This window comes from Mesoplodon bidens (genome assembly GCF_964165515.1).
Source record: "Mesoplodon bidens genome assembly, contig: HAP1_SCAFFOLD_817, whole genome shotgun sequence".
NCBI classification, from domain to species: Eukaryota; Metazoa; Chordata; class Mammalia; order Artiodactyla; family Ziphiidae; genus Mesoplodon; species Mesoplodon bidens.
This window is the reverse complement of record NW_027671215.1, coordinates 82338-144000: the sequence shown is the minus strand read 5'-3', so window position 1 is coordinate 144000 and position 61663 is coordinate 82338. Positions and strand designations below refer to the sequence as shown.

General features: G+C 37.8%; 1 long non-coding RNA gene across 1 annotated transcript; it reads left to right on the top strand.

Annotated features, from left to right (window-relative positions):
* The first annotated feature begins 1050 nt into the window (after positions 1 to 1050).
* LOC308611695 lies at positions 1051 to 44790 on the top strand. The gene is made up of 3 exons (XR_014015010.1): positions 1051 to 1223; positions 38433 to 38654; positions 43858 to 44790. It is a non-coding gene; the product is annotated as an uncharacterized lncRNA (long non-coding RNA).
* Positions 44791 to 61663: the final 16873 nt, after the last annotated feature.

Sequence of the window (61663 nt, the reverse complement as noted above, 5' to 3'; positions counted from 1 at the left end):
TGAGAGTCTGCCTGCCGATGAAGGGGACATGGGTTCGTGCCCCGGTCTGGGAGGATTCCTCATGCCGCGGAGCGGCTGGGCCCGTGAGCCATGGCCGCTGAGCTTGCGCGTCCGGAGCCTGTGCTCCGCGGTGGGAGAGGCCACTACAGTGGGAGGCCCGCGTACCGCAAAAAAAAAAAAAAAAAAAAAAAAAAAAAAGCCTGATCCAACTGTGTCTGAAGCTGATATCAGGCTACACATGTACCTTAGAACATACACAATTTCTGTCCTTCACTAAAAAGGACTACTGATTAAAATACTCACATGTGCAAAGATTCTGAAAAATACAAATTTCTGGTTTCCAAGGGTTTACAATAGATCAGAAAGAATAAAATAGAATCATATCAAGTTAGCATTACTCTTCAAAAGTATGCTATTTTTTCTCTCTATCCCTGAAATTATTCAGGATTGTTTGCATATATTCCTTTCTTCAAAGATAGATTGCAGAGAAGAGAGCCTGGTCTTCTATTCACCTCCTTGTTCTTAATATCTAGCAAAGTGCTTGTACATGGAAAATAGTCGATAAATTTTTATTGAATTTATCTGAAAAGACAACTAATGGTACTCAGGGATTTATGGTAAATGCCAAATGAGTAGTTTAGATCATGACATCCTATTTTATGTTAAATCACATTTTTTGTCCTCTGGGCCAGGTCTTCATTCAGATTGCTACCACTAGATAATTTGTGTTTTGTTTTGCTTTCTTGAGCAAAGCCATGGCTCAATACTAGACAGAGGCAGCTTTGTGGGGATAGAAGAAGGGGAATTGAGAAAGCCTCCAGGGATTTATGTTTTACAAGGAATATGCTCCATTATCAAAATAATGTTAAATTATCTTGTTCACTTAACTTTAAATTGATAAACCATAAAATTTTAATGAGGAAAAGAGAGAGGAAGATTCACTCCCAATAATCAAAAGTATATGCAATAATAACATCTTGATCATAATCATTGTTTTTGACCTTTCCTAGCTCAAATAACTCAGCCACTTTTACATAGTTGCAGTGTAGAACCATTTTGTCACTAGTTAATTAGAACCAAATGCCCTGACAAGGTCTGATTCTTTCTTTATTCTCAGAGCTGTGAATCTTTTTTCTTCCTGGACCAAACTAAAGTGAACTTCGTTCCTGTCTGATATTTATCCAGCTTCAAAAGTGGAAGCACCTGAAGCTACTTTGTTCAAGGTAAGTGAACTAGATATCTGCAGTTAATATTTGTTTCTTTTAAATTTTAATCGATACAGGCATGTGTGGTCTTATATGAGGATGCATCTAAAACAATGCTCAAAACAATGCTTTTATTACAGTAGCTAAGATTCACAGAAGGAACTGAAAATGCATGAGTGATATTCAACACCTCTATCTTTTTCTCTTGGGTTATGTCATTCTATAGGATGAAATAATGATGGTTAAAGTTTAATTCGTTTCTATGTTTTTTTTAACAACTTTATTGGAGTATAATTGCTTCACAGTGGTGTGCTAGTTTCTGCTCTATAACAAAGTGAATCAGCTATACATACACATATATCCCCATATCTCCTCCCTCTTGCGTCTCCCTCCCACCCTCCCTTCCCCACCCCTCTAGGTGGTCACAAAGCACTGAGCTGATCTCCCTGTGCTATGCGGCTGCTTCCCACTAGCTCTCTATTTGACATTTGATAGTGTATATATGTCCATGCCACACTCTCACTTCACCCAGCTTACCCTTCTCCCTCCCTGTGTCCTCAAGTCCATTCTCTACATCTGTGTCTTTATTCCTGTCCTTCTCCTAGGTTCTTCAGAACCTTTTTTTTTTTTTTTTTAGATTCCATATATATGTGTTAGCATACGGTATTTGTTTTTCTCTTTCTGACTTACTTCACTCTGTATGACAGACTCTAGGTCCATCCACCTCACTACAAATAACTCAATTTCGTTTCTTTTTATGGCTGAGTAATATTCCATTGTATATATGTGCCACATCTTCTTTATCCACTCATCTGTCGATGGACACTTAGGTCACTTCCATGTCCTGGCTATTGTAAATAGAGCTGCAATGAACATTGTGGTACATGACTCTTTGAATTATGGTTTTCTCAGGGTATATGCCCAGTAGTGGGATTGCTGGGCCATATGGTAGTTCTATTTTTCGTTTTTTAAGGAATCTCCATACTGTTCTCCATAGTGGCTGTATCAATTTACATTCCCACCAACAGTGCAAGAAGATTCCCTCTTCTCCACACCCTCTCCAGCATTTCTTGTTTCTAGATTGTTTGATGATGGCCCCTCTGACTGGTGTGAGGTGATACGTCATTGTAGTTTTGATTTGCATTTCTCTAATGATTAGTGATGTTGAGCATCCTTTCATGTGTTTGTTGGCAATCTGTATATCTTCTTTGGAGAAATGTCTATTTAGGTCTTCTCATTTTTGGATGGGGTTGTTTTTTTGATATTGAGCTGCATGAGCTGCTTGTAAACTTTGGAGATTAATCCTTTGTCAGTTGCTTCAAATATTTGAAAATATTTTCTCCCATTCTGAGGGTTGTCTTTTCATCTTGTTTATGGTTTCCTTTGCTGTGCAAAAGCTTTTAAGTTTCATTAGGTCTCATTTGTTTATTTTTGTTTTTATTTCCATTTGTCTAGGAGGTGGGTCAGAAAGGTTCTTGCTGTGATTTATGTCATAGAGTGTTCTGCCTCGGTTTTCCTCCCTTTCTATGGTTTTATTAGATAACTAACATCATAGGTTTTTCATGAGACGGACCCCTGAAATAAGTTTGAATTTCAGCACCGCCATTTGTCAGAGCTGTTAATTGTAGACAAGTCACTGACCTTTGCCAGCCTGCTTTCTCATCTGTTCCTCATGGAGTTGCTGTGAGGACCAAGTATTCTAATGTATGTGAGGTCAAAGGACAATGGTAGTAGTAGCAAGAGCTACAGATTAGCGGGAGTTGTAATTCTGTACAAGCTTTCCCTATATCCTCCCTAGGAAACTTGATGTAAAGGCAATTCCATTTTTCCCCAATGTTGAATGGGCCATATGTCTGGCTAGGCCCCCTCTTTCTTCACATTCCGCCTGTGTCCCTCAGGGATGTGTATGCGGTTGAACTGGTATCCTTCCAGGATGGAGGGAAACTGTTCTTCAGTTCAGGGTACACCTCTAGGAAACATGAGAATGACAAATAATAAAAAAGAACCAGCCCCAAATGCTGTCAAATTGTTAGTACAAAAGTAATGTTGGTTTTCATGTCGCTGAATTTTTTGTTAAAGGAATTAAATTCTAACAAAACTAGCTTTGGTCAAAGAAGTTGACCCAATTTCATACAAGAAATAAGGATGTTACTGGGAATTGAACAGTTTATTGCTAGAATAATAAAGACGACAAGAGGAAGAATTATGGTCTCTTTTGTTCTCTCTTGAATCCCAGCTAGTAAAGTTGTGCCTGGACTATAAGAGGTGCTCAGTATATAATTATTGAATAAATGAGTGAATGCTGCTAAAAAAAAATAACAGGTGGACTTGGGCTGATTTTTAAGCATGATAAGTGTGCCATGTAAAATAAACTAGATAGAAGCAACATAGTTAAGCCAGGAAGCTGAAATTCCTCTTCTCTGAAGATCTCTAAGAGTAGGTTCAACTCCCATTTCTCCAAGATCCTGTCAGTTTACCTTTTGAAAAGAGGATAGGCCAGATATATTCTGAGGTTGAAAGGCTCTAGAACTCTCATGGGAAGTTCCATATATGTGTGAAAGGTCTTTCGTCATCTTGGAACTTGGAGAGCTTTGCCAGGCACCACAAATATTTATCCACAGTTAGTCTTTTACCCCCAATCATGCCTTAAGACAGATTTTCCTGCTACAGATCCATTTTGCTTCTGACACTCTTTTGTTGCAAGCCACCAGTTACCTGTGTGTGCAGGTGATAATGACCCCAGTGATATTTATTCATAGTTCACTTTTCCTTCACAGAAAGCAGGAAACAGTTCCTCATTAGTATCTGGGCCATATGTAAATAGCTGAATGACATTGTTGCTTTCTGTTCGCAAAGGAGAGAAATTTTGCTCAGGGGTTCACAGATAATACTGATTTTTTTGTGTCCCAGATCATGTTCAGGATATCATCATACATTGTGGTTCTACTTTCCTTTTGAAAATAATGTAGTAGATCAAAGTACTTATTTCTTTTATGTGAATAATGCTTTATTCATTTAAACTCCTAATATGAAACAAGAATATTTATTAAAAGATTTCATGGAAATTTGGGGTAGAAAACAGTGCTCGTTTTATAAGCAATTGGAAATCAAATGGTAATTATTTTGAGAAAGAACTTTCTTATTACCATGGTGGGCTACTGACAATTGTTTAGGATAAGGTAACTAATTTAATAATTAAGTGACTATATTTGTTGCCCAAATCTCTGAAAATGGACAGGTTTCATGTTAAATGGTCTAATGTATATGAAGCCAAAGCACAATTTTTGTTGTTTTTCTGGTTTGATTACTTAATAGATACAGTACCAGAAACAAACCACAGCCTAGAAGCCCCCATCATAGCTAGAATACATCTCAGGAAGACATAATTGGAAGATAAGTTTGAACCAATGAAACCCACAGAGCAGAAAGATACCATTACAGATTTAAAGATCATATATCTTATACACTTTAAGATAAAGTTGATGAATCTGAAGGACCCAGATCAGTAAAACCAATTTAGTCACATTGCATATGTAAAGAAAAGACAATGGGTCTAGTGAAACTAAGATGACTAACATAGCAAAAGACTTCAGTGCTCTCTAGTTTGCTTTGAAGGTATAATTTATGAAGATGCTTTAAGGTCATATGTAATACAAATGACAGTATTTCTAGAGATATATTTGTGCTCTGTAGGATTCATGAGTAATAATGCCTGGAGCACTCCAACAAAGGTAGTTGCATGAATTAATGGAGCAATCTGGGCATCAGTCCAATAAAAATGTTGGCTGAATGCTTCCTTGGGGGGAAAAGATGCTGAGAACAGGAGAGTTATAAGCAATTGATGCTAGTTAAATAGAACATCTTCCTTACTCTTTTCAGCTTGCTTCTGAACTAAGTCAGCTGTGTGTCTTTGAGAGAGGAAGAAGAAGACTTTAAGGGGCAAGTTTACTTTAATGCAAAGAGTCAATTTTCAAGTAACGTACTTCTTTTTGGGTAGACTGACCTGAGTATGAAAACCCAGGCTTACTAGCAAGCCCTTAGTTATAAAGTCTCTGCATTTAATGCTGATATCTCAGATTTATGCTGCACACTTCCTATAAGATCAAAGTACAATATGTAATTCTCAATTTCAATGCAACTACATATTTGAATAAATTTATTTTGTGTTGGGAACAGTGGGAAGAAATGGAATCAGTTAACCAGGTCTAATAGGAAGAGTTCCCTTCTCTCTTGGCTTGAGGTCTTCCATGGGGACATAAAGAAATAAAAACTCTAGGCTCATAAGAACTTCTGTGTCCCACTTGCCAATCAAAAATAGAAGGCAACTGGTTGTCTTTAAGTGATTGGTAGTGGGCATGGAAGAAAAGAGCATGCTGTGGAATAGCTGGGCTGGGTGGAGTGTCACATGCTTTTTAGAATTGGTCTGAAGGTCACTCTCTCCATTTATAGCCATGGAATGGATGGAGACCAAATTCAGTGTCAGAATGTTTGAAATCCATCCTTATTCTATAACTTTCTAGCCATGTTACTCAGGGCAGGTGGCTTAACTTCTCTGAGGAGAAGTTTAACTTTTTAAATTTACACAATTGGAAAAATAAAACTCTCCTCTGTGTCTTACAATCATTTCCTGAGACGCTATTGAAATAATGTATGCAGATGTGTTTTGCTGGTTGAGGAGAACTATGCCATTGTGAAGTGTGGACATTATTATTCTCTCTAATGGAAAGCTCCCTGAGGGTTTATACCGTTCATAAACCTCTTCCAGCTGCCTACTTTATTTCCCAAGCCCTCCTCCTTTGGCTCTTCTTGTTGTTCTAATTACATCCAGGAGGACAACTCCATTAGGAATTAATGAGCTTGAGTACCTTCATTTGCCATCTGCTCCCCTCCCCCTTTTAACAAATGAAGGTGTGTCTCAGCCTCAAGACCTTATGTTGACTGTAGCCAGGCAGATGTAGCCAGCGTGATTCAGATGAGAAAGATTCTTTATTCCATGGTACCAAGGTCACATTTGGATTTGGTGCTGCTTTTGGAAGCCAGATGGCGACTGGAAGGTGAGAAGAGCCTCTGTTTAGAGCCCTGCTATGGAACACACTGGCCCCACTGGCATTCATTTATTCAAGCAGGCGTTTATTCATTCAATTAACATTTACTGTGTCTGTTATATGCCAGACACTGTGCTAGATGGCAAGGATATAAAGTTGAATGAGACGGACTCTTTTCCTTGAATTGCTCACAGCCTACTGGAGGAGATAAATACATGTATCCAGGTAACTATAGTGCAATATTTGATGTGCTCTAATAGTCCTATAGCACTGAGTCTAGGTTCAGATATAGGGAAAGTTAGAAGAGCTGAATTGCTCTCACAATTGGGGCTTTTCAGAGAAAGGACTGTATTCTCAGTTGCCTCCATGTCTATTAGCAAAAGGAACTGGTTTGTGGACCAGTAAGTATCTAGCTGATAACCCCCAATTGCACATGTCTCTTTTCCTTTATTCCTATGTCTGCTGTGTCCAGTTTGGGAATCACCTAGGACATAACTGCAATACTGGAAAGATTTGCAAATGTAGAGAATAATAATCTCCCCATCTCTATTTATAATAACTGTGTACCATCTATTGTTTAATGAAGAGGGCGGTAATTAGGGTCCTAATAGATAACAGATGGCACACAAAACTGTTACAAGGGTGTGAGTACAGCCCCATAGGAGGGATTGTGCAGGAATCTGGGGCTAGGAGCAGCTGAGCTGAGACAATCTCTATGTCCAAAGGGAAGAAGAGAGGGATCAGTTTCAGGACCCCAGCAGAAAAAGGACCCCTGGAGAATTGGTCTTCTTGAGAGGTACAGTAACCTTCAGTAAAAGGTCATAGTTAGCCCACTTGGAGGCTATCTAGCAGGGAGAAAGCCAGGGAAACAAATCCCCTGCCTTCACTTTCCTCCTCCCTCCCTCACATCTCTCTGATGCTCTCCATGGCCCAGACCCAGCTAGAAGTCTCAGGGGCTGGGATCCTGTCAACCTCACCCTTCCAGTTCACCAGAGAAGGGTGGAGAGGGGACCTGGGAGGGCAAACAGAAGATAACCACCCAGGAGAGATCAGGATCCTCACCTGTAACATGACTGTGTAAGAATGTAGACTTGCCTGCCCCCAAAAGTTATGTTAATTATGTATATATGCGTATATATATGTGTGTGTGTGTGTATATATATATAACATAACTTTTTATGCACATTTTATTATGCCTATATATACACATATATATGCACATATATACATGTGTGTTTTCTTAAAATAATAGCACACAAGTTCTGTACAGTAAGTCCCCTACATACAGACCTTCAAGTTGTGAACTTTCAAAGATGCAAACATGCATTCGCATGTCCAATCACGTAAGTTCAAGTGTCTGGGGTAAATTGTCACGTGCATGCATCTTCTACGAGTGGTTGTGCTTTTGTGTAGTTTACAGAACTGTATAGAGGACAGTAGTACAGTATCTTTATTTCAAGCCCAGGATGTCCAGAAGCAAGCGTAAAAGCATAGGTAAGGTAGCTGGTACTACTGTACTTTTCAGAGTGCTGTACTGTAAGATTAAAAATGTTTTCTTTATTTTTTCTGTTTGTTTTGTATGTATTATTTGTGTGAAAAGTATTATAAACCTATTTCAGTCCCGTACTATATAGCCGAGTTGTTAGTTGGGTACCTAGGCTAACTTTGTTGGATTTGCAAACAATTTGGACTTAAGGAACGCGTTCTCGGAATGGAACTCATTTGTATGTAGGGGACTTATTGTTTAACTTTCTTACTTGAGATGCTTTACCAAACACTCTTTTTCTTTCCTTTTTAAAAATACTTTCTTAGTTATGGAAAATGTCAAACACACACATACATAATAAATCCCTAGATGCCCATTATTTTGCTTTAGTACTTATCAATTCATGACCAATCTTGTTTCATCATGCTCGCGTCCAATCTTCATAATCCTATGATTTTGAAATACATCCCATGTTTGGCTTTTGTTAGGCCAAAGGCATGTTAAAGCTATTTTTTAAAATGAATCCCCTTTCTCAATCACAAATTAAGCATATATTTTTAAGAGCTGAATCATAGGCAGTAATTAATATATTTTAAAAGGTCAGTCAGCCTCTCTTAACCCTAGATTGTTTTAAAATGATAAATGATTGCAAAACACAATGAATAACATGATTTATATAACTGTTTACTGTGTTATAGTTTAAAAATACTGGCTTATACCTTTTTTTTTACCTCTTTTTCTTTTCATTGTTTGGTAGTTAACTAAATTCCTAAATGACGATTTCTTCCGTTTTATTTATCCCCCACCCCTATATTGGGAACCTATCATGGGGTACCATTCAGTATATAGAACATTGTTCCCCTCTGATTTGTAATGTCCCATCTTCCATATATCAGATTTCAATACATGCATGGGCCTGTGTTGGGCACCTCTTTTTATTCTGTTGGTTTATTATTTTTTAAATCATTGTGCCAACATCATACTTTATAATATACTATAAAGTATCACTTTATAATAATTCTTCATATCTGGCGTTTGGAGTCTTTGGACGTATCCTAGCCTTTCTTGGCCCGCTCTTCCATATAAATAGGTTCAGCTTGTCAAACTCCATGGGGAAAAAATCCTATTGGTCTATGGCAGTTGATTTCTAAAATGATCTGAACTACAAAACATATTTGTTGAGAACTTTGAAAGTTTTCTAGAAGTTTATGAACTGAAGGCTTCATGAGGCTTAAGACAAGCAGGAATAAAATATGATTTTCTCTTTGTGCATGTGAAGGCTTGATTAAAAGAAAAAGAATATATTTTTGTAATATTTGTGTGTCAAGCATAGGATCCATATCTTTTTGTTTAATGTAGTTTTCTACTCACTTTAAGATCTTTCTTTGCAATATGGGCTCTCAGTGACTAAAAAGGCAAGGTTGAGAAGAAATGAGAAATGATTGACAGAAGATCTCAAGAGCTCAATGGTCTCAAAAAATATGCACCATGGACCCAAGGGGCAATGCATAGAAGGAATATATTAATTGGCTGGTGATTTGAAGATATTAATGATGAAGACCATGGCTGCAATACCGCTGAGTCACCAGTCATTTAAAAATGTAGGATCTGAATGCTTAGGAATTGTATTAGTTATCTGTTTGCTGAGTAACAAATGAGTGGCTTAAAACAACCCAGGTTTTATGGGTCCGGAGTCCAGGCACTGGGTCCTCTGCTTGGGGTCTCACCAGGCTCTGATAAACGTGTTGGGTGGACCACATTTTCATGTGGACATCAGCCTGGGGGGGAATGCACTTGCATGCTCATTCAGGTCGTTGGCAGAATTCATATCCTGGTTGCTCCAAGACTGGGGTCCCCAGCTTTTTGCTGATTGTCACTGGAGGCCACCCCAGATCCTAGAGGCAATGCAGTTCCTCCCTGTGGGCTTCTTCGGTGTGGCTGCTTGCTTCAGCCAGCAAGGAGGGTCTCTGGCCTGTAGAAGGCCCGGTGCCTCTTTTATGAGCTTTCACCTGATTAAGGCCACACAGGATAATCTCCTTTTTGATTTACCCTTTTGACTTGGGACCTTTATAACATCTGCCAAACCCCTTCACCTTTGCCATACTCAATTGTTTAGAAAAAAGTCACAGGTCCTGTCTATGCTCAGAGGGAGGTGGTGATCATACCAGGTGTCAACACCAGGCGAACAGAGTCATAGGGCCACGCTAGAGGCTCTTTGCATAGGGCTAAAATAAAATGGCAGAAAAATTGTCATCTGTGGTCACAGTTCTGGCCACCTGGTTCTTTAAAAGGAAAGGGCGTTTCTGGGATGAGACCTGCAGAGGCAGAGGTGTTAGGGTGATGTGGGTGCAGCCCGTTTTGCCTTGTGTTTGTGAGAAGCAGAAGGAACACACATTGGCCTCCCCGAGCTTTCAGGGTATCTGTGCTGTAGGGCTTGGGAGCTTGCTGTGGGCTGTCTCCCCTTCAGAGCAGTAGATGTGGGGACGCAGACACGTGGCTCTGACGGGCAGGCAACACGGATCTCCTTGCAGTCAGCAGCCCAGGAAAGAGTTAAGCCTTGGCTTTTGTTCCTGAGCTAGGAGATTTTGATTAGGTGCTTAATTGCTATTGGAACCTCGTGTGTAGGGTACACGCTTAGCGACCTGAGACAGTCAGAGACCGAATTTAGTACCTACTCTTAGTCCTGCTCCCAAGGACGAGAAGAAAAGGAGTTGTGAGGTGTACATTGTTGGCACAAACGTTGGGTGAACAATCACCTTCCTGGCCCAGCAGCAGTTTCCTGGTGCAGGTGATTCTGTGGCATTTGTGCTGTACAGCTCCCTTCACCTTTCTGGCCCCAGCCTGCAAAAAAATTCTGGCACAGCAGGGAATTAGTGCCTAATGGCAAGAGAAAAGGAAATTAGCATTTCCTAACAGCTAACCAAACACAAAAGTGTCCCCCAGCCTTGCACGGAACACCTCTGACCATCCATCCCTCTATGGCCAAGCCCTGCACCTTACAATTTGTGCTTAATTATACAGGAAAAGAGAAATCTGTTTCTCTGGGAGAGCCTCTGAGAACCTGTTGGGGAAAGCTTTCAATTTTAATTACAGAAGAAATACTGGCTGAGGCAATGGTGAGAAGGAATTACCTTTCCTTTTCTTCTGATTTTGCAAAACAGCTGGCAGCAGACACTGGCACATAGAAGGTGTGTAGGAAATGTGGGTCCAATAAATGAATAAATATGTGAATGAAAAAACAAGTGTGAAACACTTACACAAGAATATTCTTCTTTCAAAAGAATAATGAAAAATAATTTCATTCAATAAGAGTCATTCTTAGTTACTGATACATGACTCAGTAGTTCCCATTCAATTTAAAATGTTCCATTTTTTTCTGATACTTAACAAGTCATTAATTGAATGTTGCTCACTTTTAAGGCCAATCTGTGAGACATTATTTATCCTGTCTACTCTAAAGTTCCAGCATCAACGCAGGCGGGGCTTCACCATGTACTGATCATGGGACCTTGGCCTCTCATTGCCTCAGTTTTCTCATTTGTAACATGGGTATAATAATAGGCTTATTTCATAGGCCTATGAGGAGGAAAACCTCATATATATTTGTGTGTGTCTATATATATGTATTTAAACAGTGTCTTAGAATAGTGTCTGGCACATGATAAGCATTACAGAGTATTGACTGCTGCTCCTAGTACTGTTATTATGAGAACTAGCTGTTGAGAATAATCCTTCATATACTGGTTTATTCCACTCAAGATAAAGGAAACTAATAGAATATTAGAAATCAGATTAAACACAGAAAGCCAGTAAAATATACCAAGACAGAAGATGATGAGAGTGTAAAAGCATAGAAGAAAAAAAAAACGGTTTTTGTTTTTCTTTTTTAAAGAAGGAAAAAGCCTAGAAATAGGACAAAAACTATTCGTTGGCTATACTGACATGGAGATCGCTGGTGACCTCCATAAGTAAAATTTCAGAACAGTGGGCAAAGAGATTACAGTGAGAGAAGTCAGATGGATGTAACTTATAGAGTAAATGGGACGTGAGGAAATGGAAACAATATATGAAGATAACAATTTTGAAAAGCTCAGACATGAATTGGCTAAAGAAGATATGCAGGGATTAGGGGAGGAATGAGGCTTTCATGTTGCACGTATAGTTTTTAACATTTTAAGTTGGAGTTACTAGTGTAGAATGAGGTTGAATTTTGGCAAGAATCATTCATAAGGAGTAGATGGGTTGTAGAAAATGCAGTGCTGTGAAGTACTTGAGAAGATGAGAGGAAATGAAATGCTATCTGTAGTGCACATGGACTTTTAACTTTAACTCCTGTAGTAAAAGGGAATACAAAGATCAATGCAAATGCTAATGGATTAATGGATTTGGCAGTGGGCTATTTACTGACTTCTGTGTTCTTAATGAGTTATGAAGCACCTCACCGGCTCAGAATGAAGGAAGTAGAGAGGATGGAGGAACATTTGAGGAGGGCAGGTAAAGCTTCTCAGAAAATAGTCCTTAAGGAGAATTAGAAAGAACATACTATAAGTCAGAGCACTATTTCCAGTCTTGAAAATCCAGTTGAAGCTGGTGATTATTAATTTATTGGAATACCAATTTGCCCTGCCACATGATTTTTCTCCAGCTACCTGGATATAAGTTACACAGAGGCAGTAGAGAGTGAGAGATAACAATCGAGGGAAAATACAATTAGTATTTTTTTACCTTTTTCTACTTCCCCGCTCCAACTCTGGGGAGCCTTCATGGACATGGCTGCCCTCCCAGCCTCCAGCAGCACTCTGTTATCAAAGAATTCAAAGAAATGGAACATAGGTTTCCAACTTATTCATTTAGCAAAATCAAAAATTTTATATAATGTCTTCCGTTGGTAAAGATGTTTGCAATATAATTTGGTTCCATCTTTTGACAAGTAATTTGACAATGTCTAGCAAGATAAAAATGTTAATAGCTTTTTACACATTAATTCTAATTCTGGATGCTTATGCCAATAAATACTTTATAATCCAGAAAATTATTATATAAAGATGCTCATTGTCATGTCATTTGCAATAACAAAAAATTAGAAACACCTTTAATTGTTAACAGTAGGAAAACAGTTTAGGAAATTATATCCACTTAGTAGAAAATTACAGTTACTATAGTATAATTACAAGATGATGGAGCAAAATAGAATAATGCTTAATAAAGAAAGAATGAAGAAAGCTGACCTACAATTGTGTCTTCCTTATGACAGTAATTATGTAAACATATAAATATTTATTAAAACTTAAAACCAAAATAAGGTTTTAAAAGCTCTGTACCAGTAATGGGGATTTTATGTTCATTTCAAAATATTTTTTAACATAACTCTTATAATTTTGTTTTTTCTACTCCTTTTCTTAAGAATTTCTGATTATTACCTCATTTTTCATTTCATAGTTTCAAATAAAGTCAGCAATTTTATCATCAGAGAAGATTAGACTTATTTGACAGTTCATAATTCCAAGTTATTTGGTTTAAAAAGACCATATACACTTGTAGGTGCTTTCAAAATAAAATTTCGAGAATTTTTTTTTTTTTTGCTCAGTCTTTCCTAGTATGGAGATTAAGCAAACTACCTAAAATTGTTAGCCATTCTTTTTTCTTTTTTCGCATTTTATTCAGTTATTCACAGAAATGATAACAAATGAGTCTGCAGTTGCCTCTGCCAATTTCTTAAATCCTCTATTATCCACAATATGAAACCATACTAATATGAATGCTTCCAGTATTTTCAGAGCTCTTTAGTTATTATACTTGAGCATTCTGTATGAAGTATCTTATGTAAGTGTAAAATTTAGACTCAACTTCTGGAAGCTTTTCATTTCTTAGTTCAAAAGTGAGAGATGCTTAATCCAGCCATATGATTAACAATTACTTGTATAGTAAGAAGCTCCTAAATTATTGTTTTATGGATACCTGGCAGTTTTCTTGCCATTTCTCAGAAGTTCTCTATTAAACACATTCTCTCTCTCTCTCTCTCTCTCTCTCTCTCTCTCTCTCTCTCACACACACACACACACACACACAGTGATTAAAAGCACAGACTTTGGCATTATGAAGTCTAAGGTTCAATTTCCAGTTCTGTAGTTTCTGGGCCACTTCACTTTAGGCAAGTAACCTAATGTCTCTGAACCTTGTTATTTTCATCTGTAAAATGGACATTATAATCATATCAGACAATCCTCAAAACATCCGTAATGATTTTAGAGTTTCAGAGTCAGGTACAAGCAGGCACTCAGTAAATGGCTAGTGCTTTTATCACTTTATTATTATTTAGGTCTTGATTTTCCTTGAGTCTGTGAGTCCCCATAATGAAACGTAATTTCCAGTAGATTAACACCTGTTTTCATCAAAAATTTTAACTGAGTTCATTACTTTCTGTGCAACCCAGATTTGTTTTCTGCCTTTTTTTCTGTGCTGTATGTAGGTGTTCAATAGATTTATTTAATAAATATATGAATGCATGAATGCATAGATGAATTTTTAAATGCTTCTTTTTGAGAAGGTAGAAGAAATGTGACACAGTAGAACAGATAAGAAAATAGTCCATGGAAAAAATGGCAAAGTCACATATGTGCCCAGGGCCAGCCTAAGAAGAATTGCGTTTTTTTTTTTTTTAAGGGAAAATGTGTTGAATAGCTTATTTTAATTATTTTTAAAAGTTAAGTACAGGGACTTCCCTGGCGGTCCAGTGGTTAAGACTTCGCCTTCCAATGCAGGGTGTGTGTGTTCAATCCCTAGTCGGGGAGCTATGATCCCACATGCCTCGCAGCAAAAATACCAAACATAAAACAGAAGGAGTATTGTAACAAATTCAATAAAGACTTTAAAAAGTGGTCCACATCAAAAGAAAAGTTAAGTACAAAAATTTGCTGATGATTTACATATTTAGCAACAATAAAATAATGTGAGATTAGCTGTACTAAAACAGAATGTTGAGCTACATTCGCATTAAGTGACATTATATAGTCTAATTTTGTGGAAAACTTCTGAGATGGCTGATAAAAAGTAAGATGGTGAGTGACCTTTGAGCAGAAAAAGACAGAAAGAGAAATGGCCTTTTCTACATTCTATTGTGCCTCTAAGTAAAATGCTTGGTCATCTAGCTACAAAGCTATGTGTCATTTGGCTTTAGGCACCTACTGTGATTTACCTTGTGAAGATCAGATTTTGCCATGGAGAGGATTTGTAAAAGTATCACACATTCCAGTACCATTGGCAACCACAGCTACCAAAAACGCTAATTTAACTTGATGAACCTAATGTCAGATGATAGTATCATTTCTTGTGGGTGTTTTCGGAAAAGGTGGGTAGGAAATGTATACAAATGAATACTTTGTTGACTGAAATAACAATTCATCATTTTGAAAACATTAAATACATTAAAGTTGTTATAGCATCAGGCGTTAATATTTCACTGTACTTTAGACATTGCCTACAATCAACGTTTTCTGCCCTTTGAAACAGAATCATGCTTGTGGTATGCATTAATCATATAAAAGATTAAACACTGAAAAGAAATTCAGCCTTTAAAGACAATTTGCTTTGATTTATTCAGTGGGTTCTTCCAAAAAGTTAATACCAAGAATTATTGCTTGTTGAATTGGAGTTACAAATTCTTTCAGGGTTACTTAGTATTTTCTTTAATATCAGTATCAAGGAAGGTAAAGCAAATTTACATATTTTTAGGAAATACAGGCACATACTCCTAAAACAAGAAACACGATGTTTTTATAGACTTTATTTTTTAGAAGTGTTTTAATTTTACAGAAAAATTGAGAAGGTAGTATAAAGTGTTTCCATATACACTATACCCATTTCCCTCTATGATGATCCACTTATATTAGTATGTTACATTGTTACAATCAATTAACAAATATTGATGCATTATCATTTATTACAGCCCATCCATTAGTCCAGTTCCTTAGTTTTTACCTAATGTCCTTTTTCTATTCCAGGATTTCATCCAAAACATCACATTACCTTTAGTTGCCATGTTTCCTTAGACTCCTCTTGGGTTTGATAGCTTCTCATATTTTCCTTGGATGACCTTGACAATTTTGAGTAGTTAGTTTTTTGTAGGATGCCCACTACTAGAATTTGTTTGATGCATTTTTCATGATAATATTGGGATTATGTGTTTTGGGGAGGAAGACCACAGAGAAGAAGGGTCGTTCTGTCAGATCACATCAAGTGTACAAAGTATCAATATGCATTATGAATGCTGAGGTCGACCTTGATCACCAGGCTGAGGTAGTGTTTTTCAGGTTTCTCCATCGTAAGATTACTGTTTTCCCATTTTCATGCTGTACTTTTTGGAAGGAAGTCAATATGCTCAGCCCACAACTAAGGAATAGGGAGTTATGCTTCAGATGGAGTACTACATAAACTATTTGGAATTCCTTTGCACTGGAGATTTATCTATTCTCCTGCATTTATTTATGTATCCAATTATTTATTTATATCAGAAGAACTCATGGATTTTTATTTTATACTTTGGGTTATAATCTAATTCTACTTTAGTTACTTTGTTCCTCAAATTGCTCTAGTCCTGACCCTTGTGAACTCTTTTCAGTTGGCTCTTGTGCCACTCTGAGGTATCCCCATCCTGTATTTTTTTTTTTGGAACTTCCTTACTTTCTGACACTATAAGATGGTCTTGTCTATAAATCTTGTATATTTACTGCCCTAGTCCTAGAATCAGCTATTTCTTCAAGGATAACTAGGTCTTTTTAGTGGAGAACGGTATTAGACAGCAGGATCTGGGTGTGGGGTGTGCTAATTGCTGCTCGGATGTCATTGCTTGTAGATCTTCTCAGCTGACAGAGCAAAGAGATAATATGTGTGTACATGACCCACGTATAGGCACATATCTATAAGTATCTCTCTACATAACCATGTGTATTAAGGTAATATGAAGCAATATTAAGCTAAACATGAACGTATATTGATGTTTCCAACTTTAATCTGTTACCACATAGATCATCTTAGCCTCATCTCTTGCTTATCTTTAAATTTCAACTGCAGCAAAACACTTGGCTTTTAGAAGTATGAAAATCAAATTGTAGCAACTTTGGGAAGCCACATCATCTAGCAGAATAATTCTTAAAGGGCAAGGTGTATATCATCAAATTTTAACTTACAGTCAGCAGTACTTTTTAACATCAAAAGGCCTCCAGACCTCTGCTTCCAAGAAGATGAAGTAGCCCATTTCTCCCAGGTTCTCCCACTTAAAACTAAAACCCTGAACATAACAACAAACAAACATAGGAAGACGCTGAAAGGTGGAAATGAGAAGGCAGACTTAACTAGGGACTTTGGGACTTGAGGAATAACATGGTGATGAGTCCCCTGTGTTTCCTGTTGCTTCCCATACATCCTGGAGAGGGTATTACAGGAACCCCCAATCAATAACCACCAACAGAACAACAGACAAAAAAGCTTCAGAAAAAAACACAAAACCCTGTTCCCCCTAGCCAAAGTATGAGGAAAGGGGCTGCTAAAGACAGAAGACCATTTGGGCAATAATATACACACTACTCGAGCCAAGTGCCAGTGGAATATACACACTACTCGAGCCAAGTGCCAGTGGAATATTGCACCCATCCCCTATGTCCTGTCGTTTCAGTTGGGCCAAGGTAGGATTTGATCTTCCACACCACCTCACTCCTGCCCTCCAGAAGAGCCAGCGCTCTGATTCCCCACCAGGGTTGTTTCAGTGTGGTCCAGTGGTGAGCTGAGCCTCCACCCCTTTCCATTAGCAAACAGACTTTAAAAGGTGGTGCCTGACAGGCTAGTTAACACTGGGCTGCCCTCACACAGTCGTGGGGTCCAATGGTGGGACTTAGCCTCCGTCTCTCCCTGACATCAATAAGAATAGGATGTTACAGGTTGGAGGGAGTAGGCACCCCACTAACCCCCAACACATGGTGTCAGTGAGACCCAGTGGGGTGCTGAATCCCCATAACTATCCTGAGGCAGTAAGACAGAATGAGATGGCACAAGCAGGGCTAGTTGGCAGTTCTCTTCCACTTACCCTGGTGTCAGTGGGGCAAGCACGTAGCTGACCCTCTACCCACACCCGGCATCAACAAGAAGCAATGAAGTGGGAGGAAGGACAGCAAACACTTCACTTCTCCCCTCCCCTGGTGTCAAGAAATCTACTGGGGAGATGAACTTCCACTCCTACTAAAAGGCAACACAATGATATTAATGTTCCCACTTTTGAGGGGAAGGTGTCAGAAAGGCCAATAGGAGCTGAACTTCTACTTGATCTGTCTTCAGTGAGACAATGTAAGTGCCCACTTTTGCTGGGGTATCGTCAGTAGGGCCCAATGGAAATCTGTATGTAATCCCCCAGTCCTCATACTACGCCTCAAATAGGATGACTTCCTTCTAAAAAGTAATAATAAAATTAAATGGGATACACGGTCATATAATAACTCACAATGTTTAGAATACAATGGAAAAATACTTATGACACCAAGAACCAGGAAATCACAGAATAAATGAGAAAAGACAATAAACATACACCAACACTGAGATAAAACATCTGTTGAAATGATCAGACAAGGATTTTAAATAAGCTGTCACATAAGTGCTTCAATTAGCAATTATGTGTTCCTTGGCAGAAATGGGAAAAATAGAAAATGTAAACAAAGAACTAGAAGCTATAACAATAAAAACAAATGAGAACAGTAGAACTGAAAACTACAACAATCAAAAAACTTTGCTCAAGAGTAGAGTGGAGATTACAAAGCATAGAATCATGAACTTAAAAGAGATCAATACAATGTACCACATGTACAGAGAAAAATAGACTGAGGGGTAAAGATGGGAGAAAGAACAGGATCTCAAGAACGTGTAAACAGTAACAAAAGCACTAACATTCATATCATCAAAGTTCCAGAATGAAAACAGAGGGCAAGTAGGACTGACAAAGTATTCAAAGAAATCATGGCTAAAAAGTTCCCAATTTTTTAGAAGACATAAACACAAATTCAAGAATCTGAATAAACCCAAAGAGGAAAAACGCAAAGATATCCTTGCCAAGACGCGTTACAACGAATCTTCTGAAAAGTAGAGACAAAAATAATCTTGAAAGTGGACAGGAAGAAACGATGCATTACTTATTGAGAAACACCAATTCCAATGACAGCATATTTCTTGTCTAAAACTCTGGAGTCAGAAGCATTGACATAACATTTTTCAAGTGCTAAGAAAAGAACGCTCAGCCACAAATTCACACTTTTTATATCCACTTTCTTGTTTGACTTACATTAATGGACTACTAACTCATCTTTCTATATCCGGGACTGCCATCACCCTTCTCCAAAAATCTAGTCACAGTATTTCCAGAGTGATCTTTCTGAAAATGAAACAAATTTTTCTTATAAAAATACCTGATTGTGTTATGAAACTTTTCTCTCTTCTAAGTTACCAGTTAAAATCCTTCAATGGATTCCCATCTTTCTTGGAGTAAAATCTCACATCCAAACTCTCTTTGTCCTTTTGGGCTGCTGTAAGATTATGGTGCAGGTTGGGTGGCTCATAAACAACAGACATTTTTTTCCTCACAGTTCTGGAGGCTGCAAGTGCAAGAATAGGGTGGCAGTATGGTCAGATGAGGGCCCTCTTCTGAGTCACAGACTTCTCATTGTAACCTCACATGGCAGAAGAGCTTCAGGAGCTCTGTGGCGTCTCTTGTATAAGAGCACTAATACCATAATCATTTCCCAAACGCCCCACCTACTAATACTATAACCTCCGGAAATTAAGATTTCAACGTATAAATTTGGAGGGGAAAACAAAGACTACACCATAGCACTTACTATACATACATGGACCATTCATGGTCTGGCTTCTACCACCCTCTCCATTGTCTTCTTTTCTTACACTCCAGTGAGCATTTCTTTCTTTCTTTTTTTTTTTTTTTTTGCGGTACGCGGGCCTCTCCCTGTTGTGGCCTCTCCCGTTGCAGAGCACAGCCTCCGGACGCGCAGGCTCAGCAGCCATGGCTCACGGGCCCAGCCGCTACGTGGCATGTGGGATCTTCCCAGACCGGGGCACGAACCCGTGTCCCCAGCATCGGCAGGCGGACTCTCAACCACTGCGCCACCAGGGAAGCCCCAGTGACATTTCTTATACTGATTATGAATGGAACTCCTTTCTGGACTGATCCTTAACCATTCATTTTCTGGCAAACATGAATTTATCTTCTCTTTTCCTCAAAAATTCACCCTTCCTTCATGTTACATATCCATTTCCATTGCCTTCTACAGGAAGCCCTACTGATATCCCCCATATACTACTGTCCACAGCATGAATTAAGGTCTTACCGTGTCTTCCTATAGCACTCTGTAATAATTTTTACGGTAACTATGAATTTTCTTATTTGAGTGTCACAATACATTGACTTCTAGGTGGCACGATAATGATTTTAGTAACAGTAACACTGGTGCCTAGTTTAACCCATGGCCTACTTTAGGTGTTCAATAAATGTTTGTTGAATGAGTGAATGAATGAATGAATGGATGGTCAGTTTGAAATCTTAATCATGTTACTTTGCAAAAATCTGTTAAAAAGATACCCACAGTTTTCCAGAAGATTAGGGACTTAGGATCTTCAACTTGATTTAATAGAGGAAATTTTTACTCATACATCATGCTTAAATACCTCAAAGTAAAACCATTAACCCAGGAATTTAAGGTTACCATTTGGACTTGCAAGCCAATAATTAATATCTCCTGCCCCCACTGTATTAGATGGTTTCAATGCTCCACTCATATCTCCCCAGCACTCATCATTCCAGTATATGCTGATAGACTCATGCTACCACCTGCAATTATCCACCTTAGGGCAGGCCAGAAATGTACAGGAGTTAATGTATCTGGGTGTAGCTTTCAACCAAGGACAGAGGGGACTGGAAGATAAGTACTTCAAGTTTCTCACCAATTCTTGGGATAACTCTGAGACATGTTCTATAGAGTTTCACAGAACTCCCCTGAAGTACTGGCAGCAGTTTCCTGCAGGAGTAATTGATTCAGTAATGCACCTCTGTTGGCTTCCTTCCATGCCTCCATTCTCAATTCCCACTCCACTTCTGAGTTTTCTGGAAGCACCTCCCAGATGCACAGTTGGCATTCAAATTATTGCCTCAGGTTCTGCTTCTAGGGGAATTCAATTTATAGCCTCCTAACAATCCAGTGCTCCTTACAGAGCCATCACTGGTACAAGTACCAAGGCATGGCACATTATGTATCACCCCTCCTAAATCCTAATATTTTGAAACAGATAGGAAAGAGCACGACCTTGAAGAGAAAAATCGTTTATATGAGAATAGCCAATGGATAAAGGGAAGGAGAGACAGTGCCATTTGTTTTCCATTAATGATAGTGTGAAATTTATGGGCAGATGGTCTAACAGGTGTGACTATAATTTGAGGGGCCTGCTCCCTTGGTTACAGAAGACTGCTATTGTTATTATTATGGAAGCACAACCTCATGACTTTATTGCTTCACTTGATGTAGCCTTTTCCTTTACCCTTAAATCTTTCTACATCACTGAATTGCAGCCAATAGATTTATTTTCTCCCTATGGCTCCATAACAAAAAAAAGACACACATGTGCACACACACACATAGAGACAGAGTTTTGTGTATGCCAGTGCTAGAAAAGACAAGCTCATGGTATATGTATGCGATGGATATTGTACATTACAGGTCTCTGTGAAATAGTTTTCTGCCGGTTCGTATGTTTATTTTATGAATAATTAACTTTAGTAAATTTAATTTCCTGAAGATCTTGATGAAGGCTGAAGAAAGGAAGTAAATTTTAAAGAAAAAGACTTAGAAACTTGCCCTTTTTGCCCTTTCTTTGTGTCTTAATGAACAAAGGATAACTGGGCCTTTTTTGAAGTGTTTGCTTGGGTTGAAGACACAAAATGCAACCTGTGCTTTTATCATAATATGTTCAGTTTATGAGTACACAAACTTATAATCCGTGAATTTCCCTAAAGTTATTATACCATGTAGAAGATACTTGCTTGGATGTTTACTTTAAACCAAACAATTGAGGTCTATATGTCCAAATAATTTCCTTCTCTCTTGCTGTCTCCATTTCAGTTTCCTGAGTTTCTGGGAAGGCCTGGTTTCCCCAAAGGAACGATTTCTGGTAGAATTCTGGAAGTCTGACCCAAGAAAAATAATCCAGTATAGCCAATGAATTGAGGACAAGAAGGTTTCCAATCAGGTAGGAACATTTAATCTCATACATTATAATCACCTTAAATAAGGTGTGCTGATAGCTGGATATGATATAACTGCTTGGAAAAAGATGCATACCTAACCTACCCCACAAGGAAGCTGTTCTCAATTCCCTTAGATGTTGTGGTGTTTATCAGAGAGTGCCTTGGGGGAAAATGAATACAATAACAGTATGATGCTTTTTTTTTTCATTTTTAGCTCATTGTTGCCAAGTACCCTTGGTGACCTTGGTGCCTGTGGTTTAATCCCAGGAGGTTAGACATGTGGAACAGCACATTAACCCTTTTTCGTATTTTCTCCCAAGACAAATCATTTTTATAGGTTGTCTCCATGGTCTTCTAGTTGCTTATCAAAATTAAGCATCATGTCTTCTAAGTGAGTAATAGCTCCAGTCAGTGTGAGGAAATCAGCTTGGTTCTTATTGGGGCACAAATTCTTGGTCTTGGCACAAAGTGGGTTCACATAGGGAGTTAGAAGGAGAAGAATGGGGCATGCGAAAGGGGAGTTCTGTGTTCTCATTTACCTATGCATGTTGAAACTCCACTAAGAGTTTTATTTTCATTAGCAATTTGTGATAAAAACTTAAGGTAAAGGGAATAATGAAGCTGTGCCATTATATGGCAGGACAAAAGATAGTAGTGACATCAAAGTCAGGGCCTATCCATCTCATTTGCAGTTATATACTCAGTGTTTAGCCTAGCATTAGACCCCTCATCAGTATTCAATAAGAAGATGCGTGTTGAATGATTTAGGGATGAATTAATGAATGAAAAAAGTTAATATGGTAGAAAATGTGTTTTATCCTTGTATTTTCGTGTGTTGACTTCTGTATTTCAAGACCCAGCACTGTAACTGACACATAGAATATAAGCAATAAAATTTGCTGAAAGAATGAATGAGTCCCCACAATTCTAAGAATAATTTTAAGACCAACATAGACCCCATATCTACCATGGTCTATGACAGAAGTATCCAGAGATGAAAGCCTGATCTCAGCTAGTGGTAGAGCTGACAGAATTTATCTAGTTTTAATAATTTACAGCTCATCCCATTACATCTAGGCATAGTACCTACGTGAGCCATACAATTAAATATGGACTGAAAAAAAATGCACAACCTAAAAGTTGAGAATTATGTTTTATTTGGAGGACATACTGAGGACTTAAATCAGGAGACAACCTCTCAGATAGCTCTGAGGGACTGTTCCGAAGAGGTAAGGGAGGGCACAGGATATTTAGGGGTTCTTGCAAAAAAAAAAAACCCAGGTAGTTGGAACATCAAAAGATTACTGTTAATTAAAGAAATTAGACATCTTAATTAAATAAATTTAGCACTTTTCTATATGTGGTGAGATGCAAGAATCTGGTCTCATGGAAATCATTCCCTTGATATGCACTTTAATTATCTAGGGCCAGTATCCTGTTTTCTCCATCCTGAATCCCCTCAGGGTGCAGCACTGGGGGTGGCTTCAGTGGCTGATGGCTTGATGGCTATAACATCCTTTGTACTGATACTGCAGGCTACATTCTTTGTCCACGTAAATGACTTGAATATGGATAGTAAATCTGTGGATTTGCAAAACGTAATTCTTGGAGCATTTTTAGAAGGACAAAGTTAAGGGCAATTTCAGAATCACTAGCAGCTAAAATTGCTATTTATACTTTTCCACCGGTAGGTAGTAATCTGTTGTTGCTATCTTCAGTATTCCCAAGGGATAACAAAAGCCATTTAATTCTAGAAAGATATGTAAAATTTAGCACAATGCAACTTCTATAAAACCAAACACACAAACACACACCCAACTCTCGCAGATATGAAGTAATAATCTAAAATAGAATCCTGGAACTAATTGCAAAAAAAGAGCAAATGTACTCATATTGGATTTTATTATTTTATTAATGTTTGATATATATATAGGTATTTATTAATAAAATTCAGAGTTGCTATATGGAGAAATAGCTTTGTACCAATATTGTCTTTGTATGTGTTTATCAGTAATGTATGAGATTGCCTCCTATGCTCCTTTTCCTTTATTCTCTTGCAGGCAGTAGATGTAGTTATCAGTTGTTTTTAAAATTTCTAGGCAGCCAAAGGGCTAGTATCACTTAAATAAAGAAGGCAAATTGTCCTAAAGTAGGAACAATTTTCCTTCATTATGGCACATAAAGTCCTCCTATGAAGGGGGAAGAATTTCATAGCTAAAAGCTTTCAACTACAGAAGATGTATGAGTAACTATGTATGTTGTTTCAAAGTGGACTCTCTATAATTAATGTCTAGGGGTTATCTTTGGTATATAATGGATTTTGATTTTTTAAATATTATTAGATAATCTACAAAAGAATATATTTAATTGTATGTAAGTTATGAGAAATAATAAAAACTCCTGCAAACACACCACCAAAACTAAGAACTAGAATCAAAACTGCTGAGTCTTCTCTCTGTTCTCTACCCTGATCCCACCTTCCTGCTTTCACCAAAGAAATCACTCTGATCTTGGCTTCATGTTGAACATCCACATAATTTTTATCTGATTTTGCTTATTATTGAGATTTATAAAATTGATATCATACTTTAGTCTTCTGTGCTTGCTTTTTTTACTCAACATTATGTTTCTAAGGTTCATCCACTTTACTTTAACTAGTGTTCATTCATTTGTACTACTGTATAATATTTTATTGTATAAATACAAGAAAATGTGTTTATTATTCTATTAATGATATTTGGGTTGTTTGGGGCCTATTACGGACAGTACTTCCATGAACATTTATTTTAATGTTTCCTGGTACACATGTGCAAGATTTAACATAAGTAAAAGAGTAGACATACTAAGAGTAGAATTGCTGAGTTGTAGGGAATTCAAATATTCAACTTTAAAAATGCATGTCAAAATGTTTTCCAAAGTTATGGAATCAATTTTCAGCCCTTTTGCTCTATAGCTTCACCAGTTAGAATGGCCATTCTAGTCTTTTGTTCCTTGTATTAGTCTGCTCAGGTTGTCCTAGCAAAATACCTCAGATTCAGTGGCTTAAAAAACAAGAGATTTATCTTCTCACAGTTCTGGAGGCTGGAAGTCCAGGCTCAAGATGTTGGAAGTTTTGGGTCCTCCTGAGGCCTCTGTCCTTGACTTGCAGATGACCACTGCTTCCTTGCTATGTCCTCACATGGCCTTTTCTCTGTGTGTATACATCCCTCTTATCTCTTTCTCTTCTTACAAGGACACCAGTCATATCAGTTAGGGCCCCACCATTATGACCTCATTCAACCATAATTATGTTTTTAAAGTCCCTGTCTCCAAACAGCCACATTGGGAGATGGGGCATCAACATACGAATTTTAGGGAACACAATTCAGTCCATAACAATTTTAATTTGTATTTCTCTAATTACTGATAGGCTGAGAATCCTTTCATTTGTTTAACAGTTGCCTATGTTTCCTATTCTGTGAAGTCCAGAGAATATCTTTTGTCCATTTTTCTACTGTTTATCTTTTTCTTACTTATTTGTATTGTTTTTTAAATACAAGCAAATAATCTTTGGTCAGCTATATATGACACAAATAAGTTATTTCATACCTTCTAACATTTTTAATGTTGTCTTGTGATAAATAGCGGCTCTCAATTTTAATGAAATCAAATTTATCTTTTAGCTTAGTGTCTTTTTGTTCTACTTAAAATGTCCTTCCCTAGTTTAATGCTACCCAGATATAGTATATTTTCTTCTGAAAGTTCTAGTGTATCTTTGTTTTATATTCAAGCCATTAATGCACTTACAATCGACTTGTCTGTATTATCCAATTTCTTTGTTTTCTTATGAATAATTGAGTTTTCCAGGACCATTTTGGAATGAATGGATTTTTTAGGTGTGTCTGAGCTGTTCTTGACCATTCACATAAATTTCAGAATTGGCAATCCTGTAAAACCTCTATTAAGTATTTTTATTGTAATTGTATTGACTATATAAATTAAGTTGGGGAAAACTTACACCATTATGATGAGTCTTTTCAATCCATAAACAAGATGTACCTCTCCATTTATTTAAGACTTCTTTAACATCTTTCAATAAGGTTTCATTTTCTCCATAAATGTCTTGCACATTTTTATTTAGATTTATTCCTAGGTAGTTTTTTTTTCCATTTTAAATAATTTTTAAGCTCTCTCTTTGTTCCTGGATTATAGAAATCCAATAGATTTTTGCATCTTGAGCTTATATCTAGCCATCTTGCTAATATTGTTTTTTAGTAAGAGAGAGGATTTTCTTAGCAAAGAGGAATAAATGTAAAATTAAGTAAAAAGGTTATGGGTCAGCTCTGGTCAATAGAACTTTCCATGATAATGGAAATGTTCTTAGTGCTGTCAAAAACTACAGCCATTAGTCACATGTGTTTTTAAATTTTTAAATGTAAGTTCAATAAAATTAAAATTTCAGTTCCTAAGTCAAACTTCCCCACATTTCAAGTATTTAATAGCCACTTGTGACTAATGGACACTATACTGGACATTGTATCTCTAGACTATTAGACTGTGAAGCCATGGTGTCCCGGGATTTTATCTTTGTCAATGGCATAGTGAGATCTTTTATGTGACAGTTATTCTGTTATTAAAAAGAGAAGTTACTTAACCAAGTCATCCCTAACTTTTTGAAATAATCCAACATAGCTTTCACCATCCATGAATTTCTTGAATCATATTTATGTTTCTAAACTATTTCTTGTATCAGGTGTTCACTTTGTACCAAGTTCATTGTCCTAAAATGGCACATACCAAAGTATCAAGAGGTTCCCTTATTCCTGATAAGCTGTGATTGGATGAAGAAGACCTTGTTACCCTGCCTGTCTGATTTTTATTATAATCAGATGTTAATCTGTACCAGTCTCCATATTCAAAATTCACCTTCAAAATTATATGTTATTTACATGATGGTTGTCTTTATTTCATTTAGCTAGTATCATGACCTTATAAATGCAGTTTTGGTCATTTTCTGCTAAAACCTCATATTTATTATCTGTGTGGAAAAACATCTCCTACTTGTTTGCCCTCTTATACACTCTTCCTGTAATTTAATCCTCATGAGCTTTATTTCCCCTAATTGTAATTACTTAATATTTTGTAAAACATTTAAGAGATCACTGGTATGCTCTTTTTTTCAATCATCTATACATTTAAACAGTGTGTTGCAATAAGAAATAGTACTGGTAATCAGAAGACCAGAGTCCTAGTTTTACCCATAAAAATGAACTATATGTGCATTTAAATAAGTTTTGTATAAGGTTATATAAGGTTTATTCTGATTCTAAAATTGTTATGATTATTTAGAAAATTATGTTTGAAATATGGCATTATTCAAAACCAATAGAGGTTTGAAATCTATTAAAAATCTACAAAGAATTCAACTATTTCACCTTTTTCCCTGATTTGATATTAAACTGTAATCCTTCATCTTTCACTTACAGCATGCTGTAGCTGCTGTTGACACAAAGACAAAATATAATGTCTAAATATTGTGTACTTGTTTTTTAAATGAATACTTTTGTTTAAAATTGTCTTTTACATAGATTCTTGATTCCCTTTTCACAACTTTTCCATTCCCCATGCTACTGCAATCAATCACTCATGATAGAAAATTATTCTCTTTTCTGTTTGCTAAAGCTCTTTTTAAAATACCAAGTTTCAAATGATCATCAATTCAAGAAACTTTGGGAAATGAACCTCATCATTTCCAGAATGAATATTTTGTTTCAGTGGCTACCAGGACACCATCCTCTCCTAGATTTCTCCCCTCCTCACTCACCATTCCTTGGCAGTCTCCCTTGGTGATGCCTCCCATCCCTCAACGTCTTTTAGAATGCCCTAAGGCTCATTCCTGGCCCCCTTCACTCTCCATCTACCTTAACTACTCATGAGTTTTAATCTAGTCCCATTACTTGAATGGGAAGATGACTTATGATTCCCCAATTCGTACTTCTAGCCCTAAGCACTCACCTAACCTCCAGACTCCTAATTCCAATTTCCCACTAAATATCTCCAATCTATGCATAATAGACATTTCAAACTTAGCAAATAAAACTAAATATTTTGCTTTGATCCATCCATTGCACTCCCGTTTTTCCTGGCTCCATAACTCATCCAGTTGCTCAGGCCAAAAATGTTAGATTCATCCTTGAACTCTCACTTTCCCACAATTCCTGTGTCCAGTCCATCAGAAATTCTTGCCAGTCTAACTTGAAAATACATCCTGAATCCACCTACCTCTCACCTTACTCTTGCCGTCTTTACTTACTCCAAGCCATCATTGCTTGCCTCATCTAATGCAATAGGCAGCCTCTTCCACAACCTCCTTGCTTCCTCCCCTCTTGCCCCAATCCTTATAGTCTATAACCAATACAATAGCCAGAATAATCACAAAAAAAAACATGAATCATATCACATTATTTCCCAAAACCTGTTCCCATCACTTTAGAATAAAAATTAAACTTTTTACCTGTCCCACATGCTTTATTCAGTATTTCTTCTGCCCTACTCTCCAAGCTCGTTTACTACTACTCTTCTCTCACACACACATCCAGATTTTCTTTCTGCAGTGGCTTTCCCAACATCAGGGCCTTTGCACTTGCTATTCCCTAAAACCTGGAAGATTTAAAAAATCTGTAAGATTCCTCCAAGCAAGATCTTAGAAGGTATTTACATTTCATTTTGTAGAGACATTTGGTAGAAGACATTTTTGCAAAAGATAGATACATTTTACTTTGGCGGCTATTCACACATCTGGCAATTTCCAAGTTGGTTAAATAACAAATGTGAATTGATGAAGCTAAAATAAAAGAACTGTAGTTGGTGAGACCTATGTGTTTTAAACCGTGAACTTTGAGGAATTGTAGACATGCAAACTCCACCATGGTTTCAGTGTTAATGTGTGAGAATTAGCTAAGGTATTTTCCAAATACTCATTACTCTCTAAAGAGCTTCTGAGCAGGAAATCAGAACAGGGCCTGTGGACGTGAATTTTATCTAGTACCACAGTTGATTCTGTTGCAGGTGGTTTTCAGTCAGCCCTTTGAGTCAAGACACCAAGCTGGGGTATTTGCCCAGATATGATTACCAATGGTAATGCAAGTCACCAATGAGATACAATCGAGAATCAACAAATGACTGAAAAGAGTGACAAAAGAAGAAGAGGATCCAGTAAGGATCAGTAGAGACGCTATCCCAAGCACTCTTGGCTAGGAGTTTTACACATCCATTCATATAAATGGATGATAGTTCACAGCCAAATGGCACTGCACATTTTTTTAAGTTGCTGAGTATTAAAGTGTATGGCTAAGCATCATAAGTTTTGTTAAATTATATTTTGGTTGCTATAAAATTAGGTGTACATTGTGTGTCATAGATGTAGGGATACAGATGTGTAAATATATGTCATTGTTTCAGTTCTTCAGCTGCTACTTCATAATGTCTTTGCAACTTCTAAATGAAGGGCCTCTTCAAATATTGTTTAGAAAGGAAAGATACCTGTTCATCCCTGTCCACCTCCCTTTCTTCATCCCCTTCCTTGTCCCTTCCCTTTTTTTTTATATCTTTATTGGAGTATAACTGTTTATAGTGTTGTGATCCCTTCCCTTCTTGAACAAATTAGTCCATTAAGTGAGGTAAAATAACCCTTTGTCAGCATGGGGGAGGTGGGCATTCAAGGAACCAAATGACTTGGCATTGGGTCTCAGAGTCTGAGAAAGGGGAGAGGATGTCTGCATAAGGGAGCCTGGAGTTGACTGCTGAAGTCTGATTCGTGTGAAAGGGCATCCACATGAAGAAGTGGCCTTGGCAACCACTGTGTACAGATTGTCCTAACCCGTGCCAGGTGGAGAAAATATGCAGATGTGAAAGTGGCAGCTACAAGAATTTACTTAAATACAGGAAGATTGATCAAATAATTAAGGATATTAAGAATATGGTAATCAGTGTTATTTTAATATCTGTGGAGGGAGTTAAAATATGAAAAGGGCAAAAACTAGAATGAAAGGGTGTTGAAAGGGAATGGAGGATGTTAATGTGAACACATGATTTTCAATATAGAGACATTATAGAAAAAACATAGACTATATGTATGCATATGTTTATGAATGTGTTTGTGAATATGTGTAAATGGTTATGAATATGTGTTTTCATATGTGTGTATGTATATATGTACATAAATCCCCTAGCTCTGCCTATTGAGAGTACCTGGGACCACTGCTTCCCAAGAGCAATGAATACACCTAGTGTCCAGATCTTGGTTTCTAAATACAGCTCTCCAACTGAAGGAACTAAAGCTCTTTGGAGAAATGGCTGATTCTAGAACCGCTAGAGGGAAAATATAAGATGACCCTAGAACATATTATTGTTTCAAGAAGTAAGGGATCAGCCATAAAAAGAAGCGAAATTGAGTTATTTGTAGTGAGGTGGATGGACCTAGAGTCTGTCATACAGAGTGAAGTAAGTCAGAAAGAGAAAGACAAATACCGTATGCTAACACATATGTATGGAATCTAAAAAAAAAAAAAATGTCATGAAGAACCTAGGGGTAAGACGGGAATAAAGACACAGACCTACTAGAGAATGGACTTAAGGATATGGGGAGGGGGAAGGATAAGCTGTGACAAAGTGAGAGAGTGGCATGGACATATATACACTAGCAAACGTAAAATAGATAGCTAGTGGGAAGCAGCCGCATAGCACAGGGAGATCAGTTCGGTGCTTTGTGACCTAGAGGGGTGGGATTGGGATGGTGGGAAGGAGAGCGATGCAAGAGGGAAGAGATATGAGGATACATGTATAACTGATTCACTTTGTTATAAAGCAGAAACTAACACACCATTGTAAAACAAGTATACTCCAATAAAGATGTTAAAAAAAAAAAGAAGGGAGATATCACAGAATAATTGGGAAACATCAAAGGATATAGAAGCCAAACTGAAGGGGTTTCCACTGGACAAATCTTGAACAATCTCAGCCTCCAAATAAATAATGGCAGAAACGTATTATAGTCAATTGAATAAAATAGGAGTCTATGAGTTCATACTGATTTAAATAATTAAATTGAGTAAATTATGTTTGATGAGGAACAGGATATTTACATAATTACAAAGTGCCTTACCACAAAAATTATTAATAATGAAGGAGAAAAAAATAACTTTACAATGGAGAAGACTGGGTGATACACCTTAATCAAATGAGTCACATGATATTCCAGTAAGGTTACAGGGTAAAAGTTTGCCAAAATTGTTTGATAGGAAGCAGTGAGAAGAACAGAGCTTCACCACTGTGTTATTCCTGCCAACTACACATATCCTGAATAATCATGAGACAAATACAAACAGCTAAATCCTACAAAATAACTGATCCATATTCTTTAAAACTTTCTAGTTCATGAGATTCAAGGGAAACCTGAGAAAATTTTCCAGATTAAAAAACTAAAGAGACAGGACAACTAGATGCAACATGTGACACTGGGCTGATCCTTTTATTATGAAGGACATGATGGGGATAATTGACAAAACTTGAAAGGGGTCTGAGGATTAGTAGCTCTGTGGTCATGTGTCAGTGTTAATTTCCTTATTTTCATGATTATATTTGGATATGTGTTTGTAGGAAATACTAAAGGATTTGGGGGAGACATTGCATTGTGTTAGCAACTACTCTCAAATGGTTTGGGAAATAAATTATTTTTATTGTCATTTCAATCTTTCTTTAATTTTCGAGATTGTTAAAAGAAGGCAAAAAAAAAGAGGAGTAACCCTCCTTTTCCTGGCGACTGCCATAGTTAAAAGCTCAGTTTACAATGGTGGTCAGTTTTTCAGTCTATTTGTGCTAATTTCTGTTACTAACAACATAGCATCTTATTTTCTATTTGAGGTTTTTGGATTTTTCCGAATTATGCTTTTGCTTTTTATTCTATCAAATGTCTATGAATTTGATAAAGTCCTCGGTATTAACACAAAATCAGTAAGATTCATAAAAATAAAAATAAGTTCTTGGAGAAATTTATAAATTTCTACCTGCATTCAAATTGGAGTAAGTTGGCAAGAAATTTATAAGGGGAAAATACTATAAGGAGCACTCCCATTCAGAAACTCAAAATGGTTGCACGTGCTTATCTTGTAAGAGGTCTGTGATGAAACAGCAGGATGAAGGCTATATGTCCAAACTTAAATGCAATCTTTTAAATCGCCTTTTGTGTCAGGCCATGTAAGAACTGGGCAATTCAAGAAGTAAATTAGAACAATTCTTATTTTCAATAATTTCTTAGGTCAACACTTAGAATAATGAAACACTTATCTTTAACTCCAAGAAATCTGGACAGTTATTAAAGCAAATGTGTTGTCCTACTGGCCTACACCTGGTTACAAACAGCAGTACGACTTCAGAAAACCCTGGACACTGAGTGGGCTTTCTAACTATAGCTTTTTCTTTCTATAAAGGTGTTTTACAAGAATGCTATCTTTTGTGAACATGTGGCCTTTAGAAAGGGTACACTAAGGTCTGTGACTTTTAGACCTAGAAAAGATTTGAAATATTTTCTTAGCCTGGGAATCCACATTTTAGAGGCATAGAAAGAGAAACCCAATGAAATTAAATATTTTGCCCACCATCAAATGGCAAACAAGTAATAACGACAGCACTCAAGCCTCTGTCTTCTAAATCCATTGAATGCAGCATAAATAGATTTCAATAACTGCTGATTTTCATTGTCCTCAACACTACATTTCTTCTGTGCCTTATCCCTCTTCTTTTAAGAGGGATGACAACATTATCTGCAAACTTTATCTATAACTATTTTTTTTTTAATTTTGCTGTTTTGTAAACTTTTTGTTTCTATGTTGAAAACGTGTAAGGACATTTACCTTCTTTCTTGAAACACCTTTGCCTGCATTTATCACATTTTATTGTTGAACTATCGTGTAGCAATAAGTACAAAAGCGCCTCTAGTAGAGGAGATAATATCAGAGGCAACAAGGTGTGTGTATGGGGGGGCGGGGTTAGAGTTGACATACCTTAAGGGAGATGAGGAGAGAGGGAAGAGAATAGAAAGTTTATTTATTTGAAAAAATATGGCAAGTTAGAGAATTTTGGTTAAACTTAATACAATATAGCTTTCCTTAACTTAAATTCCGGGTTAACTTCCACTCTTTACATTGCCACAGACTAGGGAATAAACAAAGCAAAAAGATTTTTGGTACCACCATTTTGTGTTAATTTCATAAAGATTTCTACAAGACTTTTAAAAAATAAATTGCAAAACGAAAGTCTTGTCTTTAGCTTATTTTCCCTGCATGCTTGCACTTTAATAAGTTGATAAATGGCATTTAAACTCAATAGTTATGATTAATTCTGTCCCACAATTTTTAAAAGCACTGGGGATTGTGTGCGTGTGCATGTGCCCACCTTTACAACCAGTAAAATAAAGTTCTTGATCCAGAAATGATTATCACTTAGACTATTGAATAAAATCAGATATGATAGAGGGGCCAGCTGTTGGTAGGTTTAAAAGTCACCCTAGGTGATTAATTCATGCAGCAGTGTTGCACGTCTCTCTTTAGATGAAGCACTTAGAAGTAGAACCAAGCATGGATCTAATTTCATATCTGAGATGTGTTTTATTTAGAGTTCTTTGGCAAGTGCTTGCTCTATGTGTTTTTATAGTCTTTGGTTGTGCTATAAAAATGTCAAAATTATGAATTAACAGATATGCAAAAGTGAAATCCTAGAAGATAGGATAAACATGAAGTCCTCTAATTATCACTCAAATAAGTTTGGTTGACACAGAACTGGGAATCAGATAAAGACATTAATAATTCATAATGCTGAAGTTAAAATCTTCTAGTTACAGTACAAAAGAAATCCTAATTTGTACCACAAGGTAATGAATTCAGTACTTTTCATTTGTTAAACATTTGCTTATTACCCTGCACCGTGCATATAAAACTGTTCCCAAATTTGGAGGGCAAACAGGAAAAACAGACACTCTCTACCCTCAAGTTGTTTATACTGCAGTCAGTGAAATTTCTCTACTTTGAGATCTTTTAATTCCTCAGCTCATTGTAACATCTTCTTCAGATGAATTGTTTTTTATTTGTTAAAACCAATGTTTAGCACTTGAAATAGTTTCCTCAATGTTCCTGATAGTGAAATAGAGTCATCATGGTAATTTCCAATACTAATTATAGAGTTGATAGGAGAAATGCTCAAGATTGATAGTAAAGTGATTTCAATAATCTACAAAATGTCTTGAGGTTTCCCAGATAACAACTTGTCTCCCAGACAAAAATGCACTTATTATTTATCTTCCAAGCTTATAAAAATTTTTGTACTTTAATCATATAGAGATTTTACAACATCTTTTCATTCATATTTTAAGATATTTTGTTCAGTAGATTATCTCATTTAGAAACTATTGATTTATATATACATACTATGTAAATATTAGTATACATTTCTCAATGACTAGATTAGTGCTTTCTTAACTACTTAAATTTGTTTAATTCATATTGTTGTTCTTCAGCATTTCTTTTACTCACTGGAGCCTATCCTGCTGACTTCAAAAAGCCTGAAAAATCTGAAAATCCCTTTTAAAGTAACTGTATGGAAAATCTTTAAAATAACATATAATAATGGTAGAGAAGAAGTGTATTGAACATTGTGCTGAGATTATTCCATTAATAAAGAGATTAATCAATAATTCTAATATTCAGACATATAATCAAAATGAAAAACAATCATAATACTGAGCAATGACATTTTCAATAAAGGGAGATATTAAATATTGTATAGGAAACTAGAATCTGCAAAGCAGACAAGTTGGCAATGATTATACATATATTTAAAATATGTTGAAACAGTCATAGACAGTTTTTCTTTTTGGCTGAAAAGAGGCCTATTGAAGTGTTTAAGCACTACTTCAACTGGAAGAGATATTTAGACACTATACAGAAAACACGATTGCAGAAGAGCAGATATTAGCAGGTGTGTGAATGTGTATGTCTTTTTTGTGTGTGTGTGTGGTACGCGGGCTTCTCACTGCTGTGGCCTCTCCCGTTGCGGAGCACAGGCTCCGGATGCACAGGCTCAGCGGCCATGGCGCACGGACCCAGCCGCTCCGCGGCATGTGGCATCTTCCCAAACCAGGGCACGAACCCGTGTCCCTTGCATCGGCAGGCAGACTCTCAACCACTGCGCCACCAGGGAAGCCCGTGTATGTCTTTAATTAATGTATTTTCATTCATTCAAAAAGGGAAGAATGCCAAATTTACTTTAAAGGTGGCATTGTGATATGTTAAAGTTCCATTCTTAGACTTTTGCTGCTGTTGCTGTTCCTTTAGTATTCACCAAAGAGTACCGTCCTGTCATTTATCCAAGTTAGAAATCTAGGAGCAATCCTAGGATTCTCATTATAGGGTCCACTACCTTCATGCTCCCCCCTCAATAAGTAACACATTCTTGGCTCTCCTATATAGGAAAGCTCTCTCCAATGTACGCCTGCTCTGTCACTCTCCGGGTCCAGCATCTCTGCCTCAGCCTCCCATTGAAGTCACTTCTAGTTCATTCTGTGCAGGGCCATTTTTAAACCTTCCTCAGTCCTAGGCAATTGCCCTTTTAGAAGCTTTACCCTAAATGTTATCAAATGCATTAAAATGTGCCCAAGTCACATATCCAATATAATTTATAGATAACTATATGAAAGCTGAGTAACATTGCTGTTGTAGTAATATTAGTTGAAAATATTAATTACACAAGTTTTGATCTCCATTTTGCAGATTTGTTTTCATATTCTGGAGCCCTTTTTTTCAGGTTCCAAACAATTTTCTAAGTCCTTCTCAAACTCCTAGTCCCTAGTGAGTGTGCTTTTACTGTCACAGGGTTGAACAGCCCAGACAGCAAGATGTCTGAAGATGAAGACCATCACAGGGATGAGTAAATCAGATACGTGGAAGTTGGAATGCAAAGTGTTTGTAGAAAAAAATATACAAATCAAGGAAGAAATTGCAGTGTCAATTAATATGATGTATATCAGATGATAGTATTAAAAAGCCAGGTGAAAATAAAATAACTTAATAATGTACCTATTTGTCTGATTGTTTACTAGTGATATACTGCTCAGTGTAAGGTGAGAACCACAGATATTATCTTCTGGAAAAAAACCCTTTAAGCCCTAACAGTTTCAGTTTATAAATTTCCTCTCTAATAAATGAGGAATAAAATAATTTACAATAAATTAATTATTTCCTCTTCTGAAGGTACCAATACCACAAATTCAGTCAGAAGATGGATCAAGTTTTTCATACATTTCTCTCATTTCACATTTTTTAAATAAATGAGACTATATTTTGTCTAATGACTACCAGAACAACTATCTGGAAACTGTGACTTCATTATATGTGAGAGAGTATTTTAGGAGATACAGATGTATATTTAGATGGAGATATAAATACATAGCATATATACACAATATTTAATCAGACACAGGAAATGTCGGATAGCTCCAGAGTGGTACACCCTATGTTCTGAGCTGCTCCGAAATGCAGTTCCTTTTTTTTTTTTTTTTAACATCTTTATTGGAGTATACTTGCTTTACAGTGGTGTGTTAGTTTCTGCTTTATAACAAAGTGAATCAGTTATACATATACACATGTTCCCATATCACTTCCCTCTTGCGTCTCCCTCCCTCCCACCCTCCCTATCCCACCCCTCTAGGTGGTCACAAAGCACCCAGCTGATCTCCCTGTGCTATGTGGCTGCTTCCCACTAGCTATCTGTTCTAATGGGAGTTCTCTGGGCACAAAGGGCACTATTTTCTGTAATGAGATTAGAAGAAAGGATTTGCTAATAATTGCTTCTATAGCAACTAAAAATCTTGGAATCCCACCTTTCAGCATTTTGAAAATCTTAAAGGGGATGTTGTCAGTAACAAAAAAATTGAAGACTGATTATGTATTTAAATTAATGATTCTTTAAATTCATCTTTTAAATTGATTCATGCTTCTCAGAAAATAAAATATGCTAATCCGTATATCCTTTTTCCACTGCGTAGGGCAACTATATCTAAAAACAAAAATACTATCATTTTACTTTCCTTTACTATATTCCTCCACAACTTGTGTTGTACTTTCATATTTTCTTTTCATTCTGCTAGTGAGATATATATCCATATATGTACGTATACATATATGTTTATATACACATAATATTTAGATTTTAGATATTTGCATTATGCAGGGCAATCCATAAAATGGATAGATGCTTAATTTTAATACCATTGAATACAATTTTCATAATTTTATACTTTAATTATTTTTGGAAGCACAAACCAGAAAGGGTAAAGCAAACTTGAAATGGAAAAAGATGACCAAGCTGGCATTTTGCTTTTCAGACTTTATATTTGGACTACTCAGTGGGACAGATTATAATAACAAAATTTTGCTTTTGCAGGGAGGTCAATCTTTGCTTCTGCATTGCCTCATCTCTTTTAATCCCATCCAGTTTATTTTTCATCTCAGAAACTATATTTTTCATCTCTAGGAACTCAATTTGGGTTATTTTTATATCCTCTGTATGTCTATTTAAGATGTTGACGCTTTCCTTTAAACTTTTTGAACCTATGAAAATTAGTTATAATAACTGTTTGAATGTCTTTGTTTACTGATTGTACCCTTTTTCAGTCTGTTTTCATTAATTAATTTTTCTCCTTGTTATGGGTTATATTTTCCTTCGTCTTTGCATCCCTAGTAATTCTAGATTGCATGTCAGATATTGTGAATTTTACTTTACTGGTTGCAGGGCGTATTTGTATTTTTGTAAATATTTGTAACTTTGCTCAAAGAGGTAGTTAAGAAATAGTTTGATCATTTTGAGGCTTCTTTGTAAGCCTTATTAGGCTGCAAGTGAAACAATTTAGTCTAGGGCTAATTTGGTCCCACTACTAAGCCTATACCCATTGAATACTCTGTGTACTGAATACTCTAGTTGATGCTGCATGTATTAAATTATATCAAAACATATTTGTATAATCTTAAAGCAATAAATGCAACACACAAAAATATAAAAAATTTAAAAAATTAACTTTTATTAAATAAAACAAAAATGTTTTCTTCTAGTAATTGTAGTATTTTAACATATTTAAATACTGCATCCCTATGAAATTCATTTTGTTAATAAATATGAAAAGAGAATCCACCTTTATTTTTCACAGGTGACCAGGGACTTGTTCAAACACCAACATTTAACTGTATTACACAAAACATTATGCCACTGGTTTTTATGGGTTGTCATTATAATTAACAGCTTTATACAACCGTTGTCTTGTGCTGTTTGTTGTTCAATGTCTAAAAGTATTGTTTAATATATATATATTTTTTTACTTTTAGCAGTTTAAGCCAGGAGAGTAAATCCAGTTCCTGTTACTCCATCCTGTCCAGAAGCACAGGTCTTAAGTGAAATTTAATACCAAAGGAACAGTTCCAAATTTTACAACGGATCTATCACTGGTTGTTAGCATATCTTCCCACACCCAAGACACCAAGATACCTTCTACTCACTGTTAAAGCTTTATGATGAGCAAAACTTCCACCACTGTGCTTCCTTAGCATGTGAGTATATTTTTAACTTACTGGTTATATATATTCTCTAATTATCCATTATTTTGTCCTTCTTTTTGATTAGATATTGATATCCACATTTTTTTTCTAATAGCTCACAGAAATTTCTCTCATTAACAACACCAATAGAAATAACAATAAAAATCGCCTTGGGGGACCAAATTTATATCACATTATCAAGTTTTTATTTTGCTCCCATAAAACTTCTGCAAAATACAACCACTGTCTATCATCAGTATCATTAGAACAAAACCAAGTCATTCTAATCTCAAAAGCACAATATTTTATTTAACTTAATAAATTTCACATTATAAAAATTTTCTCATAGCATCATCCTTAATTCCTCAGTATTCACTAATATTGGGGGATTTTTCTTTCAGTTATTTGAGACTAAGGATGATTTTATTCATCTCTACAACCTGGTATATATATATGTACAATGTTTGTCAAAAGGTGGATATTCAAAAAAATTCTTGACTAAATTATGGTAATTTATGTGATCAGTTCTGCAGTTCTTAAAACTTTAAATTACTTGTTAATTCTAAGAGAAAGTCAGATAATTTTTAGAAGGATTTCCAAACCATGCTAAAGTGTCAGCCTTCATTTCCTTGTGTGAGGGAAACAGGAGAGAAATAGATGGTTTTAAAGTTCTCCAAGCTTCTGTGTCCTTTATACATCCACAATTTTAATCCTTATCATTTTCAAGATTTGCTAAATTATTTGAGGTGATCCATTCTCTTATTAAAGTTACATATTTTATGTCACATACTGAGCATATTAACAAATAACTTACTGATAAATGACAATGCCCATAACATCAGGTTAATCTGATTTCCATGAAATGAGCTATAACTTCAAGAATATTAATTCATCTAATAAGGGTGATGATTTACATAATGTTGCCTAAAATATTTCTCTTGATTATTTAAGAGAGTTTTCCTAGGGGAAAATAGCTGGGAAGTCTATAGAAAAAAAAAATAACAACCATGATTAATTTAATTCCAGTCTAAAGGACTCCATATATAATGTATTTGAGAAAACCAAGTCACTATTATAGATTCAGATAAATGGTTGTATATTTGAGATATTTTTAATGTAACCCAAATTATAAGAAATAGTTTTTTGGTATAGAAGCAACCACTCTTTTACCTAAAGGAAAATATAAAATCTGAGTTCATTGAAAATTTGCCTCATTTCCCTCTGTTAGTTTGTGCCTGCCCCATCCTTAGGGGCCCAGTTAAGGACTATTCTATCATCCATACATCAGAAGAGAATGTCTGTGTTCTATGTTGATAGTCAGTCTAAACAAATATTTATACAGTTGAGATCAGAGATATAAAATGTCAGTTCCAAATCCACCCATGATGGCACATATACCAGACAGATGACAAAGGTTATAAAGGCCTGTGAAATACTTGAATCATATTTTGCAACCCTTGAAAGAATTCAAGTTGGAGATTAGCAGAAACCAGGCTCAGTTCTGTCCATAATCCCCTTTATCTGTCTTCTAGCCAACAATATGAAAACCTGAAGCCAAGCTGACAAATAGAGTGTGAAGGGCCTTCTACTGCATTTAAGAAAAAACTGAGACTTGCTATAGGTAGAAATTATCTTTTCTATTACTATTATTGTTGATGTTGTTGTTATTCATAGAAATAATGGAAAAAAAACCCTAAATAACATTATTCTGCTGGATTCTTTACTATATGCAACACAACAAATTAACTCGCTTCATATTACACTGGGCATATAACATGAAAACATGTGCAGAGAACAGAAATCAGTATCTGTACAGACAAATGCCCCTGTGATAGAGAAATCTATTATTTTAAGTCCAGACAATTAGATCTATTAAGGTGTAAGAGTGTTTCAGTACAGTCCTGCTAAAAGTAAACCTTAAAAGTAAATCGAAAAAAAAAAAGGAAAACTGATGCCAGTTAGATACAAAATATAAGATTATGCTATGTATATGGGACAGGATAGAACTCTGAATGCACTCACATGTAGGGAAAGCAATATTAGTGACAAATCAACTAATGTCCTTATTGAGCATAGACGTTCCAAGAAGGGTGAAGAGTACTGTATATTAGATGTAAGACTCATAATATTCAAGTTAGTTGTAAAAGAAACAAGGTAAATGCTTTCAGTCAATAGGACAGGCTGAACTGATATTGAGAATCCTTTCTTGCAATCTGAACACACAGTTTGTTATACTTGTGTTTTCTTTTATATGTTGCTTTTACATGTAGCAACACATAAAAAGAAAATGAACAAGCTTACAAAAAATGGGGGGGGGGATCCCCAGTCTCAGGATTTAAGGAGAAAAAACAAATTCAACATTAGAATAGTGAGGAGGAGTTGAAACCAAGAAATTCAAGGGGGCCCTGGAAATAATAAGCCTTGTTTTTGAGGGCTGGCTTTAAATATCTGCTGTCTTATCAGAAAACAGGTAGATGCTGTTGTCTTATCAGAAAACAGGTAGATGCTGGAAAACAATAGAATAATATCTTCAAAGTACTGAGCACATATAGCTGTCCAAATTAAAATTCTACACCTCATTTTAAAAAACTACTCAAGAACAAGAAGTAAAGAAATTTTCATTCATAGACAAAGAGGAATTACCACCCACAAACTGTAACAACAACAACAAAATGACTAAAGCAGTAGCAGCAGCTATTGGAATTGTCTGAAGGCATTAAAAAATATTCTGATGCCTGAAGCCAATACTTGGAGATTTTTTTTTTTTAACCAGTGATCTAGGCGGTGTTTCAATAATGGGAGCTTTAAAAAGTTCTCACATAATTCTCATGTGTTTTAGGCAAGATTGGAGACCATTGTACAAAGAATGTTCTTCAGTAAGAAAGAAAATAAGCATAATAAAAAGAAGTAGGAAGGTGCACTGAACAGTGACCAGCAAAGAAATTTGTAATGTTGGAATGAATCTGAATAACGGTTGAGTGTAAAAAATAATAGCCAATGGGGGTATGTACAAAGTAAAACTAAAACACTAGATAATATACTGAAATACTGGAGATCAGATTTAAAATTTGAGGGGTCCATGAACTGCTTAGGAGGAAGATGAGATAATTAGTTTTAGACTTTTTCAAGTTAGAAATATATGTCAAATTTTTCAGAAAACACTAATAATGAATACTTCATATATGATTCATAAAAAGGTAGACCATAAAAAGAGAATGAAAAATGTGTTTAAACGAAGTTAGTACCGGGAGGGATGAAACATGGAAAAATAAAGGAGAAATAGATCAATAATCACAATACATTTGATCACAGAGACAATAAAAATAAATTTAAAAATTCCAGTTTATGCTGCTTACAAAAGACATATATAAACTATTTTAAGATGCAATGCAATACTTCACTCGAAATAATTAATTATATACATGATAAATGATTTTTAAGATTACATATTTGGCATGATGACATGTCTACAAATTTTTAAAACTCAAAGCAATCATGTGTTTTTCATGGATTCATTTGCATATAGTAAAAAGTTCAAGCATGGATTCAAAGTATTTATATTCAATTCATGATACCAGTTATCTAAGAAGAGGAAAAATGGGACTGAAATGAGAATAGAGAGGAGAGAAAAGAAATGTGTGTGTATCTGTGTGTTTGTGTGTGTGTGTGTGAACACACGTACAACAAATGTGTGCTTCTTTCACAGCATGATTCACTGTATTCCATCACAATATTAAGAAGATTTCACACAATATGGGCATCTCTGCAGAAATTAAAATTGTCCCATGCTTATGTGTATTGGGCAATGAGCTCACCTTACTATTTCCATCCATTCTTCAATTAAAATCTAGAAATGTGAATGGGCTGTTAGAATTTAGTTAGTGAGCCAATTATCTTTACAGAACATGCTAGTTATGCACAGCTTTTCCTTGGCTTAACTATGTTTTAAAATAGCAGGCATTCATTTTACGTCTTTAATTGATGGCTATCACACACAATTAGTTTGAAATTTCTTATCAATATGCTTGAAATATACTTGGTTGAATCATTGGAGTAATCTTTTTTGAACTTACCCAAAAGTATGTGTTTAGCCTTCCTAAACACAGTGGCACATTTCCAAGTACAAAGTAGTTGCATTAGAATTATTCCTAATATGAAGACATTCAATATTTGTGGCAACAAATTTTCTCTTGAAAACTTAGCTTCCAGATGGAAGAAAAATAAGGGTAGAAATGTATTTAAAGGCAAATTTGAAGATGAGAAATCAAAATTCACATTCCATAGTGAAAGAAAAAGGGTTAGTAATTACAGAGAGAAAGGCAAATACAATGCAAAAATTATTGGAACATATTTTGCTCAATTACAAACAAACTTACATGGTAAGTTGTAGCTTCCATTATTGCACCAATTTGTAGCATATTTTAATATTTTCATTTTGAAAGGAAAATTTTAAAAAGTCATCTATTGTTTTTTTAGAAAGTATCTAGAGTGGTTGAAGTGAAATAACTTTCAGAAAATGTGTTAAAATGGGGCTACAAAAGACTTAGGAGGACATAAGCTTGGTTCTTATTATGGACAGTTTGCAGATCAGCCATGGGGATACACATTATTTCCAATTTAAAATGAATGATGATTCTATATACATATATATGCATCTTATCATATTGATTATAAACCAAGTAAAATCTCATGAAATCTAAGTATGTTTGAAAAACTTAAACCTATTTTTATGTTTTTCCAAACACTAGAAAATGAAAGCAATTTCTGTTGTTTGTCATTTTCTTTTGGACTCTCTTGGCTTCCTGAAAATGATGATGTCAAGATATTGGAGAAATATTCATAGGAAGCAACAGAGGCCATGAGAATAGAGACCTACACTGCTTCCTCATTAGAAAAAATAAAATAAAAATTCCTGTCTATCCATTTCAAATTACACTCAGGGATGCTTATAATATAGAATTTGAAAGTTGAATACATACTAGTTGTCAAGTAGTCAGCCCCGTTGATTATTCATGCATTCCCTCCTAAGTAGGTTGTTCTTAGAATTCAGAGGGGTCCTTTAATCACACCCCCCATCTTGACCACTCACATCTCCAGATTTTCCTACTTCACGGCATATTGGTGTTTAACTTATTAAACAAATATTTGTTGAACAATTACTATGCATGCTAAGCAAAGGGGATCAAAGATGAATGAATATTCATTTGTCTTTAAGGAGACACAGTCTACTGGAGAGAGGCAGAACTGTGAACAGATGACTGCATAAAGAGGCAAAGTCAAGTCTTATTTATTCAGAGGAAGAAGTCCCCGTGATCAAGCAACAAATAAAATCATTTCAGTGTGCAAGACGTGGATTTGTGATTGAAAATGCACAAGCATATTTATTATCCATCATAGATGATCACCTATTATAATCAGTGAGATTTCTTAATGGCACAGCATCTAGAGGAGGACGTCATGCATGAACCTGTCATATTCAGAAAGTAAGGAAGTGGCACAGTGGGAACAATTCAGGAAAGTAAATAAAGATGACAGTAGGTTTTAAATCTACTTTACCTGTTCTTACTATTATTAATCTATTTGGGCAAGTGGTAGTTTTCATTGATGTTAGCATTTTTTCATCCACGACTTGAAATCAGACATTAAATATTAATATTATAAAAATATTACAAATGGAATTCATTCACAAATTTATAAAAATAGATCAGCACCAGAGACCTATTTATTGGAAACAAAGTAGGTAGAACAATGAAACTCATTTATAGTTCCTCCTCAACCAAAGTGGACAGAAGTTTTATATGTAGAGGTCAATCCTGGGCCAGAGGCTATTTAATATTTTCATCAAGTCTAGGATGATAGAAAAGCATGTGGATTTAGTCATTTACAGTTCTCTTTAGTTGATAAGACTGATTAATACTTTGTCAAGATCAAAATTCAACATGACCGTAATATGACCTTGACAAATTGGAGAAGTGGTTTAAAACAATGCAATTTAATAAGTCTAAGGGTCAGGTATGGGCTTTAGAGGGATTGGGAAGGAAATGGAAATTATAATAATGTAGGTGATACCATGCCAGTGAGAATGCATTTGTGTGTGTAATATAATATGTAACAAATAATATTGAGTATGACTTGAGTCAAGAATATAGCAATAGCTTTTATTTTTTTCTCTCTCTCACCATGGCATAGTGCTTACTCACTCACAAATATTTCTAATACATTTCCTCAAAATTTCATCATTAAATCCTGTATCCCTGCTGATAAAAGTAATTCTAAGATATATAAATGAAGAGAAGGGTATAAAGGTACAAATAAGTGGGTGAATATTAATGAAATTACTTTGTATTGTGCTTTACAAATACGATTTATGCATTTATCTTGTTACTAACACATTCATTCATTCATTCATTCAGCAATCATTACATATTTATAGAACTTCTACTAGGTCCCAGGCACTGCATTAGGTGCTGGTAATACAAGGTGTGGAAAAGCAAGCATTGTCCATATTTCTTAGAGCCTGCAGTCTAAAGAAGAATTACTAATTGTAGTAAATATAGACAGGGTACTGTGAGCCATGGAACAGGGAGCCTTTCTCACCTGGAAGGATGAGGAAAGGCATCCCTTGTGAAATGTCTTCTTAACTGAAGTATGACGTAGGTAGCCTAAGGGGACAAGGGAGTAAAGGAGTAAGTATTTCTTGCAAAGGGGAAAGCAAGTGTTAAGAATTTGAGCTTCAAAAAAGGAATGCTTCACGTTGATATTACAGTCTCAACAAATACAATTAAATTTCTGGTTGTTAATACATTGCATAAAAGTGGAGGAGTGGATTTCTGCCCAAATTAGGGCATACAGTTAGGATTAGAAATGTGCTCTGTGATATCAGTGACTTTAACATTGCAGTGAGACTGGGAGAAAAAAACGTACAAAGAGGCTATCCTCTGGACCCAATGGCACTGATGTACATCAAGGCTTTTGCTGAAGTAGAAAACCTGCTATTGATATTGAGATGCTCTTGAATGAAACAATGACTTCAAATAAGAGTTCCAAACTGAAACTCAGAAAGACCACCAATCTGACATGACTTAAATTTGAACTGCTTCTCAGATAGGCAATTTATACTTTGGGGTAAATGGAAACTGGGCTTGGTTTCACTCATGATATCAATGACATTTTGCTATTAAATTTGGTTTAATACTTTCATTTTACAAATCCCTAACTTCAGAAACTCTCTAAGGGAAAGTAAGGGGAAAAGGATAGGACTAACTTGTTTAGTTACATTACCTTGAATTTTACATTTAAATTGAGCTGCGCTATCTCCACCAATGCTTGACTAGAAGCCTGCACAGTGAGTAGTTGTAATGGAGGAGATTGGCTCATTTTAATGGCCACATCTGATGGATCTCAAAGAAATTCAGGTAAAACAACTCTCTGCATAGTTCATAGTCAATTATTTATACTTACAGAAAAATGCCAAAGCCTAGAAAACTTTAAATGGTGGATAATCGGCAACATTCACATTTTTCCTTGAGGTTTTCAGGATCGTACAAACACATTTAGGCTTTGAAAGACACGTTTTGGAACTTTACTGGAGGTATTCTAAGAAATACCTTCATGTTAAAACAATCTCCAAATATTTTAGGAATAACTAGTATCTCTCCGTAAATAATTTATGCCTTAATTAATTATTATCATTGTTAGAAATTAATACTGAAGTATTTCAGAAAAATGACATATTAAGAATGTGACACTGCTTCCATGTCATATAAGAGCATGAGGATATCTCTATTATGAAACTTACTGCATTTTGCTACAACGTTTTTGTCTATCTTCTCTTCCAGATTACAAGCTTCTTAAAAAATAGACTGTGCACAGATCTAACCTTCTGGCCTACATTTGCAGCACTGGAGACTACTATTGAAATATTAATTCAAAGGATATTTTAGAAAACATTATAGACAGAACTCTACCATAAAAGAGCATATATAAATATAGCATATTTTCTGATGTTATTGAATCATCTTAAATATTGGTTAATGCAAATTTCAATCTCTAAGGCACTTCTACAACATACCTGAAAAATGATCGTCATCTTGTACTTGAATGTCCTCACTGAGAAAGAAATTGCCAACTCAAAATCAGTTTGTTTCATTTTTAGGAAGCTCGAATTGTTAGAAAACTCACTCTTAAAATAAGTTAAAATCTCTCTTCCTCAACTTCTATGCATTTTCTTGGTTTTTAAATTAGGGGCAACTTGATCTTTTTTTGATTTGATAGCTCTAACATAGCTAAAGCTGGCGTTCAGGTCCTTTGCCCACTTACCTACTCTTCATAATGATTTTATTAAAAGAAATATATTGTGGTATAATATAAAAAATATACTAACTTGAATGTCCACTTTAATGAATTTTGACAAATGTAAATATTTTGTAACTCTGTTTCCATCAAGGTAGACAATTTTCCTATTACCCCCCTTTGCAGTTTTCCCTTTCCTCTTTGCAGTCACTCTCTACTCCATATTTGATACAGGCAACTGCTGATATGTTTTCTGTCGCCATAGATTCATTTTTCCTTTTCTAGAAAGTCATATAAACAGAAACATAAAGTACATACTCTTGTGTGTCTAGCTTTTTTCTCAGCATAGTGTTTCTGAGATTCATCCTTGTTGCATTCCTCATAATTCTATCCTTCTACTGCTGTATGATATGACATTGTATGGATAGACCACAACTGGTTCACCCATATAAATCTTGTTGGAGATTTTCTGATGATGGCCATTCTGACCGGTGTGAGGTGATACCTCAATGTAGTTTTGATTTGCATTTCTCTAATGATTAGTGATGTTGAGTATCCTTTCATGTGTTTGCTGGCAATCTGTATATCTTCTTTGGAGAAATGTCCATTTAGGTCTTTTGCCCATTTTTAGATTGGGTTGTTTGTTTCTTTGATATTGAGCTGCATGAGCTGCTTCTAAATTGGGGAGATAAATCCTTTGTCAGTTGCTTCATTTGCAAATATTTTCTCCCATTCTGAGGGTTGTCTTTTCGTTTTGTTTATGGTTTCCTTTGCTGTGCAAAAGCTTTTAAGTTTCATTAGGTCGCATTTGTTTATTTTTGTTTTTATTTCTCTAGGAGGTGGGTCCAAAAGGATCTTGCTGTGATTTATGTCATAGAGTGTTCTGCATATGTTTTCCTCTAGGAGTTTGATAGTGTCTGGCTTTACATTTAGGACTTTAATCCATTTTGAGTTTATTTTTGTGTATGGTGTCAGGGAGTGTTCTAATTTCATACTTTTACATGTACCTGTCCAGTTTTCCCAGCACCACTTATTGAAGAGGCTGTCTTTTCTCCACTGTATATTCTTGCCTCCTTTATCAAAGATAAGGTGACCATATGTGTGTGAGGTTATCTCTGGGCTTTCTATCCTGTTCCATTGATCTATATTTCTGTTTTTGTGCCAGTACCATGTAAATGCTGGAGAGGGTGTGGAGAAAAGGGAACCCTATTGCACTGTTGGTGGGGATGTAAATTGATACAGCCACCATGGAGAACTGTATGGAGGTTCCTTGAAAAACTAAAAATAGAACTACCATACGACCCCGCAATCCCAGTACTGGGCCTATACCCTGAGAAAACCATAATTCAAAAAGAGTCATGTACCAAAATGTTCACTGCAGCTCTATTTACAATGGCCAGGACATGGAAGCAACGTAAGTGTCCATCATCGGATGAATGGATAAAGAAGATGTGGCACATATATACAATGGAATATTACTCAGCCATAAAAAGAAACAAAATTGATGTATTTGTAGTGAGGTGGATGGACCTAGAGTCTGTCATACAGAGTGAAGTAAGTCAGAAAGAGAAAAACAAATACCGTATGCTAACACATATATATGGAATCTAAGAAAAAAAAAAAGGTCATGAAGAACCTAGAGGTAATATGGGAATAAAGACACAGACCTACTAGAGAATGGACTTGAGGATATGGGGAGGGGGAAGGGTAAGCTGTGACAAAGTGAGAGAGTGACATGGACATATATACACTAGCAAACGTTAAATAGATAGCTAGTGGGAAGCAGCCGCATAGCACAGGAAAATCAGCTCGGTGCTTTGTGACCACCTAGAGGGGCGGGATAGGGAGGGTGGGAGGGAGGGAGACGCAAGAGGGATGAGATATGGGAACATATGTATATGTATAACTGATTCACTTTGTTATAAAGCAGAAACTAACACACCACTGTAAAGCAATTATACTCCAATAAAGATGTTTAAAAAAAAATCTTGGATATTGTGGTCATATCCAGTTTTACCTATTATGAATAATGGTGTTACACATTTTTGTGAACAAATTTGTGTGACCTAAGACTTCATATCTCTTGGATAAGTATGAACTATTAGGTAATTGCTTGGTCATATGTAAATGTATATTTAACTTTAAAGCTTTCATGCTGCAAGCCCATTAACAATGTATTCATGTTTCTCTAGGTCCACACCAAAACTTGATATTAACAGTTTTTTAAATTTTAGACATTATAGTGGTACGTAGTGGTATCTCATCATAATTATAATTTGTACGTCTTTGATGGAGCAATCTCTAATATATATAAATAATATATAGTAAATATATATGTTGTATACAATATATGTAAATATTTTAATTAATTTTTTGGAGTATAGTTGATTTACAATGTTGTGTTAGTTTCTGCTGTACAGCAAAGTGAGTCTGTTATACATATATCCACTCTTTTTTAGTTTCTATTCCCATATAGGTCATTACAGAGTACTGAATAGAGTTCCTTGTGCTATACAGTAGGTTCTTATTAGTTACCTATTTTATATGTAATAGTGTGTGTATATATATATAAAATGTAATTAGGCACTTAAAAATAAAAGGAAGACATGCAAATAGCCAATAGGCATATATTCATGGATACATATACTTTACATTTATATATATAAAACATATCCATAAATATATTTTTGCCATTTTCTCCCATTGGATTGTCTTTTTATTTTTGAAGTGTAAAACTTCTTTAATCTGTATATGAGTTCTTTGCCAGATATTGATATTGCAAACATTTTCCAAGTTTGATCTTTCCTGTTGATTTTCTTAATTTTGATTTTTATTCAGCAGAAGTTTCCCTTTCCTCTGTGGCTGTCACTGCCTTGTCAGGGTTGGGTTCTGATCCCTAGTCGTTGGAGCAGAGGCCCTCAGGTCTGTTTCTTAGCTGTGTTTCTGATCTGCGGTGTGAGGTCGGGAGGACTGGAGCACCCCCACTGGGATAGAAGCCATTGAGTATTCCTCCTCTGGAGGTGTTCACCTGTGGGTATGCTCTGTTTTGTCTCCTTTCCGCCCATTGTGTAGGCTTACAAAGTACACTGCTGTTGGTACTGCTCTCAGTCCCACCTTAACCGTGGTTATGGCGGCAACTGGCCCTGGTGACTCAGGCATCATTTTCACCAGGCCACTGGCCCAGATCCACTGAGGTCAGGTCCCAGGACTGCAGTAATTATGTACCTGGACCCACTATGTGAGATACGGAGGCAGCTCAGACTCTGGCCTGGCCAAACCCCAGCATGTATGTGCCCACAAAACCCACAGCTGCTAAAGCCAGACCTGTCTCAGCTGCAGGAGCACTTGTCCATTGGGATGTTCCCAGGTGCTGAATTTAGGAAGCCATCAGAGGAAGTGTAATGCCATGATTTGCACAGCCATGAGGAGAGATTTCAGCTCTTCTTCCTTAGTTGCATGTTCCCTGGAACTCAGCTGTGGCTTCAGCCCCATCTCTGCATGTGGGCCACCCACTGGCGTCTGCTCCCAAGGCTGCTGGAGCACACGAGCTTGTCAGGCAGGAGGATGTAGAAGCGGCAATCAGGGCAGGCAGGCTGCCCAGGTGAGAGGGTGCTGGGTGGCTATGGGATGTACGAGCCTGTCAGGCAGGAGGGAGTCAAGGTGGCAAGCTGGGCAAATGGGCCACCCAAGCAGGAGAGTGCTGAGGTGATGATGGCTGGGGGCCTGTGAGCCACTCTGGCAGGAGCCCTTCCTAGTGCCTGTGGAGGCAGGGGCCAGTGCGTGAGGAGAGAGGCTGCAATGGGGGCCCCGCCCTTTGTGCATCACGCAGCAGTGGCACTTTGCTTCTCTGCTGGTCTGGGCTTCCTCCAGGAGCATTCCTTGTTGTGGAGCTCCTCACTCCTATCCCCTTGAGCTGTCTCCTCACAGCCAACATCATTCCCCTTCCTGGGTCTGCTCTTCAAACCCCACATTCCAACACTCAGCCCCCGTGTGCACCAGTGGTCCCCAGTGGCCGGGGCATGCAGAGCTGTGGCCAGACCACTTGTGTAGGCCTCACTCTCTCCTGCCTGCCACAGACTGGTTGCTGCACTGTTCTCTGAGCCACCAAATTTCTCCTTCTGCCCCAGCTTCTCTCCCCGCTGCTTCCCCAGATGCGGGGAACCTCTTCTCACCTTCAGCTCCGCTCCCCCACCCAGGGTCACAGGTCACGTCCCACTTCATCTGCTCTTCCTTTTCCCTTCTTCTTTCTTTCGTCCTACCTGCTTACGTGGGGATCTTTCTTGTCCTTTTAGGTGCCTGAGGTCCTCTGCTAGTGTTTATCAGGTGCTCTGGGAGAATTGTTCCATTTGTAGATGTATTCTTGATGCATTTGTGGGGAGATATGAACTCCACATCTTCCTACTCCTCCGTCTTCTTGACTGACTAATCAGCAGTTTGAGTTTTAAAAGGCCACTTTTTCCCCTTTTTTAACCTTGGTTTCAGGTTCTACCTAATTTAGCTAATTAGGCTCAGTCTCAGGTCATTGTGGTCTGTATTTACATTTCTGATTTGTACCGATTTGCGAGACAAAGACAGTTGCTTTTAATTCCCCAAAGAACTGGCCTGTCACCTAAATAATATTAAAAGATTAATTTGCCCAACTACGTTTTCTTTAACTTGCTTTTCTGTATCAGTGAGAAGATTTCCAACTAGACTGAAATTTCAGAATTCTATAGTCTAGAACTTTATGGTTTAATTGATCATACCTTCTAAACTTGCATAAGGCATTCAACAAAGACCCTCTTTCTGAGTGCACAGGTTAGACCCAGAGTAAAGTCTCCATTATTTATTTTTATTATCCCTTAAATATTAGCTGTCAGTTCTTACTTTATATTGTATAGGCTCAGGTAATCCCACTGGTTTCCTTTAGTATGTTTAATTAATATTTCCTTCATATGCCGTCTTATAATATCAGGCAGGGGAAGAATTCCCCAGTGAAACATGTCTATCCCACACAATATAATTAGGCAAAAGAGAGGTAATTATCTTACACAATGCCCATTTAAACATACCAATTTTTATAAAGACTCTGGGGTCCCCAGAGAGTCGTTGAACCAAGGGACTCAGGCACTTTTGTCAATCTTTTAACTTGATTAATTGGTCTAACTTTTGCCCCAAGTAATTGTTGGTCAGGTATCTCAGTGTAATTTTACGTGTATAAAATTTACATGTAATAAAATATACGTACTTTAAACTGGGGTAAATAGAGCAGACTTGTTTGTGTCTGGCCCTTTAATGTTGATGACAAGTAGGAGATCCCTTTGGCCCATCCAATCTTAGGTAGTATTGTATCCAATCTTTGATTTATCTCATTAATGTCTGTTTTATTTATCCCACTTTAAAATAACCATCTAAAGATTTCTTATTCATTTAGGAGAAGTCCCTTTAAAATTTCCACCTTGTTGGGAAAAAGTTTTTAGGCTTTTCCTTCAGTTTTTTTCCCTGTTACTTAACCTAATTAACAATAATTATTCTAATGTTTTTATTAGCATCTGTAAGACCCATTTAGGGGAAGCAGAGACCACAAATAAGGTTTCCCAAACCAATTTTTTGGGTTTGTTTGAAACTAAAGGAGTTTTTAGGTTAACCATTATATGACTAATTTCCAGCATTTCCGCCCCCCCATAGGAACCAATGAAACAGCTGTTTATAATGAGAGCTCTCTAAAAATTTACCAATTTAGAAGTTTCTCCAATTTGAAGGATCCATCATCTGGCCATAAATGAGGTATACCTTAATAGTGACTCAAACCAATAAGACGCAAGAGGCTTCCCCACAAAAGAGTGTAAAGGATGCTGTCTAAATAAGATGCAGAAAGTTTACTCCCAAAAGTAGTTTAAGAAAGTAATGGTCTTTGTTGTACAGGCTGACACAATGAAGGTTAAGATGGCAAAAAGCCCCTGAGAGTTGTACAGTCAGACAAAAGACTGCTCAGAATCCCAGTCTATTTGACTGGCTGCCAAATGTACACCATATAAGTACTTTTGGATGGTAGTGACCAAGTTCTCAAAACACACACACACACACACACACACACACACAGAAGAATATCAGAACACTTACATTTCAAAGACACAGGAAGAGAAATGCAAGTTTCCCCTAGAAAGCCTTTTGTTTTTTTGAAGTCAGAATTCTGAAAAGATGTTTTTATCGAGCCAGCTTTTTCTAACTTAACTGCATATGCAATAAAAGAGTCCTATCTTAGTCATTTTTAGGGCAAGATTTTCTTTAAGTCCCAAGTAAGTAAGCACTTGTAAATGTAAATTTTGTATGGACATAAACCTGGCCAGGATATCCGTTGGAGGCTGGAAATCTGTTGTTCCCTTTTCTTTTGTATTGAAAGCTAAGTTCCCCATTCTGAGTTCAATTTGTGAAGATCACTTTTATTTTGACAAACTCTATTAAAGTAGCCAATTCAAGGAAGACAGGTTAGTCTTCCACCTAATTACCCAGTCCAACTTTTACTCAGTGTCTTTCACCTGAGCAAAGTCTCCCCAGTCTTTCAGCTGAGGATAAACCACAGTGTCTACACTGAGCAAGATCTTCCCAGTGTCTTTTAAGTGAGGCTAACCCACTTGAGCAGAAGTCTTCCCAGTGTTTTTCTACTGAGGATAAGCTCTCAGTGTTTAAACTGAGTAAAAATCTTCCCAGTGTCTTTCACTGAGGATGACCCAAGTACTTCTTCTTGAAACCAAGTTTCAAGGATAACCTACTACTCAAGAGAAGAGTTGAACACCACTGAATAAAACTTAGGATCATCAACCAAAACTGGAGATCCAAGAACCAGGAGATACTCACCCAAATTCGCCTGGACTCTCTGAGAAAGCGGACAGGCCCAAGAAGCCTCTGCTGGTGCCAGGACTCTGGATCCTCATAGAGTTCAGGCAAAGAAGAAAAGTCTGCTCTGGGCCCCTTCATTGGTTGCCAAGACTGCTGACTGAAAACTATGCACAACCCAAAAGGAGAATTATGTTTTATTTGGCAGATTTTCTGAGGACTTAAGCCCAGAACACAGCCTGTCAGATCACTCTGAGAAAGTGCTCAGAAGACCTAAGGGAGGAGTCAACCAAAACCAGGTAGTCAGAACATCAAAAGGTTACTATTAATTAAAGAAAACTAGACATCTCAAGTTAAGGACTGTAGCACTTTTCTATGTATGAGAAGATGAAAGAATCTGGGCTCCGTGAAATCATTCCTTTGATATGCACCTTAACTCTAGAATCAGTACCCTGTTTTTCTCCATCCCGAATCCCCTCAAGGTGCACAGTTGAGGGTTCCTGCTTTGACATCTGACTTGATGACTGCAACATCCTTTGTGTACTGATATGGCAGGGAACATTTTTCATCCACGGGCAAGAAATTGAGGAGAAAATTAACATAATTCAAGATATAAAACCATTACAATATTAAAAATTCCCAAATGTCAAACAAACATAAGTACCCTTGACCTGTAAAATGGAAGATGCCAAAGAAGGGAGAAAAAGAAACAATAAAGAAAATGTAGAAAATAAAGCATAAAATAAGATGGCAGAAATCAATAACAGTAGAACAATAATTAAAGAAATCAAGGTAAATGTTATCATAAGATTTTTAAATTTCCAAAAAAAAAACCCCATCAAACAAAACATATTGAAAATAAAGTAATAGAGAAAATTTAGGGAGCAAATATGAATGCAAAGAAGACCTGTTAGGTAGTTAGTCAGACGTTAGCAGCAAGGAGGTGAGGGTGGTGAGAAAGACAAGAAGAAGAAATTGAGTCACACGCAGCCATCTGGGGACTCTCCCTTGACTCCACCCAGAACGGGAGAGACTGTGGTCTGGTGGTGGGCAGCTTATCCTGATAAAGAGAGGCACAGTAACACAAGGGGACTTCTCCAGGCTGTGCATGCCCAGACCAGACAGGCGTATACCCTATAGTAAATCCAAACTCATTATACCATAATTACCATAAATTACATGTGGTTTTGCCCCTCCCCCCACCCAGTAGGCATTTCTTGGGGATTCAAGGATGAGAGCATGCGCAGCAGGAAACTTGTTACATAGCTCAGGACTGTCAGTCAAATAATGATCCTTGTCACTCACCCCCGCCTCTCTGCAAAATGCTCCTTAAAAGCGCTCGTAAGGGGCTTCCCTGGTGGCGCAGTGGTTGAGAATCTGCCTGCTAATGCAGGGGACACGGGTTCGAGCCCTGGTCTGGGAGGATCCCACATGCCGCGGAGCAACTAGGCCCGTGAGCCACGACTACTGAGCCTGCGCGTCTGGACCCTGTGCTCCGCAACAAGAGGCCGCGATAGTGAGAGGCCCGTGCACCGTGATGAAGAGTGGCCCCCGCTTGCCACAACTAGAGAAAGCCCTCGCACAGAAATGAAGACCCAACACAGCAAAAATAAATAAATTAATTAATAAAAACTCCTACCCCCAACATCTTCTTTAAAAAAAAGAAAAGTGCTCGTAAGCCTTTATAGGAATTCTGCTTTCAATTTGCAGAAACAGTACACCCATCCCCCCCGCCATCCCGAGAGTGTACCTTTGCTTCGATATACTTTGCTTTGGGCTTGCTTCACTTCGCTGAAATAGCCTGTTCTCAGAAACAGCCTGCTCTTTCTCTCTCCTTCTCTCTCTCCCTCTCTGAGAGTGTACCTATGCTTAAATCAACTTCGCTTTGTGCTTAAGCTTAACATGGTAGTTTGCGATCCTTTGCTTACTATCATGGAACCAAGATAGCTGGTCCAGGCCTTCCAGTGACCTCCTCGGTTGAAGCTATTTTGTTACAAAGCATGTCCACATGGTGACAGACCTAAGTCTAAATTTTGATAAAAGGTTGAATTAAGGTGAGAATATCATATGGGAGGAAAAGACTGTAGGAAAAATAGTAGATGTAGGAGATATGTTTGTGAAAGTGCACATTCATGGCAATATAGCCAAATAACCTCACATGCCCACGTTCCCACTAAAACTGTATAAAATTATGACCAACAAGCAGAGAATACACATTATTTTAAAGCCCTCATGGGGCATTAAGACATATTTACCATGTGAATCCTTCAGTGAATCTTGTGTTACTGCTAAGGGATGTCATAAGGGGATTTTGTGTAAGACTCAAAGCTCCCTTTCTATATGGTTCAGGCTGGACTTGAAGCTTCAGGGGCCTGGGAGGATGGGGCAGGAAAGGCAAGGCACACTCAGAAAAGAGAATACATCCATAACACACTAGGAATATCTGAAGAGGCTGCTCAAGACCTGGCTCAGCCCCAAGGGTTGACCCCTAGTCCTACTCTTCACCCTACAGCCCTTTAGGGTCAGGACCTTGGCTCACCCTAACCCATTCCTAGCTTCCGGGTATAGAATGAGTGCACATGTCTGAATGTTAATGTTCTCTCAAAATTTACATGTTGAAATCCTACCTCTTAAAGATAGGAGGCGGGGCCGTGCAAAAGTGCTTATGAGCTTTCATGAATGGGATTAGTGCCTTATAAAAGAGACTCCAGAGATATCTCTAGCCTCCTCCCATCATATGAGGATACAGAGAGAAGGCTCCAGCTGTGAACCAGGAAGAGAGCTCTCACTACGAGGTGGCCATACTGGTGACTTGATCTTGGGCTTCCCAGCCTCCAGAACTGTGGTAATAAATGTCTGTTGTTTGTAATCTACCCAGTCTATGGTATATTGTTATAGCAGCCCTAATGGATTAAGACCACATATTTCAAAATTTATCTGGAGAGTGGGGACTGTCTTATCATTGCAAACTAAGAAGTTGGGTTGAGACAACATATGAAAGATTTTTTTTTAAGTAGAAAAGTATGGATTATTGGATTTGAAAGTACTAGATTGGCTAAGGAACATGAGTACGTGTGTGTGTGCGTGTTTGCAGTGTGTCCCAAAAGTTTTTGTGCAGTTTAAAGATTTACTAACTCCAGAATTATAAACACTACAAACTTACAAAAACATCATTTGAAGGTTTAACTGTTACCAGATGCAAGTCTGTGTGCCTGATGCACAGTGAGGCTAAATACTGAAACATCAGAGTTTGAAGCAGAGAAAGGTTTACACAGTGCCATGCAAGAAGACATGTGGCTCATGCCCAGGAAAAACCCCAAACTCCCTGAAGGCTTTCAGCAAAGCCTTCTTAAAGGCAAGGTGAGGGAGGGGCATGACTAATTGTTGCAAATATCTTGGTGTTGGATCCTTTGTTCTAGAGGCTGGCCAGATGGGTCAGATCCTGGTCAGGTCATGTGTTCCTGTAAACCTCCAAGAAAACAATTATTATTCTCTGTTCTGCAACTTTTTATCTCCATGAATGGGCTCTTAAAAGTCAGAGCCTTAGAAATAGTCTATCCTGTATATTTCAGGCTCTAGGCAACATTGTTTTACAAAAAGTGCAGAGCCAGCCTGGATCACAGGGATGGACAGAGTTAGCTCAGGCAACAAAGCATAAAGATTAAAGTAAAAAAGATCTCATGTGGAGGCAGATTTGTTCTTCCCTATTACATAGCTATTTATAATTCTTTCATACTTATGAATTTTGAAAAATAAATTATTTTAATTTTTGTGTGTAGTTCCCTCTGATAGAAAATGAGGCAAAACATACACTATTCAAAATTCACAAAACTAAATAAGTGTAAAAGAAATTCAAGTTCTATCCCTGGGTTTACACAAGACACAAACATGATGCGGGAAAGTTGGAGCTGAGGACAAAGGAAATCCTGAGTAAAAATGTCTGTGAAACAGCCAGTCTTCCAGGGTCAGCTTAAGATGTTCAAGAGTTATCAAGTTGGTGGGCCTCAAGTAAAGGTCTCTAATGGATGAAGGAACCAGGTTCCAGATGGAATGAAGAGAAAATTGGCTAAGGTCTCTCTGACAGGATGAGAGTAGTTGGAAGGAGGGATCTGGAAGCCCCAGGAGGGTGCAGGTGTCTGTGGGTCTGGATGGGAAGGAGGGGCAGTGATTCAGCCTATTTCTCGTATTGCCCCTCCCCCACACTCAGGAGCCCTTTGTGACAAGGCCACAGCTCTGTGATGCAGGCCTGGGGTTCTGCCATCAAGCGAACTCCCAGTGCTCTGTTGCCTGAGGGCAGCAATGCAGTTCAGAAGATGGAGAATCTCTTTTCTTTGAAAAACATTGTTGTCATCTGGCTGAGATCCAGCCCAACATCCTGGGTGATTGATATCATCCTTGGGTTCCTGTGTGGACTGGGGCTCTTCCTAATGTTACTCCACTGCTTCCAGAGTAATCTATTCTTAGCACCACCTAGGAAACATAGAAACATCAGGAAGGTAAGAAACCTTTGGCTTAATCCCAGCAGAGATTCTCTCTTTTTTTCTTATTCTTATTTCCACTTTTCTAAACCACGTAGAGAGACTCCTGAGATGGGAACTCTCAGAAAAGTATAGAACATCATCCTTCTAGGGAAAAGCCAGGCCAGAGAGGGGTTAGAGTGGGCATGAGGATTTCTAGCCTAAGATCTTAGACCAGGAGTTCAGGTATGGTAGAGGGCTCCAGGGCAAGTCCCAAATGCAGTGACTAATGGTTAAGGACTGGATTACGATGAGTTCAATCTCTGCAGGAAGGCTGACCCCTGAGCCCTGGTTCACCAGCCACCTTCCCACAGCAGGTGTCTCAAGTGAGACCTCCCTCTGTGTTGGGGCTGAGCCCCTGAGAGCCTGAGAGAAGAGGCTGGACTAGAGGTCTGGCCTTGGGAAGCAGAATCCTATCTGACAAAGCTCACGTGGGCATTTAGGTCTGAGAATGTGTGTGTTTCTTGATCAGAGGAACAGTGACAGAAGAAATCTATGGTGATTAAAACTTAAAAAATCCTTCTTGGGCTTCCCTGGTGGTGCAGTGGTTGAGAGACCCCTGCCAATGCAGGGGACGCAGGTTTGTGCCCCGGTCCGGGATGATCCCACGTGCCACGGAGTGGAGTGGCAGGGCCTGTGAGCCATGGCCGCTGGGCCTGTGTGTCCGGAGCCTGTGCTCCGCAACGGGAGAGGCCACAACAGTGAGAGGCCCGAATACCACCCCCCGCCCCCCCAAAAAAAAAAACAAACCTTCTTTGCACTCTTCAAAGAAGAAAAACTGAAAATATTGTTATCCACTTTAAAAATAAGTAAAAGGGGAAAAAACCCCACAGAGTTTTAGTTAAATGTAGAAAGTCATGTTGTTCATGAACACAGCTTGCCTAGATAGAGGACAGTGAGAGTTGGGTGTTAGCCCCTCACTTTTTCTTATCTCTCAGCATCAAGTAAAGCTGAAGGGGAGGAGCAGGAGTAGGAAGAAAAGTGGATCTTTGAAAGGTAAGCCTTTGCCATTCAGCCCTGCGCGACCCGAGAGTTAGCTTCCATCTCTCCTAATCCTGAGGGCCCAGCTTCACGGTCTCTGAGGATGCCAGGGGCAGAGCTTATTCCTCAGGAAACAGAGCCTGAGCCTAATTAACAGAGCCTAATGAACGTGGAAGCACTTTACAAAGGACAAACCCTTTTCAAGTGAGACTTACCATCACTGTCAGGGACATGTGGCCTTGGACACCGATACTTGGGCTCCAGAGTCTAATCCTCCAAAGATTTCCCTTAAAGGGTCATTGCACTCAGCCTCCTGAAAGACTCTTAGGCCTCTGCCTTCACCACCATGACCCAGTCTCCTGATTTCCAGCTTGCAGAGATTGCCTGGAAGAACTGGAGGGGACTCACGATCTGGTTTCACTTCTGCAAAGGTAAAGAACCTTTCCCCTTCTCTCCTGGGTCGTCCTTCCTCCCAGAGCCTCTAATGTGACCCCAGCCCTGGGAGGGGGAGCCATGGGAGGGCGTGGCTAAGGCCCTAGGGTGAGGGAGAGCAGGAGCATTAAGAAGTCAGTGTGGGGGCAGAGGAGGGTTCTTGGGCTGCAGGTGCCCACCCCTGCCTGTCCTGTCCAGCCATCCTGGCCCCATCTGCTCTCCTACAGCTGCCTGGGGAGGCTTCCTGGCAAGGGCAACTTTCATCAGCTCTCATGTCCAGACCCTCCTGGTGAGACGTGCAAAGCCGTGCCTGCTGGAGCCTGTGGAAGATACTGCTTGAAGGGTTGGGAACCCTGCATGAACACCTCCTGTAGGGTTTCCTTCCCTGATCCAGACACTCGAGAGGTCCTGGAAGCACATATTAAAAGGTTTTGGGTAAAGCACAGGTGGACCCGACCCCTCAAGGTCCTCAAGCCCATAAATCTCTTTAAGTCGAAAAAGTTCCAACCCTCCACCATTCTACAGTTTGCCACTTCCCCTTCAGCCACCTGTGTATCTGGGTCCCACTCAACAGTCAAATGTGCTGAGTTCCTGGAGAAACCTCCTCAGGCTCATTCAGGAGAGAAGGTGATAACAGAAGAGTCAGTTCCTACCCTGAAGAGGCCTCTCCATGCCCCCTCAGCTGTGTGTAAGGAAATCCAGAGTGCCCTGGGAGCGATTCCATCTGCTGACTACCATGGACCCTCAAAGGCTTCTCTGACTGGACAGGAGGACAGGCCACCTTCTCAGTCCCTCACACTCAGCCTTGTGGGCAGAACCTGGAAGAGTGAGAGTGTGGAAGGGGTCAAGAGGGACAGCCTAGAGCCAGGTCCAAGTTCAGCAATGGTCAGGAATGAGCCAAGAGAGGAGAGTGGTGGTCAGGCCTCACGAGACCCCTGCCATAGGGTAACAGTGATGGAGGTGAACTTAGGATCCCCATCTTTGAGAGGTGAAGAGGCCAGGGAGGCTGTGGAGGCCAAGGAGTCTCCTGCTCTTCAACCACAGTCTAGTGTTATCTTGGAAACCAAAGTGTTGACAAAATCCCAAACCACAAATGTACATATGAGGAGTTTAGAGGTGCCAGGGGCCAGTAGAAGTTTCCTACTACCTAGACTGTCTGTTTTCCAACATCCAGGTGAGCCATGCCTTAACATGGAGGTTGCTAGTGAGTTTAACTCCAAAGTAAAGGTACAGTCAGACAACCAGCTTCAGGACTTTCCCAAACACAGGTTCCTTGCTGCAGACAACTTGGCTTCTCAGGTGCCTCAGTGCCATCCCCAGAGAGTCCCCACCAGAGACAGGTTAGCTTCCCAGGAGCCAAGTGGCCTTATGGAAGCCCAAAGGAGCCACCTAGGGCAGCAGGAGCCCAAAACTTCAAAACTCCAAGACTCATGGAAGAGCCAGAGCAAGATGATTGCCCCTACTTACAAAAGAGAGGACTGTAGGAGGCATAAACCAGGAGAGCATGAAGAAAGGTTTAAAGAATTAGGGACCTCTCAAGCTGGAAGTATGAGCCGCCCTGCCCAGGTCAGGGGAATAACAGACTCTATTGGGAGCAGATGTCTCCAGCTCATGCCAGAGAAGAAACATAGCCCTCCAGAGAGCCTCTTCAGAAAAAGGATGAGGCTATTTTTAAAGTGGATTTTCCCCAAGAAAAAAGTCAATGGTCGAGATGCTCTGCAAAAAAAAAAGCCCATATCAGCCACTGCCCAGAGTCACGGATCAGTCAAAAGCAGATCAACCTTGAAGAGTGAGACTGCTGAGGGTTGGGCACGCATGAGAGCTGTTGGACAGATCCCAGAAGAAAAAAGAGCAATTCACCATGGACTTCATGCCACAAAGTTAAATGAACACAAACTGGAATTCCAAGTCCCAGTATGTGGGTGCTTCTGCTACCATAGGCTTACCTCCTACCCAGAGCAAGGGAGAATGATGGGTTATACA